The sequence below is a fragment of the Athene cunicularia genome (assembly GCF_003259725.1).
Source record: "Athene cunicularia isolate RWA chromosome 26 unlocalized genomic scaffold, athCun1 chr26_part2, whole genome shotgun sequence".
NCBI classification, from domain to species: domain Eukaryota; kingdom Metazoa; phylum Chordata; class Aves; order Strigiformes; family Strigidae; genus Athene; species Athene cunicularia.
Genome location: NW_020799137.1, coordinates 28,354 through 87,062, shown reverse-complemented (window position 1 = coordinate 87,062; position 58,709 = coordinate 28,354). Strand labels below are relative to the sequence as shown.

At 49.6% G+C, this 58,709-nt stretch overlaps 2 protein-coding genes across 2 annotated transcripts; both read left to right on the top strand.

Moving 5' to 3' along the window:
• Window positions 1-3,033: 3,033 nt before the first annotated feature.
• On the top strand, window positions 3,034-20,327 carry C26H6orf89 (chromosome 26 C6orf89 homolog). Its single transcript, XM_026864454.1, has 7 exons — window positions 3,034-3,610; window positions 4,880-5,045; window positions 16,426-16,580; window positions 16,912-17,033; window positions 18,306-18,432; window positions 19,126-19,249; window positions 19,632-20,327. The coding sequence occupies exons 1-7, from the start codon at window positions 3,422-3,424 to the stop codon at window positions 19,715-19,717; spliced, it is 969 nt and encodes a 322-aa protein (XP_026720255.1). The 5' UTR covers window positions 3,034-3,421; the 3' UTR covers window positions 19,718-20,327.
• Window positions 20,328-26,572: 6,245 nt separating this feature from the next.
• PI16 (peptidase inhibitor 16) lies at window positions 26,573-34,830 on the top strand. The gene is made up of 6 exons (XM_026864363.1): window positions 26,573-26,751; window positions 29,251-29,469; window positions 30,086-30,195; window positions 31,005-31,093; window positions 31,526-33,055; window positions 33,408-34,830. Exons 1-6 carry the CDS (start codon window positions 26,596-26,598, stop codon window positions 33,548-33,550), a joined length of 2,247 nt encoding a protein of 748 aa, XP_026720164.1. The 5' UTR covers window positions 26,573-26,595; the 3' UTR covers window positions 33,551-34,830.
• Window positions 34,831-58,709: the final 23,879 nt, after the last annotated feature.

The following is a 58,709-nucleotide window of genomic DNA, read 5'->3' as shown; positions in this document are numbered from 1 at the left end:
TTTTTTTTTTTTTTTTTTTTTTTTTTTAATCCTATCTGGAGCTCCTCTGCCTCAGACATGAATAAGGGCGATGCCGTGGGCCCGTGGTGGGGTTCCGGCCCTCCTCCGGAGGGTTTTTATCCCAGGTCTGGGACCTGACTCCCCTGAGCGGGGCCGGGGGAGGCAGCACGGACGGTGTTAAAGCAGATGAGAATGTATTTTTATTTATACCTCTGGATCAGGTTCACCAGCAAGAATAGCAAGCTTTCCCTTTTAAAGACTCCTCGGACATTTCTTTCCAAATATTTAGTTTCCTAAAGCCTGGATCCGAACGCCCCGCCATGCATCGGGTTTGCGGGTAGAACTGGGCGCTGGAAACCCTTCAGGGCCGAGAGCCATCGCTATTTATGTTTGCAGAGAGAACTGCTAATTCCTCCTAGGGTGGTGGAGTTCATAAAAAAAAATAGCAATAACATATGGGCTGCCTAGTTTAAAAGGCCTGTCTCTGAGGGGTTGCTGTTTGCAAGGGATAAGACTTGCTCAGTATGTGCGTGTGAAGGCAAAGCTACAAGTAGTCTGTTGTTATTATTTTGTCGGTTGTATTGTGGTGATAGGAAGGGAAATAATGGGTTGTTATTTATTTTTTAAGGCCTCAACTGTTCTCAAAACAATGTGGGAGCGTAATGCCTTGTTTCCTAGCTGAGGCCATGGGTTACTGAGTTTGTCGAGGAGCTGCGTTGGGTTTTTAATGTCTGTGACTTGCAGGCGTTGTCTACAAAGGTGTTTGCTCAGAGTGGAATACAAACGTAGAGGAGGGGAGAACTGGGATGTATCTCAGCATTTTATCATAGGATGCTTCTGCTGTTTGGAAAGGGGGAAATCACAGTGTTTGACAGTGTTTCTATAGGGATGATTGGTTTAAGTGGTTCCAGGCAGATCCTGCGAGCAGGGGAAGCTTGCTGAATCTGCTGGAATTCAGCACAGGAGAGCTTCACAGAGGCGAAAGCTTTGGCACATGGGAGCCAGAGGAAGCCAGATAACCTTTCAGACTATGTAGCATACCAGTTGCAGCATCAAGGCAACTACAATAACCATAAAAGCTGGGGGGGGGAAGGGGGGAAGGCATCTAATATCCTGCAGATGTGCTGGCTCTTGCTTGTTATATGAATCAGGGTATTACATAAATGAAAGAGTTAGTAAAGCAATGTATTGTTTTTATGGAGTCAAGTGCGTGCCAGGTGCTTTAGAGACGAGAAGAAAAAGTCCCTGCCTTGGAGAGCTTATGATCCATAATGAGATATTATTGATCCAGCCTGCTTTGGGGCAGCTTTGCTAGCCCATGGGACTGTTCAGGTTGTAAGATCTGGGACAAATATTTGCGTGGAACGCAAGGAATGTCGGTAGACCAGGGCCAGGAGCTAATTAACCTGGCAATGTAGTGCAGCGTGTTCTCATTGCGTGCTTGGGGTTAGGTTTTAATTTGGCATTTTACTCTTCTGGTGGTTCTAAGGCTGCGGCTAGAAATTTGACACTAATGTTAATATAACATCTGACATTGACTGCTTGAGTTGGATGCTTAGGCAGCTGCTGACCAAACAAATAGGGGTTATTTTTCAGCCAGATAATTTTCCTGATCTGATTCACCATGTGACCACATAAACAAATGTGCAAGAGCAGAACAGGGAGTTGATCTTGAGGGGAGAGGAGCGATTGCTGAAGCTGGTAGTCCTGCTGAAAAGTGATTTTTTTTAAAATTATTTTTTCTGAAAGTACACTCTGGCATTGCAGAAGATACTAAAAAAATAATAAAAATCTGACTTGTAGGAGCCCATGGTTTATAGGGAGAGCTGTCAGCCAGTTCTTTAAAGGCAAATCAGATTTCAAGTTTGGTTGCCTAACGAGGATCTTCTTTCTTGATACATAGATACACACATTTGTGGCTGATTTGTCCTGTGGAAGCAGCCAGAACGAGTTACAGCAGAGCAAATCTAAGTTTAGGTAGCATGCTATGTAGTGCTTGTCAGCTTGTTCTCAAGTGAGCAAAACAGATCTGTGCTTTTAAAATGCAGGCTGTGCTGTGAGGTGTGCGAGGAGGAGATCCGTGTAAATAGTTATACAGTTCTTGCAGTACAGCGACAGACTTTCTTGCAGAGCGAGGTGGTGAGCTGGGTGAAGCAGCACGCTGGATTCACGAGCTGGTTCCTGGTTTCAGGTAGTATTTAGAGCAAAAGGGGGACAGGGGCCTGATTTCCATTTTCATCTGTGAGCTGGGTGTTTCGATCGTGCTTCGTGTGCTTTTTACATGATGGTCTGTGCTTTTAGAGCAATGCATTGCTAAACTCTGTCTCCCCAGAAAGTTCCAGTTGTCCCAGTTTGATCCAGGTTAGAGTTTTCCCAGCTCAGGAACAAGAGGCGATGCAAGACCTCACAGATGCTCCCTTTACCCCAGCAGTGTTTTTCTGAGGCAAAAGGTCTCAAACAATGGGATTCTCACGTTGGCAGCTATTAGCTTGTCCAGCAATTTCTTTGCATCTTTTCTTCAGCCCATCTGCTGCTCTTGGTATCGCAAGGCTCTGCCTTTGTGGCTGACAGGGGGAGTGGTAGAAGAACACATTTCTTTTTTTGGCATCTTAATGTTGATTGCTCATAGGTGTGTTCTTAGAAGCGTCCCCGTTGAAATCTCACTGGGAAATAATTTGCTGTCAAATGCTGTTTAGTCTCTGTCTCCTGTTCACAATGTAATTCTTGCTGGGGTATTTAGTTATGTGGCATTTCTGCATGTGAATGACCTGCGGGCAAACTTTCAGAGGAAGGTAGGAGCTTTTGTTGCCTGCAGAGCATGCTGCTATCAGTTAGGATTACTCAATAATCAGTTGGCCTGGACATTAGGTTGCGAAAATTTAAACAAATTGTAAACTGTTGAACTTTGCCCCACACTGCTTATTTCTCTGTCCCGTTCCGGTTGTTGACGGGATTTATAGAAAACAAATCTACGTTAGAATAAGTGACTAAAGTTATAGTGTGGGAGAGCTTAGCTTGGCTACTGTGTGTGATGAGCAGCTTTGTATTGCTGGCTCTGGTGAGCAGTCACTTTATGGGATGGATTCATTTGGAATAGATGAATAAATGGCGTTTTCATTGATTTCTGGGAAGCTTTGTTCATTTACATAAGCTGCGAATCTCGGCTAGTTCTTCTCTTGTCAGGAAATTTCACGGCTTTTCAGTCCCCAGGAGATATGGAACCAGCAGAGACTATTAGCACTACAGCTAAATGTTTTGCCTTTAGCTGCAAACAGGTTTGCTCCGGAGTAGCCCTCCTTCTTGCCCAGACGTTGCGATGTTCCTGTGATCTCTCCGCACGTGCTGGTGTTGAGCCGTACGGCTGGAGTGTGTTTTCTGTTAACGTACTGAATCTCTCCACAGAGATTTTTCATCGGAGGCCATGGAGCTGTCGGCCAATGAGCTCAGCATTTATGACAAGCTATCGGAGACGATCGATCTAGTGAGGCAGACCGGCCACCAGTGTGGGATGTCAGAAAAAGCCATAGAGAAATTCATCAAGCAGCTCTTGGAAAGAAATGAGCCCCAAAGGGGACCTCCACGGTACCCTATCTTAGTGGCTCTCTACAAGGTAAGGTGTGCATGCACAGACCGTTTGAGTGTTGGAGTTCTCCTTCTGCACCAGAGCTTTTCATTTCCCATTGTGTTTTCTTGATGAACTTTTCTGAGTTCTTTTTTTAAAAAGCTGTGAAGTGTAGCTTCTTTCCTTCATTCCATGAACTTGTTTGGAAACAGAAGACAGTTGACCGAGATTTGAAATTGCTCATGTGTGTTGGAAATTTAACATGTCAACACCTTCCTCTCTTTAAATTACTGAAGAATGAGACTTAGATGGATTCTTTGGGCAAAGATTCCCAGTGTCAGCACCCTCAGTGGAAATGTGATGAAGGAAGGCGATTCTTAAAGTTCAGACTTGAATAATGAAGAGAGCCAGGTTCTGTTTCTGACCCTGTCACAAGCTTCTGTCTGTCTTTATTCTCCTTCTAGTCTATAAAATAAAACTGTTGCTATGATGTTTGATACTAGAAAAATGTTTTGAGATCCTTAACTTAAAAGCTGCTGTAAAAAGTTTTGCAAAGTGAGGGACAGCATGCTATTGTTAGGTAGGTTTGAGATGCTTGCTACAAGGATTTAAACCTTCCCACTGGCATAATATTCAGTAATATTTTGGTGTCATCTTTACAAAGTCATCACGGTAGTTTCTGTTTAGAAAAAAAATTCAAGCTTTCGTACTCATGTCCTATAAAAAGGTGCAAAATAAGGCAGGAGAACAGGAAACTGGAAGTTTGAACTTCCAGCTTCTGTTCTTGTTTTTGCTGTTGATTCACTTTGACTTTGGCCAGGGGGAGAAATGCGTCATGTCATCTCTAAGGCTTATTTGGGATTCTGGTATGGAGGAGGGAGCTGGTGCCAACTCTGCCAAAGTGTTTCAAGGCTTGACGGATGTTTGCAAAAAGCCTTGAAAACCTTGTGTAAGAGGTATGGCAGAAGTGCAAGCTTTTATTTGATTAGGTGGGAGGAATTGGAACTATCTGTAGATAATCCTCGTTGCTCTAGTGCTGGATTGTTTGCAGTGCTAGGATATATGCACAGGGTTTTGTGGTTTGGGTTTGAAGGCTGCTTAATTTTGTCCTTGGACAGCCCTAACAAGAAAACTGAGTGACAAATCTGTGTACATAAATAGCATTGCAATTGAGCGAGGAACCACAGCAAAAATTTGGGCGTTCATCTTACAGCGCACAGCCACAACCCTTTGATACCAACCAGAAGGTGTGTCCTGTTCTGAAGACACATCAGCTCACTGCAGTATAATTAATTATGTGCCTGTTTTCTCTCGCAGGGCCTGCTCACACTGGGATTGGTCTTGCTGACTGTTTACTTCGTGATCCAGCCATACAGCCCGCTGCCGCCTGAAGCTCCACTCTCCAGAGCCCATGCCTGGGGCTCCCTCATCGGTCACATCCGGCTGCTCTCTCTGCCCATTGCCAAGAAGTACATGCTTGAGAGTAAGGAAATTATTTCTCTGCTGTAGCATAAGCCTAGCAAGAAATACTAAGTTAAATACCAGCCATACGAATCATCTGAGTGTCTCCCTGGGCACCAAATAACAAATGTGTTACTGGCATGGCAACATGGTTTTCTCTTTTTCTACCACTGTACTTAAAAATAGCATCCTGAATTCTAGCTAGGGCTCTTTCCCTTCCATTCATTGGGGCTGAAGCATATTTTATCTCTTAACTTCATAATTTTATTCTTGCACATTCTCCTTTCCTTGCTTTTAACACCTCAGGTTTTTTCTTCCACAAGAGTTCCTCTTCCTCTCAAAATCTCTGCGGTTCTGAGAATCATACTGAGATAGCTGTGCTGGGTAAATGTCACCTCCTTTTATTTTTTCTGAGTAAGCATGCAAAGACAGTTTGCCAACCAAATCTTGACATCTGTGAGCAAAGTGTAGAAACCTCAGCGTGTGACCCGGCTTTAAGGAAAAGTAGTTTTTGCCAAGTGACATGTTGGGAAAGGACTATGGGCTTGAGAGTTACAGTGTTTATAGCAGTTAAGGTAACGTTAGGGATAGTGTGTATGTGAGGAAGCTAGATAAGTGGCTCCCTAATGAGGTGGTCCCATCATGGGAAAAGAACGTAATAGATTTTCCTAGACTGGCATAATAGAAATGGAAAAGTTGGAATAATTCTCAGTTAATCATTTCCACTGACTTAGACTGGCAAATGGGTGTAAGCATGGGCTCTGCCTCTTTGATAAAACACAAAGACTGTCAGTAATGATAAAGCTGTGAATTATTTTGAGCAGGGATGTGGCACAATGTTGATTGTCTGTCAGCTCACCATAAAAACAAACTCCTGTGTCCATGCCCTTGATGGGTTTAAATTTAGCTTCGGCAGCTCATTGTGTTGGAGTTGTCTGTTCTGGCTCTGACCTTCCTGCTGTAGCTAAAAAGGGCGCCCTGAAATGCCAGCACCGTTCTGCATTTTCTCTGTGTGTCTCCCTCTCTTCCGCTGACACGTGGGATTTTTGTTGATGCGGGTTCGTATGGATGGGACGACGGGGTATCCCCCATTGTTCGTCTCCTTCCTTAAACACCGGGATCTCTCTCAAGGAGGAAAAAACAAAGGCGAGGAGGTGGCTCTGATAGCCACCTGACATTAGCAGCCTGCTTATCTAATGCATTTCAGCGTTGACATGAGTCTGTGTCCACCCCTCTGCTTCTCTGTGTAGGAGGAAACCAACAGGAACTTTAATGCTTGTATTTGTTCAGTGAAATTTTGTTCAGAAAGTTGACAGGTTCTTCCTTCAGATCCTGCATGGCCCCTGTGGATGGGGAGAGCTCAGCAAGGTTCCTTGGGACAGCAGAAGGTTTATAGGACAAGGGCTGCCTGAAGTCATGAGCGTCTTGCTGTGAAGATAAATAAGAGCAGGAGCAAGTCTGGGCTACTGATGGGAAAACCAGCTGAATGGGGAGGGGACAGGGAAACATCCAAAGGAGCAGGGGAGAAGGGAAGGATGGATGGAGAGGAAGGATGCAAGGCTGCTGATTAAATGCATATAAAACCCCTCATGCCTCCATAGTCCCAGAAATCTTCTGAAGTGATGAGCAATACGGTGGGCAACAAGCCAGCTCTGGGGAAAATGGGGGAGGTACAGAGGGGACGAGGCAGTTCCTGCTCTGTTTTTCCAACAGTATTAGGTTGTGGTGGAAACCACAGCATGTCCCAGTTGACAGATTTGCTAGGGATGACTGGGATCATTTGTGCCTCCGCACAAGGAGCTGGACTAGACCCTGGCTATTGGAATGGGAGAGGGCAGCACCCAGCCTGAACCTTGGCTGGCTTCCTGTGGGAATCCCTCGTGTCCTGGCTTCCCGGCAGGCAGCTGCAGCCACCGGGGCTGTCCCAGCATCCGGCTGTCCCAGCAGTGCTGGTGTCAACTTCACAGCTCGCTGCGGAGTGGACCATGGTTAAAACCATGCAGCAGGTTTCATGGTGTGGGGCTGAGCAGTCTCCTGAGCTCTTTCAGCCCTGCCTTGTGCATGACGTAACGTTTTGCCCTTGATTTTGTCCTTGTGGTCTGCTGAAGGGAAGGGGTAAAGCTACATCTTGCTGTCCTGTTTGTTGATGAGCAGAAGGCTGGGAGGTCTTGCAGGCAGGTCTGGTTCTCCGGGGCATGCTTGCATAGGAGAAAGCACCACGCGAGGTGATGGAGCAGCAGACGAAACCACTAATGAAGGGACTCGATGTACAGACTCCTCTTCCTTTCTCTGTGTAGATCCTGGTAGATGAAAATTTTGAGGGGGCTGAGGATGAAACTTGGAGCTCTCTCTGCTTGGGCACCCGTTCAAATCCAACTCGAGCTGTTCTTGTTGAAAGCCACCTGTTAGCAGTTTGGAGGCTGCCTTGGCCCACCAGCAGTGCTGGCAGACTTCCCCCGGCCGCGCCGCCCAGCATGGCATGGACAAAGCCCAGCCGTGGCGAGCGTGGGCGCATGGGTGGTCCGGTTCTCTTCCTCCAAGCCTGAAGTGCCTGGGCAGGCAGGGGCAGCCTTCCTGTGTGGGGCTGTGGCTCTGGGGCCGTGCTGGCCCTCCTGAGCTTTGGGGCAGTTTTCCTGTCTCCGGGACTGCAGCTTGGAGCCCGGTCCCCTGGTAGGTGTGGGCTGAGCAGCCAGGTTTGTGTTGCAGAACAAAGGGAGCTCGGATGCCTGGTTTCCCCCAAGAGCCAGAGCCCTATGTTAGAGTGGTGGGGAGGCTTTGGGAGGAGCAGGAGTGCCAGATACTGCTCCCCTCTCCCTCTGGCTCAGAGTGACCTGCCTTCACTCTCACCTTCATCCTCATTCTTTCCACCCCAAGAGCTGTGCTGTGGATGACAAGGGCTGCCTGTCTGTTGGCGGCCGTGGGTGGACCTTTGAGCAGCCGAGGTGAGGAGCAGTGTCCGCAGAGCTCTCTCTTGTGTTAAGTTTGTTAAGGATTAGGTCCAAAGTAAATTTCCTTTTTGCTTGTCTCTCAGCAATGTTGCTTGCCGGCTTTCTCCCCCGGATCAATTCCCATATTAAAATGAATGTTCCCACCCTTTGTTTCTTCAAAGCTGACTCTTAGACCCTTGGGTTTGGCATCCATGCCTCTTTTTCAGCTGTTTTCCCAGGGCTAGGAACCGAGGTCCCTTCAGTTGGGGAAAAGTTTTTCGGAAATGTGGTTTGCATTTACTCTTCCTGAGGTCGTGTTTATGCAGAGCTTGTGAAAGCCCCAGGCTGGGTCACGCTGCCTGCTCTGGGCTGGGGAAACGCCTCTCCTGCCACGGCCTGCGGCTGTTGGCCAGGTAGATCAGCGCCTCACATAGCCCCCCGGGGGGTGGTGGGTTTGCAGATCTCTGGGCTCTACCTCCTATACAGAACGTGGTGGACTTTGGGGGGGCACGTGGGTTAACTGAAAACTTTCTGATGCTGTTCTGAGGAGAAAGAAGGGCCTGTGTAACCTGGATTCGTTTCTCTTCTCTGACATAGGCTGGGATGGAGGAGTCATTCCCTCGGTGTTTCACTTCTCTGGTGCAAAGTACGAGTACTTCCCTTTCCCCTGCAAGTGTTAGAAACTCATATAATGAGCTCTTGAAGTTTGTACTTACCAGAGCCAAGTGAAAAGGGGATTTCTCTTTTTTTTTTCCTTACCAAAAATTTTAAAACCACAGTGGCGGTCACTCTACCTGTTTCTCAGTCACAACGGTGTGACACCCTCATAGTTTTGTTAATATCCAAATAAAAATTTTGATGTCAACTGGTTGATAACTGTTCCCTGTCAGCTGCACAGAACAATGATGTGACGAGCAGAGCATTGTTACTTTTAAATTAATTTGTGTGTGTGCTCATGGTTAAGTTCAGTCCTTGCAGCTCAAACACCTCAGCAGAGCAGGTCGGTCAGTGGTGAACAGGCTGTCGTCCAACAACGTGACAATTTGCACCTTGCACTGATAGCAGGGGTTTGTATGACCTTGAGTAAAATCCAACTTTGCTTGTAACAAGGAGTACACCCTACGTGTTCAGTATCAACTGGACAGGTAGCTGCTCAGCACACCTACAGTCAGACACAAACACACACGTAGCTCAGTGTTACATAAAGGGATCCTGTGCAAGTTACCCCCAGCTTGGAGAAGACCCCTTGTGTTAAATACTCCTTTTTGCCTAGACCAGTAGAGCTAAAATCACGTTTATGGCTTGTATACATAACCTGTTTTAGAGAAGGGAACCCAGCTGGAGGAGCTGTTTAAGCAACACGTTGTAAATGGCTTGTTGCTGTCAGGGCCCAAGGCCTGTGGGGTGCCAGAGCTGTTTGTGGGGATGGGTCACAGCAGGCTGGGTTACTGGGAGAGGACAGCAGCCTCTGCCTCTTGGCTGGCCACCTTCCATTTAGCTGGAGGCTTGCCTTGGCACCTGGCCAGGTGTCCTGGCTTCTTTCTGATCTTAACCCTTCGCAGGCAGCCTGTGATGGGACAGCCACATTGCTGTGTCTCATACTCCCCCATTCGTACTGTAGCCCTGAGGTGAGTTTATCCATGGCGCAGCCCTGTGGGGAAAGGGAGCATCCAGCACGCCTGTCATACACGAGAGTGGACTGTTCTGCTTCTTGGGTGCGACAGGGGCTAAGCTCCCAGGTGTGCAGCCAGCCTTTCACCGTGGGTTTTGTGGCCCACCCACCATCTGAGCCGCTGGGTTCAGTGATGCATGAGCCCAAGGAACATGGGCCTGCTCTGAATGGAAGGGTTGCACAGCAAGGCTGCTCGGGGACGTAAAGCAGGATCTGATTTCTCATTTCTTGCTGCCTTCGGCATGGCCTTCTCCTCTTGCTCACAAAGGATCTTACTTTTTTTTCCTAAGCAAAGTCAAGCTGGTTTGCTCTTGTGTTTGTGCATATTCTCATACACCCGCTCCGGGGGCTGGAGCATTTTGAGGTGCATGTGAGTGTGATGTGGGTTGCAGCTCTGTGCAGGGCTCCCTCCCATCGCCCTACAGCTGACAGTTTATCTGATCTTTTGTGTGTGTGTGTAAACAACCCTTTTATATTATAACCTGAGAGTGACCAACAGATGTGTGTGTTGGCTCGTTCAAAGGGGAAAAAAAAAAAAAAGCTGACTTTGCTGTGCAGGGTGGTGCCAAGCTGTTCTCATGTAGTGCTTTACTTTGGCCTCTGTTCAGCCAGTGGACTGTTTATTTGGATTTGCTGACAGTAAACTACCTCCAAATCACTGTGCTAATCCGGAACATGAAAAACTCTTCCTTTCCTTTTACTCTTCTACATTTTGATGGCTCCAGAATTTCTTGTTTCCTCATTTGCAGAGCAAGTGAATTCTCACTTTGGACTTGCTCCCCTGGAAAGCCAGTGTGCTTACAGAGGTGTTTAGCTGCCTAGCAGAGCCCTCTTTGCCCTAGTGACACAGACACGTCAAACCTTTTACAGACTGAAGCCACCATCAGGCAAGTGGCAGCAACTGGGAGGGATTTCTTTCAGAAGCGTGCTGTTCTTCTGAGCCAGATTGCTCATGCAGACTCTGCCAGAGCAGCACAAGCTGTCTTCTAGGGCATGTAACCGCAGGTGCAGGCTGGAGTGGACTTTGGAGGCTTTCCCGACAGCTTGGTTCCTGCTTTCAATTTTCTAGATTGGTAGGTGCAGATTTCTTCCGGTAATACTGCTTTTTAGCCCCAGTGGACTGTGTGTTCCTCTTGGGCTAGGCTGAGCAGACTTGATTTCACAATGTCTCATTGGATCAAAATCATTTTTGTTCTTTACTAGAGATTGACTAATCATCCTTCAGTTGTTTGACCAGCCGTTACCCATTAGTTCAATGAATGAGTAGTTCTTTGAGCTGTTGACTTTTTACCCAGAACAAAAACAAGGTTTTCTTGATGGGTTCATTTGTAGCTGTTGTTTTGTTGCTAGCTGTTCCTAAAAATGCTGTGAACCGGACTGGGAGGTACTTTCTTCTCCTGGGTTAAATATGTTCAGTATACTCAGAGCTACAAAAAAGTTCCGTATGAGGAAGAGGTGAAGATCTTGTGCTGAACAAGGACCCTCTTTGTATATATTTAAAACCTCACTATGATGCATTCCTTAATCAAGATGTCCATGCTGTAATTAATAAGTGCTCCTTATGATTCCTGTCTTAGCAACCCATCAGTTTAGCCTGATGTTGACATGGCATAAATGATCAAATTAATTTTTAGTCTAGTGAAAAATTTCAGCGAGATGGATCTTGGGAAACATTGCTTTTATAACAGAGTGCTCCAAATGTCTCCTCTGAGCTGTGCCACACAGTAACTACAGAGCTCTTAATTTCTACATCTGTAAAGTAAGAATGACGAGATTTACCCACCTCGTAGATTGTGATCATGAATTGATGTCTAATTGCTTCCAGTTTGTAAAACACTGGTTTATCTTTCTATAAAATCTAGGAGGGCGTGGTGATAAGCGTGTAGATTATCCTGCTGCAGTGGCATAGCACAACTAGTAACAAGCTGTTTACTGGAGTACAGCATCTGTAAGTCCACAGTGGTCCCGGTGCGGCAAGGGGCTACTCATATCTCAGGAGCAAGAGCAACCTGGCCTGCATATTCTTTGGCTGTCAAAGCAATAACAGTAGGTTATGAGCTGCAACTTCACTTTAAGGTTAAGGGCTAGACCTTCCAAATCCCCATCCTTAAAATAATGGAAAACAGCACTATAAAATCCAGCATCTGGAAGCTAGATACTTCCAACTGGAGGGAGAGCTGCAGCCCTTCTGTGGTAATAGTAATTGGACATCTGAGCACTGAAGATCTCGTGGGCCCTTCATCACTGGGAATCTTACAAGTGGGATGGAATGTCTCTGAAAAAGCTCTGCCCTCTGTCAGCCATAAGAACCAGCTTGTGGTTGGGCTTTTGCTATGAAAATGAAGGGAGGAGGTGGGTATCCCACAGGCTGTCAGATGTGCCTCCATAAAGGGTCCCTTTGGCCAAGGGGAAGGTGTGCTCACAGCAGAGGTGTAGACCACAGAGGTAAGACCACAGCCTGTGCTCTTAATCCTTTCCTGTGAAGGATTTCTTCAGATCCACCTTGAAAAATCCCCTGACTTTTACAAATGTGCAGCTGTAGGGAGACGTTGTAAAACTGGAAATTGGCATCTCATTGTTGGATCTAGCACGTAGGACCAAGGTTGTGACTGTCAGTGCAGCACCATATGTGAGTCACTGAGTCGGGCCAGTATGAGTCGTCCCCCCCATCCTGAGCTCCGCTTTGAATTGGCCAGTTTAGAGCTGGTGGTGTTTTTTGAGAGCCCTGAGGTTTACCTGCTGACCTGCCCTGATTACAGGTCCCTTTGTAGTTCTTGATGGTACATCAGATCCTGTAAGGAACAGTCCAGAAGTGTTATTGGAACAGCCAGGTTTGTACAATGGACCTATAAGAAAGGACAGAGAAACATCCTGTGAACATTCAGTGCACAGGCCAGTTTTTCTTGAGAGCCCCGGGTTCATCCTGGGGCTTGCTGAAGTTGCTTGACTACTCCTAGCCCTGGTCCCTAGTGAGGTGTGTGGTGGGACTGGGGAATGGTGTCAGCCTCAGAAAGAAGAATCAGGGATTTGAAGCCAACCTTTACAGGCTGTGGAGCTGCTCAGTGCATTAGACAGCCCTCTGGGGAGCTTGCTTCTAGTTATCGTGGGTGATGGCTCTCCTCCCCTAAGGAAGGAGACCTTCATCCTCCGCACCAGACTCTCCTTTGCAGACTTAGTTGTTGCTTGCTGGAGGTTTCTCCAGCGTTACAGTCCTGAGTACTGGGGAGTAAACCAGCTTGGTGGGGAGCCAGCAAGCTGCCTCAGCACCTGCAGTTCAACACGCAGGAGGTTTTACATTTTCAACACTTCGTTAGGGTCAGGAACAGCCCTTGGCTCTGTGCATCTTGCAGGAGCGAAAGGTCCCCCTGCTACGGAGCTTCCCTTTGAACCTGCTGCAGCAGCAGAGCGATACTTAGCCCTCCATATCGTCCCTAAAGAGACCAGAGCTGTTGCTGAGGTCCTGCTCTCAGATCTATCTGGGCCAGTTTCCATAAGTTTTATTTCTTCGCTGCAACGGGCAGAAGCAGGGCCAGGTCTTCTCAGTAACCTCTTAACTTCCAATCTGATCGTCCACACCCAGCATCTCTGGGGTTGTGTGCACACACCCCTCTGTAGTTCTGGGGCCAGCCAAAAACTTGGGAGATCCTCTCTGAAAGTAGCCAAGAAGGGCGGGGTACTAATTTTAAATTGATTGTATGTTGAAAATTATTTTTCTGCATAGTGGAATGTACAGTCATAAACTCCTTCTAGCATTAATCATAGACGTGTTTTAAGGAAAGTTGTTATCTTTGTCTGTGCTATATTAGCAGCTGGATGTCCCCAGCCCTGGCTCTGCTAGGAGTTATCCTGAAACAGAGGAGAAGACAGCTCTTGTTCTGGAGAGCTAATAAAGCATAAAAGGAAATACTAGCTGGGTATGACTGATGTGGAACTGAGGTTTTGCTTAACCAACTTAAGGCTGCTCCTCAAAGAGCGATGGGAAAGCACAAGTGTGGAGGAGAGGTTAGTTGGGACTGGCCCGTGCTTCTGTCGCGTAATGGATAGTTGTACGTGTCAATACTACAGCTGCTTTCCTGCACTCAGGCTCCACAGGGATAATTGCACACGCCCAGCACTTTACCATTTGAATGCGAGTGGATGGGACCATCGTGTGACGGCTGCACGTGACAGTTGTGCTGGGATGAAGAGTGCATCTTTCTTTTCAATCTCCGAGCAGACTGTGCGTGCACACAGACAGCACGCTCGACTTAAACCAGAATAATCCCCCAGGGTGTCTGGGCAGGGTGATAATGTAAAAGGAATGCAGGGAGGGTAATCGAAAGAGAGAATAAGCATCCTTGGTAGAAGTCCTGCTCTGGTCCCCCGTGTGCAGTTGCCTGCCCTCTCCTCTGTCCGTGGTCTCTTCTCCCTCCCTCCCTGGGAAGGGCAGGCGCTTCTCTCTGCCCATACTTGTCATGCCAGTCACACACATGCTGGTGCACAGACTAACACCCTCAACAATAAATCTAAAAGATTAATTACAAAAAAAAAAAAAAAAAAAAATCCCACAACCCCACTTGCAGCATTTGAAATGCGTCTCAACCATGCTTCGCTTGGGTTATTCATGGGGAAAAGAAATAACCTCCTGAATCAAGCAATTGAGAATGCAAATATCCCAGCCTAGCTCAAAAGAGGAATCAAGCTCTATACTGTCAAGCTGATTAGCATCCTGTTACGTGGGGTATTGCCCTGAGCCTGGAGAGAAAATTTTGGGACAACTGTGCTTAATGCTCTGGGATGAGGTTTCTGAGTTTTGCCCAGAGAGAAATTATAGCATTGCTACTCCCTTTATGATGAGAGACCATAAGATATGTTTTCTTGTTCTCTTCATGGCGACTGCCCTTCCTCTGGTGAGATCTTTCAGCCTTTTGTTTCCTGTCACTGACCAGCTGTTTTTTGTGAGTTGAGTTTTTTTGTTGTTGTAAAATTGCAGCTTTCTACAGGCAGTGGAACAAAGATTTTCTTTTTTCTCTTGTGAGCAGGGAGGGAAAGTACGTTGAAGCAGTTTCTCATGGGAGTTGGACTTCTGCTTGCAATAAGGATTTTACACTTTGTTTTGCCTTTTTACCCCTTTCCCTGAAAGCAGTGTAGACGCGTCTTCCAGAAAGGCTAGGAATTATATCCTGATCCCTTTCAGTCCATATCCCAGCAGTAGGGTGGGAAATGCAGCATTTGCGAGTTGATTGCTTTTTTCTGTCTGAATATTTCCAAAGTGAACCCCAGTCTGCTCCTTGTTGTTAAGTCCCAATGAACCTAAACCCTCTATAACATTCCTCATTGTCTGTTACAGATGTCAGCAGGGAAAATAAAACAAGAGCTTTCCTATTAAGTGCTGTTCATCAGTTATTACCCCTGCACAGGAGCTTGAGTGAAGCTGGAAACCACAATGGCAGTAACGGGCAGGGTGTGCGTGGTCTTTTTTCCCCCCCTAAAAATCTGCTATGCATCCTTGCTTCCCAACTTTATTTTTCAGACAGGCTTTGCTGTCTCTTCTTTCTCCCCATTCCCATCCACTCCAATTCCCGAGTGGGTGGCCTGCAGCAATGTCCAGGAGACATGAGCTGTTTTGACATGTGCTGGCACAGGACGGGACGGGTGGGCCTGTCGTGAGGACAGATCTCTGGACGTTTCATGTGAGGTGTGTCCCGGGCCTTGGGTTTTTCCTAACCCACCCTGACAGATCAGGCACTTGGGTGGGTGTGCTGCCACTGCCCCAGTCAAACATCTCCCAGTCAGATTTAAGGCTGGAAAACCAGAGCTGTCACTGCCATGAAATTAGAGCCACGTCCTTTTAGTGTGGCGGCTGCTTCTGCAGATCTTTAGCATAGAAATGCGTGGGGCGTTCAGTGTTACTGGCTCTTGTCTTGTTCATTCAGTGCTGCAACATGTCACTTCTGTTAATGTTTACTTATTTTTTTGTGCTGGGATGACTTAAATTGGAGGAGGCAGAGTATAGGCATCAAGTAATGGTTACATGTAAAAATTGAATTTTTGGAGATGCAAACATATGAAATGTTCATTGTAGGGCAGTTCAGCCAATCGTGGTGTAACAATGATTGGTGGAATTCAAAATGGGCATAGCTGTGGTCCAGGGGTTCCTCATGCTGACACTTTTCTCCCCATTTCATCTTCAAGTCAATGCATCGGATGAGTGAAATCAGCAGCAGCACATCTTTGTGAAATCCCCCATTCCCCAGAATTTTCTGCACATCAGACTGGGCAAACTTTGCCCGGGACAGAGTATTTCTTAATTAACACAGAGGTAAAGGGGAGGGTAGTGATTTCAGAGAGATATTAGCAGAGTTCATGGCACAGTGGTAACCATGTTAGAGTTACTCTTTTCAACCTGATTTTTTTTTTTTTTTTTTTTTTTTTTTTTTTTTTTTTTTAAACATGCTTGGATTGCTCTTTTGCTTGAGGACTTGTTTTAGTTTAATTGCACCATATGTGGTGGTTGCTGTCCTTCTGTTGATAATGAAAAGGTAGCTTAGCCTCATATATACAGAGAAGTGGAATTTCCATAAAGCTCTCCCATTTCTCACAACCCTGAGCCTTATCTCTAGAATCTTCAGTCTGTGCTGGAAATGTTCTGTGGTGAGTTCCCAGCTTAGTGAAGCTTGCTCTTTTTGAGTAACTTACAGCCATTGGAAGCTATAAGAAATCTCACTGTTTCATGTTAGGGATAATGAGTTTATCGTCGAGTCTGTCTCCTTTCCATTTCATTTTTGGTCTTATTAAACATGTTTCTCTTGTTTCTTCTCAAGAATGCCAGGACTGGTGGGCAGCAGGTTGCAGACAGAACACTTCTACGCTTCCTGCAAACTGCACAGTCTGTTCTGCTGTGAAAAGCCTTCAGATAGTGACAGACTTTGGAGAACTATCAGAAAAGCTCCAGAGGTCCCAGCCTTTTCTAATCAAGGTAACGCATGGATATGTAAGGCTGGATAATTAGTCCAAACTCTTGAATGGCACCAGCCAGAGACCCCTGCCCAGCATTTTGAACCACAAACTCCAACTGCTAATTGAGGTAGAATGTGTATCTAAGAAGACATTTAGCCCCAGTTTAAAGATGTTGGGGTGAGGAGCTCACTGCATCCTTAGCAAGTTGTTCTTCTGACTGATTATCATTGTGGCTGGAAACTTGGCAGTCTAAATGGCTGTCACTCTTAGATGTTCTGTGGTGGGATGGAAATAGGGAAGGGGAAGAACCCCAGGTGCACAGCTTTTATCTGTGGTTTGTGTTGTTTAAGACAGGGCAGCATCTCTCCTATGAAGAACTGAAGCATTTTCAGTCCCAGGATCCAGACCTGGCAGAGGTTATAATAGAAGAAAATTCAGCTGAATTGTGGAGCTGCCCATTTTTCTTTCCCTGGTGAGTCAAAGACAAAACCTGTGATCGATGTATACGTCCTTTCTGCAGGGGTGCCCAGGCTCTTTGCCTCTGTGAACTACCAGGAGCTTGCAAGTTGTGCTTTAACCAGAGGGAAGGGCAGCAGGAGCAGGGGGTTACGGGCTTCTGTCTACTTGCTGGCACCGATTTGATTCAAGGAGAAGACATCTGCACTAAAAATGAAGTGTTGTGGCTGGGACTTCATGTATTGCTCCCCTTACAAGACAAAAATATCCTGGTGACTGCTCGGTCCTGTTCTTCAGGCCATACGTTAATCATCTGGGCTGTGGTCTGATCACCAGAGGCAACTTGTTTCCATTTCTAATCACCTGTGTCTGCTCAGTGGAAATCCTCCACCATTAGTGTTGACTGAGGAGAGGTGCCAAGACTTTTGCAAAACACTGACAACAGAAAACTAAGGGATCCTGCAACTGGTGTCTGATCTCACACCGGCAAAATGGCCAACCCTAATCCTGGCCCTCTTAACTGTGCTTAAGCCTTTAGTGTGGCTACCAGACGTTTGCACCATTCAGGGCTCGCTAAGATTGCAGAGTAATTTGGTTAGCCACGGTTAGCCACATCCTTTCCTGTGGAGAAGAGGGCCACGTCCCGTGAGGAGGTGCCACTCAATGCGGAGCCGGCTCCCCGGCACCTTTGTGTGAGCGAAGGGGCAGCATCCGAGCGGACTTGGAGAAGGGCATGGTGGAGCCTGTGCGTTGTCTAATGCTTAGATGGGATTTTCTTGCTGCACATCCTGACCTCAGCACTGGTAGATGGATGACCAGGCTACAGAAGTATTAATCATGTGAAGCCACTAGACAGAGATGTAAAAATAACAAGCCCCACCCTGCCTTTTCCAGTTACATTCCTGGGCCCAGAGAATAAACTTGGATTCGCCCTGCCTTGCCATGTGGTTTCAGTTATGGTTACATACAATGCCACCTCTCTACATCTTTTCTAATTAATGCATCCGATCAATGACTCAGATCGTTTTAAGGGAAGAGGGGAGGGAGATTAAGCTTAGGTATCTGTGGTTTACGTGGTCCTGCTGCAGGTGCTAAGAAGAAGATATGAAGCAGCACAGATGCTGAATTTAGAAGCTGAGATGCCGAATTTTGCTCCTAGGGGCTAGTCTGTCAACAGGCTGTTTATCAAGCATGAATATTTCTGAAGAATTTTGATCTTGGAAGTAGTCTTCTAAATAGAAGCATTATCATTGTGTGGTATTTCTTTAACATGGGTTGTTTTGTTTAGGAACAAATCTGTGAATAAAACTCGGATTCTGCAGGAAATTTTCCCCACTTCCTCTTTGCTGTCCTTCCCCAAGACAGTGTCCCTGGAGAGCTGCTTCCTCATCCGCCATCCAGATTTGGGGAATAAGGTGAGAAATTCATCCCAGAGACATTGTTTCCCTGTCTGTGAGTTGTCCTCCCGGAGCTGCGAGTCTCTGGGGGATTTGCAGAACATTTTTACCCGATACAACCCTGACAAGAAGGGTTTAGGGCTGTGTCAGTTCTGTCCATCCCTGGGCAGTGTGGCGTCTCAAGGCTGCACCACCCAGGAGTTGTGTCTGGTTTTGTGCAGGTGCACGGTCCCCATCTCCCTCTGCAGTTAGAGATGCCCCTGGGGTGTCCCAGCTCTGTTCACGTTTATGTTCTGGCCTTGCTCTGTAGCTGGGTGAGGGGATGGTCTTTTTGTGCACAGCTGGGCAGAATTCATTTAAGAGTTGCATTTTAGGAGCTATTCCTGGCAGTAAGTCTCACCCATTCCAAGATACCTACCATGGAGACATTTCACTGAAGATTGTGACGTTCAGGCTTCTAGCCTGATCTCCTCCTCCATTTTCTTGTGGGTTTTGTGGGTGTGGAGGGCCCGCATTGCCTTGGGCAGAAGAGGGGAGGAGGACCCTTGCCTGCAGCTGCCCTCAGCTGTGATCTACTGGTGACTGGGGGGAGCAGCAAACCTGTGGTTTGCGCTTTCTTGCCTTGCTGCAGGGCAGTGACTTGCCCCTTGCTTGATCAGACAGACCCAAGAAAAGCAGCAAAGATTTTGAAATCATCTCCTCTCCTCCCAGAGCTACAGTTTGCACAGCCTCGTGGCTGTTGGAAGTGGGCAGCTCACCCTGACTGTTGTACCTCTAGACAAGTGCAGAGGACACTGTGAGGTGTTCAAGGTGGAGCTGGAAGCTGGAGATTTGGGTGAGTACCAGTGCTGTAGCATGCAGGGTCTGGGAGATCCCTTGGAGACTCCTTCCAGTTGGGTCTTTTCTATCTGACACCTGACAAGGTGGTGTGTGCCGTTACCCCCTTCAAACTGGTGTGTGCCTGCTCGCAGTACAGAGGAGTGATCGTTCTGGCCTGGGAGATTGTGGCCTGGAACACCAGCAGTGGGATACCACGAGATGTTCGGGGTAAAAACCAGGCAGTGTGGGCTACACAAGACACAGTGCTCTGCTGAGTGGTGTCACTGAGGGCAGTGTCTTTCCAAAGAGCTTCTGTGTACCCCCATTGCTTCACAGGAAATGCGAGCAGTCGTTAAGCTTGGATTCATCTAATCTGGCCTCTGTTACATCTTCCAAAGGTTACGCCAGCGCAGATTACTGGACGATGAGCTTCATGGCCAAAGGGACAGAGCCGGCGGTTGTTTGTGACGGAGCTGCTAGCTAAGGACAGTGCGGGGGGGAAACAGAGCTGTTGCCAGAACAAGAAGACTTTCAGCTTTGAAGCCAAGGCAACGTCTTGAAAGAGATAGAGCTGGGGCAACTGGGGCAGGCAGCTTTGCCACCCTGCATGTTTACAGTGTTTAAAAATGACTGTTTTCCTGACCCTTGAGGTAATTCTTTGCCTTTCCTCAAATGTATTTTGGGAGAAGCTCAAGCTATTTATGACCTTCCCTGTCCCCTCAGGTAAGCCCTGGGTTTGCAGCAAAGGGTTTTTTTTCCAGGAGCAGCAGAGGGATTTCTCAGGATGAGATTCACCTTGTGTCCTTTGTGGATTATGGCACTTCTGAAACTTCCGGGGGGGGTTTGGGAGTGGAGGGGGTGTGTGGCATTTCTGTGTACATTCCTCCTGAGGAGGAGGCTTTGAGCCTGGCTTGTCAGGCCAGCTCGATAAAGGGAATGAATCGGTGATGTATCCCAACTGTAGCCCATCTCTCTGCCACATACACAGCTATGTGCCTCAGCAGCGTGCCCTGCAAAGCCAATCTCTGCTCCGTGCTCCAGGGCTGAGCTGAGCCCTGCAGCCTGGGGCAGAGACCCTCACCCGCTGCGTCGCGGTTCTCTATCGGCAGGTTGTGAGTCAAATAGTAACTGTGCTTTTCTTTCCCACCTCCCTTCCTACCAAAACGCTGATGTGAGTTTTAGTGGTGGTGGTGCTGAGAGTGCAGTAGTTCTAGATGGGGCTGGGGCTGGCTGCAGAGCAGCTCTGTAAAAGTTTCATCTTCTGATGGTGCACCTAAGACACCAGGGCTGCATGACTGTTTTTGTGACCCCTTGCTTTGAGGGGTGCTGCCTGCCTTCCCGGCCCAGGGCACCTACAGGAGCACCTGAAAGCTTCCTCATCCCTGGCATTTTTTTTTTTTTTTTTTTTGCATCGACTCCTTCCAGACCTGGAACTCCGTCTTCAGAATGAACGTTGGTTTTTCCTGAGTCCTTTCCAAGCTGCCTTCGCATGCTTCCTGTTGCTTGAGCACTGCTTTATCCAATGCCCTGAGAGAGGCTCGGTTTCAGTGTTTGCAGGCTGTGGATGCTGCAGTCCCTTCCAAGTCTGATCCTTTGGGTCTGATCCTGCTGTTGAAGATCATTTACAGATGTGTCAGGCTGAACTCATAGGCCAGGGCTGGGGTTCAGGACATAATCTCACACTTGTTAATATGGAATTGGGAGGGGGTTTGTTTGAAAGCAAGTTAACTCTGTTCTCAGGAGCGAGAACCTCTTCCTCTGTAAATAGTTTAGGTACGTGTAAAATGACAGATTGGAAAAATGTCTATCCAGCCTTTGTTTTTGAGCAAGACCAGGAGAATGGGAGCAAACATTGTACTAATCTTATTAGGGTCTGACAAAAGCTGCCAAGTGGGATGACCACATCTGGCTCCTGTACAAGGATAAGGCAGAGGACAGTTCCTGCTCCAGAGAGTTTAGTCTGAGGCCTTGACACTACAGACATTTCTATGCATAACCCTTTTTTTTTTCTCCTGTAAACAAATAAGAACAACCACAGCACCTGTGTCAGCCTGTGTGCGTGGCCCTTGACACGGGACCAACACGCACCAGATCTAGTAGAACCAAAGAGGGGGAGCCTGACTGTCCCAAGACAGAAAAGGACTAATTTAATTTGTAGCAAAATATTAAAAGGAATTGGATTAATAAGACTTCGGTTAGTATTGTTACTGCTTGGTGTGTGTTTTACACTGATGACACTACACGCAATCTTGTACATGCCAAGACACACACACACCACTCCTCTCCCTCCTCTTAAAGACTGGGTCTTAGTTCATGGAAATTTGGGAGTTTGGTGATGGCAGAATTAGGGCCTCATTAGTGACTGTTGCTGTGTACGTTTTGGCAGCTTCTCAAGTCAAATTCAAAGGCTGACAAGGTTACTTCACCTCTCACTGGTTTTGTACCTGACCCATTTCTGTCAAGCATTTGGTTAGAAATGCATGGGGAGAGAACCTGCTGGACCCATTATTGCTGAGATTGTGGGTGGTTTGGTGATGCTGTTACTTCTAAGTGTCCTTGACTGTAACTTGTAAAAGAGCTGCGGAGACAATTCTCAAGTGTCTGTGAAATGCCTGTATTTTGTTAAGCCATTGTGGCTGTCTGGCTCCTTTGGGAAGAAGCAGAGAAAATGGATCTATTTACAGTTACTGGTTAGACTGGGGGGGAAAAGGGGAGCTCTGGGGCAGGTTTGTGTCTATTTAATGAAAGTGCTCGCATGTATTGCTTCTCCCCTTCTCAAGGAGTTGCAGCTGGTTGGACAGAAGATGGTGAATCTGGACTGTTTGCAGAGCAGCTTTCCAAGTGCACTTTATGGTCTCTGCATAAGTTTCCAGATCTGTGTCTAGGCGATACATTGCATATGTCCCAGCCTTGCTCCCTTTGGAGTTTACATCATTTGTTTTTAAACTTCCAGTATATTTTCTCTTCCTCTTCCAAAAGCTGTAATTAGCTGCTAAACTAAACCAGGAGGGCAATTCTGCTGATAAAGAGCTGATTTTTGGCCCTAGCCACTGTTGAGTGCGGAGCCCCGGCCTGTAGCACAGCTTCTAGAGCAGCTCCTGTCTTCCCCTGCCAGAGAAGTAGTGCTGATGCCTTCCACCTCGCAGCGCGGGCGAGGAGCCAGGATGGAGAACTCGGAGGTGAGGCCAAAGTGGCAAAACTAAGATGGCCAAAAGGATGTTTTGACATCTCAGCCAGAGCCCTGGTCGTCTCCCTCATCCGGGGCTTGGGCTTCACAGAGCCTTTGCAGAGGCTGCAGGAGGCTGGGACTCCCCTAGAGAGCCAGCAGCATCTAGTGATCCACTGAGGCTGGACTGGGGGGAATGTGGCTCTTTCCTCGGCTACTGAGGCATCGCAGTGACAGACGTGTTGAGGGGAGTTGCAGCAGGGGGGTGTCCTGTCGTGGTCTCCCTCACCACTGGCTTCACTTTGGCACTTGTGCATATGCAGGTGTATGTACTGGTTTGGACAATCCCCCCCTCCCCACGCTGGCCAGCTCAGAGGGGTGCCTGGTCAATGTGTGCATGCCAGCTTCTTAAAATCTTATCTGTGTGCTTCAGAGCTCCTTGCCTGTGAGTGGGGAGATGGGCTCCTGCTCACCTGACTTCCCGGAGGCTGCAAAGCTGAAATCACACCGGTGAGGCAGAGAAATCGGTGCTACCCAAGAGCCCAGTGGCAGAGGTGCAGAGGGGTCACTTCTCTCCTTGTCAGGCTAGAAAATGTGCTGTCACCCATCAGCTGGGCAGGAGGATCACGGTTTAAAGCTGGTTTCCAAGAGCAGGGATCACTGACCGTTGCTCTTGGTCAGCCCTGAACTCAGGGTAACTGCAAAGAGGAGAAAGGAGTATTATTTACTTCAGTACCAGGAAATAGGCATCCCCTAGGGGAGCCAAGCTGCCAGTTTCTATTGATTCTCTTTTTTTTCTCTTTTCTTTTTTTTTCTTCCCCACTGGCATTGCACACACAAATTCCCCCGAGGCATCTCTGCAGATCCCAGCCTCAAACTCCTTTTGCAAAACCCTGAAGAGCTTTCTACGGTCGGGTTTCCCAGGAGTCTCGGGCCTTTAGCTTCTCCTGCTAGTCTCTTGCTGTAATGGTCTGGCAGAGAAGCTGGTTTTACTGGGCTGGATCAAAGCACCTCCCTTCTCTCATGGCTGGCCTCCCCGGCGTGGGAACACCCCGAGCGAGGGGAGGTGGGGAGCAGGAGAGTGTCTTCTTTTCCTAGAGACGTGAGCTCGGTGAAGGCCACCGTCTCAGCAGGGTGATCCTCCTGCCTTTGAACCCCCGTGTTCACATCAGGAAAGCTGCTCCGAGGAGTGAAGTTTGCAGGATCTGCCCCATCCCTAGCTCAGTGTTCCACGTTTAGCCCCGTGGCCCCCAGAAGAACCAAACACTTTCTGGGGTGAGGCCATTTCAGTGAGTGCACAAAGAGCTTTTGCTTCCTGCAAACCAAATGTTCTCCTCTTCGTAGATTTTATTATGTAGAACCATATTCTCCTCTTCAGGAAACTCCTGCTTGTAAAGGATAGATTTACTGTCCTGCTGAGTTAAACAAGGGAGATGCTGGACTTCCCCTTTGCTTTGGAGATTCAAACAAATGACAGGTGATTTATTTTTAGCATTATCTCTTTGTCTATGGGGAGGGGAGGCTTGTTATAAAGGCTCAGGGGTGCTGGGAAGTAAAGCTATATATGCATAAAGACTGTTTCAATGCTGAACACTATAAATTCAGTGGTAGATTTAAAAAAAAAAAAGAATGTAAATATGCACTTAATGCAGAATTTTATGGATGGTCATAATTTAATATATTGCAAACTTTGTAAATACTTGGAAAAAGCCTGTAAAGTGTGTAAATAAATGCGATTTGTATGTAAGAATAAAAAGTTTTTACTTTTTGCAATTAAATGCAAGTGTTAATGCACCTTTTCCCCTTTCCTGATTAGTTTTTTTCTTTTAATTTTGCCTGTCAGTTCTTGAGGGGTTATTTAACCCATTTTAGGGCACTTTTTCAAGTGGAAATGTAATTTTAAGTGAAAAGTCAGAACACACTTGTTTGAAACATCAAAAGAAACATCTGAGAAAATGTGTTGGTTTTAGCCTGGTTCCTCAAACACTGTTCATGCAACAGCTCTGCCTGTCCCTCCCTTCTTCCCAATAACAGTCTCCATCCGTCCTTCATAATTCAGCTTATTTCAGACAAACCTTGAGGGGTAGAAGATGATAAGCTCCTCTGGAATTCATAAAAACAGTCAAGCAGAGGAGAGAAAGCTCCCGGTACCACCCAGACAATCTATTAGCCGTGGTAGACACCCGAGAAGCTGCACTGAAGATCCTCAAGACGTGAGTCAGTAAAAAACCAGGCTTTGTGGTTCTGCTGTGACTTTGTGGAGCCGAATGGCCCCTTCCCAGCCTCTCAGGTGCCAGCTCCCAGCTCCTGGGGGGGGTGGCTGGGCTGGTCCTGAGGGAGCAGAAGCGAAGCCGCATTCCTCGTGCGCTTACCTAATGCCGGCTGGACACGAGCTTGTCAGCTCCCGGGTGGGGCTTGGGCCTTGTGCTGTTAAGCTCGAGGCTTCAGACATTGCCTCAGGAAAGAGCTGTCGGCGCAGGTTGGGGAGTTGGGGAACATCCCTGCACCCCCTCTGCCAGCAGTTGTGCCTGACCTTGCCGAATGCATCGGCTCTCACATTCCCCCGTGAGCTGCATGCCCTGGTTGTGCCTCCTCCAGGGCTGTTTGCCTTTCGAGCACTGTGTGTCCCATTTTCCTTGGTCCTTGTTGCTGCCCTATCTCCCGCGAGGCTTAGGATGCTGTAGTGCCAGGGGCTACCTGGAGCTTGGCCCTTCGGCTCCGCATCACATTTGCAGAGACTTGTAGGTGTGTTGGGGTCTTCTCAGCAATGCCTTGTTCCTTGTAAGCCAAGCCACAGTGAGCTGATTGGAGTTGGAGCAAGCGTTGATCCTTTCTAGTTGTTCCTCCAGGTCTCTGGAGATGCAGCAGCAGAGCTTTGGAGGTGTCTCAGCATGGAGACAGGTTTGCCTCGACAGAGACTGCAGTCCTGAAGTTCACCTTAGCAGTAAAGGGGAACCTCTGGTTTGACCAGCGGAGCTGTTAGCCTCAGACCCTGCTTGCAGAAATTGTTGGACTGTTGAGACTATGGTAGACCCTGGGCCTAACGACAGAGGGGTAAGGTAATATGCAGAGGTAAGAGATGAGGGAGGTAGTAGGAGAACTATTGGGGCAAGAGGGATGATCAGTGTGGTCCAAAGCAAAAGGAGAAATGGCAAAGCGTTGCCTGGGGAGCCAGGAGGGGAGAGAGGGAGGCCGAGCCGACAGCGTGTGATTAACTTGGCTCTGCTAGCCAGAGCTGCCCACCCGCCGATGCTTTCTAATAGCCTGCGATCCCCAAAGGCAGCTCCTGGAGCAGAGCCGGGGCGCTTGCACAATCGCAGATGGGGAGGAAGAGGCTGCAGGCAGGCTGGAGGGTCTCTGCCAGACAGCCTTGGTTCAAGGACACCTGATGCTGGGCCCTGCGGGTGTCTGCCTGGAGGGAAGGGAGCACAGCCTGTCCCTCCAGAGCTAATGGTCCGGCTACTCCAGCCAGCCCTGAAGGCAGCTATAGACTCAACTCCCCCTTTTTGGGGCAATTTCAGCTCTATACCCTGTTCTTCTCCTGATGGCACAGGGAAGGGGCATCAACCCTTGGCTTACCCCCACCAGCAGGCTGGGGGAGCCCTTGGGGGGGGCTGTTCCCAGCTGCCCACTGCTTTCCCCCAGACATGGCCAGTGCACAGACATGGGGCTGGCTGAGGGGGGCTGCGACTCCCACCCGGGGAGTTACGACGCTGCAAACTGTTCTCAGCCGTTGCATCTTGTTGCATTCGTTTCTAGACGCAGCTGCATTTCAGGGATGGGGAGGACCGTTGTATAAAACAGGGTTTTGCCAGTTGCCATGGGATTATTGTTATGGTTGAGGAGAAAAGGGACAGGAGGTAGAAGAGGGGACCTATAACCGAGGGCTAAGGGGATGTCCGAGGTTTGGAGCAGCGGAGGTTTGGATGAACATACCAACGCAGGGATTATGGTTCAGACACAGGTTCTGTCTCGGGGAGTGGACCCTGCACACTCCTTGGCACCGGCCGTGCTGCTGCTTCTCCATCACGGCCGAAATGTGAGATGGGTGTGTACCGTGTGGCTCCGAAACTCTGCTCTAATAAAGAAATACATTTCCTCCCCAATCTTCAAGCTGCTGGGTGTTCCTTGCTTTTGGGAGGTGCTTTAAATCTGACTGCCAGAGCCGTGGGCTGCTAAGAGCAGAAGCTGGCTGCATGATGCTGAGCTCAGGTCTTCCTCCTGTTTTCCTGTTGCTCACAGCGCTGGAGCTGAGCTGGTCCTTGAGTGATGAAGAAAAGAAGATAATCTTGGACGGGCACAATAAATACCGCTCCCAGGTGTCTCCTCCTGCTATGGATATGCTGAAGATGGTAAGAGGCTTTTATTGCAGGGGAATATCAGAGGGTGTTTTTGTAGTGCAAGCCTCAATCTTTATGCTAGGAGAGATTGGGGTTTTCTTTAGGGGAGGCAGAACAGTTCTTGTGTAGGGTCACAACTAGGTGTCAGTGGAGGAGTTCCCTAAATTGCCTCTAAAGTGATGAGTTTCCTTTCACCTATAGAGTTGGCTTTGATCATTCCTGGAAGTTCTGAAGTGTGATCCACGGCCCCTGATGCTCTGTGTGAGAGCAATGCAGCTCCCTCTCACATCAGTGCCCGCTGGAGCTCCTTGTGATGGGGAGAGAAGGCAGGAAAGATGTTGCCATGAGCAGGTGCCCCGGGCTGGAGGGGGAATCCTGCTGTGGGGCATCGCCTGGTGTGTTTTATTTGCCTTTTCAGGTCAATGAGCTTTTATCTATGGGAGGGAACCTCAACTTTGAACATGTCAACCAGGTCATTCAGTTGCTTGGGCTTTCCATCACACTCCTAATCCTCACTGTGGCTTGTTCATGGCTGTCTTGGAGGTGAGGGATTCCCCATTTTTCTTGGGGAAACTGAGTCAGGGCCCCACCATCATGTGTGGCTGCAGTGGGAGCAAAAGCGAGCTCTCAAGCTGGTGCTGCTTTTTGTCTTATTCAGGCTCTTGATTTGATTAAAATTTGGCTGTCGTGTTTTATCTTGCACCACATGTGATTTTTCTCACTGTTTGCCTGGAGGAGCAGGACAACTGTTTATCATGGGTAGTTGGAGTGCTTTTGTCTTTTGGTCACAGTGTACTTAGAGGAGACCTCCCTGCCTGGCCCAAAAGTTGCCCAGGCTGAATTAAAACTTTGTGGTCTGGTAAACGGGAGCTTACCAAGCAAATGGAGCAAAAAGCTGTATTCAGGCATAGTAGGTCTGACTAGTGACTTCAGACTCTGAAGGAACAGAGCCAGAACCCGAAGCACCATGATCCCACGGAACCCACCAGGGCAGAGCACAGGAAACTCAGAGTATAAGGGCTTTGGAGCCAAAGCCTGAGGGGAACAATCCCTTCAGGTTCTGAAGTCAGTGGCAATTCTGAACCAGTGACTGCTGCTCCTGGCTGAAGCTTTGATTGCAGATCGTGTGCTTTGAGATGCTCCCCTCCTCAGCATTGCTTTGTTTTTGCTTAAACATACAGGACCCGCTCGCAGTCTGGTGCCAAAGGCTTTTTTTTTTTTTTTTTTTTTTTTTTTTTTTTGAAGCACAACAAATGTTTAGCAGCCCTGATGATTTCTTGGTAGAGGTTTTCCATGAGAGCGCCGTGCTCGCCTCCCTCCTGGGACGTTTGCATGAGCTGTCTTCGCCTCTGAGTTCACCTGCTGCCGTGGCACCATGCCCGGCTGAGGTCACCCTGCGCTTCTGTTTGGGACACGGATCTGGTTGCTGTGGAAATAGTTAGGCGATGGGGGGGATACATAGCCTAAAGCCACTTTTCTTTTTTAATGAGGCAAATCCTGCAGGTGCGAGTCCCCTGTTTATGGAGCCCAGCTCCGTGCCAGAGGGAGAGGAGTGTGCGCTCCCCAAACTGGGTTTCCAGCCGTCGCTCTCAGCCTGGCTCAGGGCCACGGTGGGAGGTCAGTGTCTGTGCCCCCATCCAGATATTTTGGTGTCCTTTGCCCCTGGTCTCTTTGTGCTGCTGCTCAGGGGCCCATCCGCATCCCCTCAGCACCCCATGGGGACATGTCCTGCATCAGGGCCGTGCTCTGTCCCCCTCTGCCTCCATCCAGGAAGGTCCCCCCTTAGGACCTGCTGTTTGCTGGGCTGCCTTCCAGCCCCCTGCAGAAGCAAAGCTTCTGTCTCCATCAAATGGTACAAGGACGGTCCAAACAGCTGCGGTGTAGGGTTCCTTGTATGCCTCCCTGCAAAAAAACCCTCTCCTCCTCCTCCTGCTGCATATCAATGTGGCCGGCGGGGGACCACAGGCTGGTGGGCTCAGCTGGCGGTGGGGCTGCTGCGGCTCCGAGGGGGCTCTTGGCAGGCAGCCGGGCAGCCGCGTCTTGGATCCAGGAGAGCAGATGATGTTTCCCAGGAGTGTGTGCTCCCAGGCTCTGTGCAGCTGCCAGGGGAGATGTGTCCTGCTCTCCTCCCATCTCAACCCCGGTCAAAGAAGGATGGGATGGCCCCAGGCCGCCTCCTGCATGACCTGGAGTGAGTTTCCTCCCTTCCTCCATCTGAATTCATGGTTTCTCCACCCTGAGTTGAGGATGATGTTAGAGATGCTCCAGGCAAAGTTGTGAGAGTTGTGCTGATGCCCTGACCTTCCCCTGTTTGACCTCTAAGCTGAAGTTTGGGTTGTGCTGGGACTGACTGTGGAGCTCCCATCTCCTGAGAACTGTGTTGGGTAGGGATTAGAAGACTCATGAATGGGGAAATTGTGGCCAGAGAGCCCAAGAATCCTTGGTACGTGTTCTGTGTGTGTTGGAGAGCCAGGTGTGCCTCTCCGTATGCTGACACCAAGCTCCTTTCAGAGCTGGGACATGGAGCTGGAGGCCTTTGCTCAAGCCTACGCAGAGAAGTGCATCTGGGACCACAACAAGGAGAGGGGCCGCCGAGGTGAAAACCTCTTCGCTATGGCCCCAACCCTGGACCTAGAATTTGCTGTGGAAGACTGGAACGGAGAGGAGAAATACTACAACTTGACAACTTCCACGTGTGCCCCTGGACAGATGTGTGGCCACTACACCCAGGTACCAGGCTGCTGGGATGTAGGGATGGGGGTCTTGGGAAAGGAGCTGGACCAGAGCCCCAGCTTCTCCCAAAGTCTTTGCAAAGGGATGGGGAACCAGGTAGGAATCAGAATGGTACAGGGGGACCTGGGCATGCTGCCAGGCATGACCAGCCTTTTGGAGAAGACCTCTTTTAAACAAGCTCTGCAGCCCTGTTTGGCTACTCAGCAGAGCTGGGTGCCAACTTGTCTTAGGTGGAGATATGAGGTCTGAGTGTTCCTTCACAGCTTGGGTGGGGAAAGAGGAGCAGAGGTGTTGGTGGTAAATACGAGGACAGATGTACTCAGGGTTCTAGGACCAAAGCAGAGATGGCGATGCTCTGCCCCGATGGACTATGTGGGATGAAAGCTGTGGCACTTGGATGTGTGGGCTGCAGCCCTAGGTTGGGAAGGTGGCCCAGACACAAGGGGCAGGATCCTGAATGCTAAAGCAACGTGGGGATCTGGGGCACACACTAAGAGACGAGGGGGGGCATTGGTGTGGTGATAAAGGAGCTTTCAAGGCCAGGGGACAGGCTGCGAACAGGGCATCTGTCTTCCCCCACTCACCTCACCCTCACCCCTGGTCTTTGTCTTAGGTGGTTTGGGCAAGCACGTATCAGATCGGCTGTGGGGCAAAGTTTTGTGAGAAGATCGAAGGAATCGAAACAGAGGACATGTACCTGCTTGTTTGCAACTATTACCCGCCGTAAGTCCTATGCCTCGTGTGGCTTGGTGCACCTTGATGGGGTTTCTGTGCTGGAAATGTCTTTCCTTCGGTTCCTATAGCAGAGCGGGATTTGGCCTTGATCAGAAATAACAGCAAAGCAAGTCCAAGAACAGTCTTTGTTAATCTTGGGTTGGTCACAAAGGAAGGAAGGGTTGTCTGGTGATCCTCGCCCGTGATTGCAACTGTTGAGGTCTGGTTCAGCTCCTGGCACAGACCCAGGGAGGGACCTCCCCCCTCTCCAAGAGCTGCCCACGGCCGACACTCCCAGTAGCTGAGGATACAAACGGCAGCTCCCTGCTCTGCACCTTGTTCTTCCCCGCCGGCAGCAGCGGTTGCCTGAGGTGGAGAAACATGTTTGCACCAGCAGGAAGGGTTGGACGTGGGAGGAGAGGTGAGTGCCGGCTTGCAGAGCCCTGGGACCAGCCTTGGGAACGGCTTGCTTGGAGCTGGTGAGGCCAAACAAGGGTGGCCGGTCGCTGCAGACCTCCTTAGGGGTCTTGAGCAGAAAGGAGACGACATCACGTGTGCAGATACCCATCGACTGCTCTGTTCTGAGGGGTGCTGAAGGATCTGCTCCATGGAGCTGTCTCCCCTGGTTTTAGCAGCCTTGGGTCAGGCCATTGAGTAAACAGCACTGACAGTGTGGCAGGAGACAGAGACCTGTTTTTTTACATTAATCCTGAGTTTTGTCTTGGCTGGGATATTCCAGTTGAATCAGACTCCCTCTTTGGGATGGGTGTTTCCCCCTCTCTTCATGCCTCTTTTTTCTTGGTGTCTTCTTCTTCCAGGGGTAATATGAAAGGCCGAAAGCCGTACAAGGAAGGACCCTCATGCTCGCAGTGTCCTGAGGACAGAGTCTGTGTCAACTCCCTGTGTGGTAAGTGAAGTCATTACGTGTCCCTTGACAAGCTCTTGGGGCTCAGACCCCTGTGGTGGGGTCCAAGCTCTGATCCCTCCTGGAGCTTTGGGGAGCCCTCACCCACCAGCTCCAGGGCTGGACCATGAGACATGAGGTGCAATGGCAGCGCCTACGGCAGGTCAGCTGCCTCGAGGAGGGGCAGACAAGGACCCCGTACCCCCTGAGCCAGGCATGGCTGCCCCCATCCTGAGGCAGGAGGTTGTGTGAGGGAGACAAGATGTCTCCAGGTTGGGAACCCCGGAGCAGGGGATGGCCCAGAGTGACCTGAGAGGGGTCGGCTGTTGCTTCCCACTGCCCCGGTTGACTGCTGGTGGCCCCGCTCGGTGCAGGGGATCCGCTGAGGTCAGCTGAGCCCAGCCCTAACCCGTGGCCCTTTTCGTCTCTTACCAGAACCCATTGTAGAAGAGACCACTCCAGCCCCTGTGACAACAAAGGCAAGCCCATCCGCCCCAACCACAGCCATGCCAAAACCCACAACCACAGCCAAACCAGCACCCACAACACCAGTGCCCACCACAGCCAAACCAGCACCCACAACCACACTTCCAACCACAACCAAGCCACCACCCAAACCCACACTCCCAATCACAGCCAAGCCAAAACCCACAACCACGCTCCCAACCACAACCACAGCCAAACCACCCACAACTACACTCACCACAGCCAAGCCAAAACCCACAACCATGCTCCCAACCACAGCCAAGCCAAAACCCACAACACTAGCACCTATTGCAACAACAGCCAAGCCAAAACCTGCCACCACCCTCCCACTGACAACCCCAGCCAAGCTAAAACCCGCAGCACCAGCAGCCACCACAGCCATGGCCAAACCAAAACCCACCATGCCAGCACCCACCACCACTGCTGCCCAGCCAAAGCCCACCATGCTCACAACCACCATGCCAAAACCCACCACAACAACAACGACTAAATCAACACCCACCACGCCAAAGCCCACCACAACCACCACTACAACTAAACCAAAACCCACCACAACCACCGCTACCGCCAAGCCAACACCCACCACACCAAAGCCCGCCACAACCACCACTACAGCCAAATCAAAACCCACTACAACCACCACTACAGCCAAACCATCACCGACCACACCAAAACCCACCACAACCACCACTACAACCAAACCATCACCGACCACGCCAAAACCCACCACAACCACCACTACAACCAAACGATCACTGACCACGCCAAAACCCAGCACAACCACCACTACAACCAAACCATCACCCACCACGCCAAAACCCACCACAACCACCACTACAACCAAACCATCACCCACCACACCAAAACCCACCACAACCACCACTACAACCAAACCAAAGCCCACCACAACTGCGGCTAAGCCAAAGCCTGCTACAGCCAAGCCAACACCTACCACTATGACATCAGCAAAGCCAAAAATCACCACACCACCACCAGCACTTACCACGACAGCCAAGATACAAGCGAAAACTTCCACAACCACAAAGCCAGAACCCATTGAAACAGAAACACTCAATCCTACTGAGGCAACTGCGTTAACTCTTTCCTTTGAGCCCACGTTAGACCTGGATTATAAAGTATCTCCAGAAGTAGAGGTAGACACTGGAGAGCCTGTTAGCCCCTTAACTACAAAGGATCCAGCCTTACTAGAAAGCATGGGCACAGCCTTCAGCCCCAAATCTGTCCCAGAAATGAATAAAGATGGGAAAGAGGATGGGAAAGAGAAATCAGCCTTTTCCAGTCCACCTCCATCCCCCAGCCAAATTGTTCCAGAGATCAAGTTAGTTTTCAATAAAGGTGAACTCATAACCCCCTCAAAGTCAGTGGTTTTCAGCCCTGAAGAGCCTACCTTCTTGCGCTTAACATCATCTTCCAAAGAAAAAAAAGGGCAGAGCCCTGCTTTCCAGACCTCCCTCTCAGGTAAGGTGATTGTGGGGTCTGTCCTGGCATGGACACGCAGACGTCCAGTGATCCCCAAGCAGCATGGAGAGCGCTTGGGAGGAACCAGTATCAGACTGGTCCTCTGGATCCTCCTCTCGTGTGTGGCACCAACCCTTTTCCTCACTCTTTCCTCTAACGCTGTAAGGTCGGATGTCTCGTTCGTGCAGCATGGTTCTGTTTACAGCCTGCTCCCCACTAACCCACGGCCGTGTCACGCCTTCGCTGGATCGCTGCGCTGCTGCCTTGGTGCACGTCACTGATGGACCTGCATGAGCGGGATGTTCTCTTTTGTCCCCATCTTCCCCCTTAACTCTGGGTTTTCTTCTGCCAGCAGGTGCCCTGGACACTGAGGAACTGGAGACAAACTCAGACCAGACGAGCATGGATCATCCCACGGCTGGAGCCCCCGCTACATACTTGGGGCTTTCACTCTTCCTCCTACCCAGTGTCATCGTGGTGGGCCTTCTGCTTTGAATGGTCTTTCTCAGCTGTCCCTGCACCAGTAACCAAGGCTTTCTTCAGCATTGGTTGTTCCACAACGCTGGTAGGCTTGGGAGACACCACAGACAATTCCGGTTGACACGCTCTCTTCTTACCCTGCCTCATCTGCTCCAGCCCCGGCGAGCCAAGGGCAGCTGGCAGTCCCATGGGAACTTGGTCCCCTTCCTGAGGAGACCCAAGGGCAGGAGGGTGTCTGCCATAATGCTGGTGACCTTGGACCCTTCTCCTTTCTTCCCAGCCAGCCTGGGCTTCTGGTCCGTTTCCAAACTGGAAGTGATGAGCTGTCCCACCCACCTGTGTGGCTGGCAGGCTCCGCCGCACCGTGTCCCCAGGGAAAGCAGAACGACTTGGAAACGCGAGTGGCCATGAGACATGGTGGTTGGATTTGGTGTTTGTCAGGATGAGTTTCCAACAAAAACGCTCTTTTCCCCTCCTGATGTGTCTGTCTGTCTCAATTTTGGAGAAGCTTCATCTTTTACCCCACCTTGTCAAAAAAGAGTGGCTTTTTTTTTTTCTTTTTTTTTGTTCCACAGGAGAGGTTTTCTATTTCCTTCCTGGTTCTGGTAGCTATGGCCAGTACTACCCAGATGTACTCCTTTCTCCTCCTCACACCTCGGCAACCCTTGTCTCTTCCTCTCTTCTGCTCTCTGCAACATGTACCCATTCCACAGTTAGTCCATTGCCATGACGTTATTTTACGCGTGTGCCTGCACCTGTGTGCAAGCACAGAAGAAAACCCTTCAGTGCTAAAGAGGAGTTACCGACTTCTCTGTACAGCTTTCTTCTGCATGGCTTCCTTCTTTGCATAACTTAAGTGTATTTGAATTTAGATACAGATCCCAGTTGACATATATTTTGCGTGTGGTGGAACCTGGTCCAGGAGAAAAAGGTCATTACATGTGCTTGTACAATTTGAGCTCAAGAGAGTCAAGTGAATGATGTTGGAGATTACGGGTGGTTCCAGGAGTTGTTACAGGACCACTTTCATTGTCTGGGACGCTGTGTGTTTTATTCCCTCATGTCTCCCCTCCCTTCACCTGAGGATTCCCAGGAAGGTGTGTTAAATATGGCTCAAGCTTTGCAGACCGGTGGAAGGGACTAGGAGATACAGTCCCTGCTCTGGTTGTCACATCCTTTGATTTCTTAAATAGATGAGGTGGAGAATGTCCTGAAGGCCAATATTCGTGTCCTTCCCCATGATGTTGTGTCCTGTTCATCCCCAGAGCATGCACTGAATAAATCCTGTTGTGAAACCCTGTTGTGGGGCGTGCAGTGTCTCACTGGGGGATCTGGAGGCCGGGGGCCGCCTTATTATATCTGTAAAATGTCCTTGACTGTGTGCTTAGGTAGATTTGCTAAAAGACAGTGTGGGTCCTGGGGGTGTTGGAAGATTTTTTTCCTTTCCAGAAACATCCGGGTGCTGATTTTTGCAAGGTTGCAATTTAATGTTTTTAATCCGGTGTAAAAGCAGCAGCCATGAGGAGATTGAGGATGACATAGGGAATATTTCCCAAGGTCCTGCTTAGTGCAGAGCAAAAATATGTCCCCACCAGGAATTTTTGGGAAAGGAAAGCAAGAGCAAGAGAGCTCAGAAAAAAAAAAAAAAAAACCACCACAAAAAACCTGGGGCTGGGGCGCTTCTGGCTCCCTGTTTTTAGAGGCCCAGCAGCCAGCCTCTCACCCCCAAACACATACTTTTTCATCTTTACAGCAAAAAAAGAAGTTAAATGCAAGCATGTGTCCCCAGATGCCAAGTTTCTGCAGCATTTTCACTGTAGAACATCACCCAGCTGCGAGAAGCACGTGGGGAAAGGGCCTCGCAGGTTGTGAACTCGCTGGGATTGGACCTTCGCTTTTTGCTTCTCCCCATCCTCCCGCCCCTGCTTTGCCTGGCCAGGCTGCCCTGCGGCTCTGCCCTTCCCTTCTCCCTGAAATCCTACAGCAGGAGCCCAGCAGCACCCGCTCTCCTGCAGGAAACCAGCTGCCTGAGGGGTTTTTTTAGGTCACGGTCACCACCAGCCCTGGTGACCGGCAGATGGCAGTGGGAGAGACACCGCAGAGAACTGGCCAGCTCTGAACTCGCTACGCAGAACCCTACAGGGAGTTTAGTGCTTTATTTAATCACAAGCATGAGATGTAGTTAAGAATCAGATTAAAAATAACCTCCTGCCCAGGTGCCGTGGCTGCTGTACGCTCTCGTTGCAGGCTGAGCTCCTGCTGCTGAGCTGCTTTCGGGGAAAAAAAATCCAGCCTTGGGGTAGGGGCAGACGAGAGAAATACAGAGAGTGGCCGGTGGTCACCGGTTGTACAGGGCGAGGGTTCAGGCAGGGATGGAGCTGGGAGGGCATTTAAGAGTCTGACTGCTTTTCCATCTGTGTGAAGGAGGACATAGCAGTAATTCCCTATAAACAACAAAAAGAGCAGAAAAGCATTTCTCCTCCCAGTAAAATCAGGGCATTTGGTCAACACCTGATTTTTTGCAACGCTGAATCCTTCACCCTGCTGAGAGCCACCGTGGAGCTGGGAACAATGGTGCTGCTGATAAACAGCGTTAGCATCAGCCCATCAAAATAATTCTAGGATTTTAATATTTTATCATTATTTTGGGGCTAGTGGACCTTGTAAAAACTGTTGAATCTTGTTTTCCTTAAGCTTTTGACTTCTGGAAACATGCAGTTGTGCACGGACCTATTTATAGAGTTCCTTGTAACAGAAAATGCAAAACCAGAAGGCAAATCTCCTTTCCTCTTCCCCCTCCACCCCAGGACAGTGGGGCTGAACCCTGCCAGCACCAGTATTTGAGTTGGTGTGGTTTAATCCTAAATTAGGAGGGTTTAGGGAGGGAGGGAACGTGACCTTATGGCAAGGGCAGGGTATGGTGTGGTGCACAGGGGAGGACACAAAACATTCAAAGGAGACTTTTGTGGCATTTCCACACCATTTCTGGGATTGGCATGAAGGATGCGCTGGCACCCGGGTGATGCAGTGGGCAACTCCTGGAGGGAGAAAGGGGCCAACACCCTGGCAAAGATACTGCTGGGTCCTGGCAGCCCCATAGCCATGTCTGGTGGGAGGAGGAGGAGGCATTTAATCATCAGCTGTGGTCAGTTGGGTTAAAATAATGAGATTTGTGGTGTTTATAAGGCTTGGCTGCTACGCTCACCCTGCCTGCTTGGTTCCCCTGCCAACCCTGGATCCTGTTTCCCAGCAGAGAGGGACGTGCCCGCTTCAGGTTGAGTGAGAGGTCACTTGGCTTCGTGCTCCCGAAGCTCCCCAGAACATGGTGAGGTGGAAGGGTCGGGGCAATCACAGGCACCGTCCTGGGGAGTTCGCAGTTGGGGCCGTGATGCCGTAGGTCCAGCAAGCTGCCCCATATCCCTCGGAGTACTGGGGCTGAATGTGCTCTCGTCCTGCAGTGTCCCCGGGGGTTCTGGTGGGGACCCACCTTTCTCCCTCTTGTTTCTTGGCTGCTTTTTGCTAAAAGAAGGCGCCTACCCCTTGTGGCCACTGTGGCCAGTGATGGCATTGCTGCCACAGCACAGCTGCCATGCTGAAACGGGCCTGGGCATCCTGGCCAGTGAGTTAGCTGGGTGTCCCAAATTTCCACAGTTATAAGCTCAGACAACCTGCTCACCTCCCTCCTGGGCAGAGGCTGCTCTCTCCCATATACCAGGAAGCATTAGAGAAAGGAAATATTGCCTTGGCAGGTTTCTGAGCCCTAGTTATGACTTATCAGAGACAAGACGATGGGTTAGTGCAGGCTGCAAGTCCCTGTGTTCACCCCTTGCTGGTATCAGAGTTATAAACATGCTTATAGCGAGGGCTGTCCAAGGCAGAGAGAAACCCTTGTGCTGACTGAGGTGAGGAAGCAGGTTTGAGCTTTGTGACAGGATTCAGGTTGGCCCAGGAAAGCACCTACTGACAGCCAAAGCAGATGGTCTCAGCTGCCCGGCCAACCCGATCTGCCCCACGTGTCCTGGCTGTGGCTTCCCTTACATGCTCAGGATTTTGGTCAAATGGAGAATTTGGTCAGTGGCACAGAGTCAGGGACGCTGGCCACCCCTCTAGAGATCCCAGTTCACCATCCAAGCTCACTTCAAGGCAGTAAAAGGACACGTTTTGAAAAAAAACTCAAAACAAGTTTATTTTCAAAAGAGAATATCTCCAGTAATATTTTATTCATGGCTTCGAGCTCACACAATTTCACTGCTTGAGATTCTCTGCATTGACACCGATGCAATGAAGGGGGACTGAACTGACTTTGGGACACACAGGATTAGTTCTTTTCTAGGGGGTACCTCTTAAATACGATGTGGATGTGCCGCTCTGTTCCCATGCTTGTGGTGTTATTTTGGTACCTTCCAAGCAATTTGCGGGTAGGAGCCCTGCCCCTCAGCTAGCAGCTAGAGGACAATAAGGCATCCAAGAGGACCAAGCTGTAGTTTTGCACAGCAAGTCGCCAGGACTGCTGAAGAGCCAGATTTATGGAGAGAGGACTGCATTCCTTTGCTGCTAGACACTGCGGCATCCCCACCCACCAGCTGTTGCCCAGCCCGAGGAAGTCACGTCCCAGCCTCGCTGCAGCTACGCCCCATCCCAAGAAGCAGAGGAGCCTTAAACAAGCTCCTTTATTCTGGGGAGTCCCATGGCCCAAGCAGTCAGGTCTGAGTCTCCATGTGTGTTTGCTCCGGGTGAAATTTGAGGACTCCAATTTCTTTTGCAGCTCTCTTCCTCCCACTTCATCTGAGAAGATGTCCTCTGCTTGCCCCCGCTGCCCGATGTCTCAGGTCTCACACATCTCCCTGACAGTGAGACGGCAGTGATAATGGCCCGAGATGCCCTTCAGTCTTGAACTGATGCAGCCCTGCTCGTGTTGCAGCTCCAGTCATGGACTTGATCCTGCTTACATTGGGCTATGGCAGAGGGATAGTCCCATCTGCTCCTAAGAAAGAGAAGAAATAACGATTCCCTGTCCCTTGTCAAGTGCCAGAGCTCTGAAGCACGCTGTCTTCTCATATGTCTGCTGTCAGACGACAGTGCTACCTGCCTGGGAGAACCCAGAAGGATTAGGACTTGCTCCCTTTGGCTCACATCTCTTCTTTACCTGTCTCTTTCTCTAGCACAGGGTGTTAGACTGAACTGTTGTCTTATTCTATATAAATACACAGGAGTCCTAATCTCCTCACCAGGGTTTGCATATAAGTGAGTTAGGTTGATATGGATTATCAAATCAGAAAAAAACACCCTGTAACTCTGTAACATGGGAGAGCTGGGAACTTGTCCAGAACAGAATGCATTTCCTGAGCAGGGGCCAACCAGCCAAATCTGATCAGCTCCCAGGGCTTTGAGTCCACAAGCTAAGCTTCCTGTTGGATCTAGTTCTTAACCCAGACTTCAGAACTGGGTGCAACAAACTTAAATCACAAGCTCAGATCTATCCTCTTTGTACCACAGGATCCAGTCCCCTCCAGACTCAAGGACAGACTAGAAAAGAATAGCACATTTAAACCCTTTACTACTTGAGGCCACCTCCTGAAAAAAACCCGAATAAACTGGACACCAGGAGCTGATGCACCAACTCATTTCAGGGTTTCTCTTGCACCCATTAAACAGAGATAGGTTTTCTGTTAGCAGGTGGCTCTGTGCTCATACGACCGAGGCACAGGGCAGTCCCTGGAAGATGCAATCCTGGGTGCTGTAAGAGAAGACCCACTGGGTTGTTCAACAATGTCGTGCTGTTTTGGGATCCTCTACAGAAAGAAGTGCTGCTTCAGGAGCTCTGTGGCTGAGCCTCCTCCAGTGGTTTTGCTGCTCTTTAAGGAAGGCAATAGACTGTATAGTTATCACCTGAAATGGGATAAAATCCCTCCCACCAAACTATACAACCTACTACCTCACCTCCACAGAGCAGTGCAGAGGTCTGGCCTCAGTCACGGCTGTATCACTGGCTTTGCACTACTTGCACCACCTGCCTCGACGCTTGGAGCAGAAGTAGGTGACGAGAGCTGAAGACCTGACTGTCTCCTTAGGAAAGACAGTAGATTGTATAGTTAGCTCAAAGGGAGGATAGGACTCCACAACTATTCAATCTACTACCTCAGCCTCAAGGACAGCTTGGGACCAGGGCAGTCTAAGGCAATGAGATGATCCTTACCCAGGCACCGGCTGCTCTGCGGCTCCTGTGAAGAGAAACACGTGAAAATTCATCAGGCTTCATGACGTTAGGGAAAAGGAGTCTCATACCCAACCTTGTCCTGGAGCTCCCTTCTTTGACCCTCCTTCAGTCCTCTTGGACTATATTTTATCCTTGGCAATCACACTGGCTGCAAACTTTATGTACCCAAGGGCTTACAGAAGCAGCAGCCCTCCCCTTTGAACCCAGGGCTGTACACACAGCTAGCACAGCCCTCCTGCAACTGCCATAATGCCAACTAACACACAGCCAGGCTGACCTCACCTCTTGAACACACAGCACATCTAGAACAAACCTGACACACCAGATAAGAGCATCCATCAATTTAGCTGCTCTGCACTCCAGGGAATTGAGCAGATTAGAAATAACTGAGTACAAGGAAGCTTTTAGGCTGCAAATGTAATGGTATTGAGTACATCAAGGCAGATCTCATTTCCTAAACAAATGAGTGCAACATGCAGACTTGGTGTCCCTTTAATGCTATAGCACAGCCAGGCAATATTAGCATGGATCTGAGACAGACTGGCTTCCCCTCAAGCCTTTGGCTCACCTTCTGAGAGTTTTTCATTCTCTGCACACCCAAGTACAGATGCAAGGTATTAAGTCGGTAGTTTAAGAGAAACGTGTGAGCTCTTTTGCAATGAGAAAGAATTCCCCTTGAAGATTAAAGCCAGCCGTAATGAAAAGGAAGCCACCAGTAGCACATTAAGCGGGCTGCATGTGCAGCACAGCAGAGACCCCAAGGAGGACTTCCCATGAGAGCTCAGCAGGAGGTGCCCCCAGCCTCCCAAACATCTGCTGAGGGTTGTGGTGGGAGAGGCAGGAGCTAAGGCACGAGTCCCCAAAGAGACAAAGGCTGCCTAAATCTCTGTGCTTCCACAGCTAACAGGCAACAGCCTAAATAGGTGAGATTGCCAAAGGTTTGGTGAACTACTGTGGCGGGGATCCCTGAGGTGAGAGTACAAGGGTATCTTTGCAGGAAGGTTTGGAAAGTGCCCCTGTTCCTTTGCAGAGCTGTCCAAAAGTCCTCACTGGCATCCAACACAGTCCCAGTAACTCTCTTATTTTCCTTTGACAAACTCAACCTTCACAAGGGATGACCCACTGTGCCAGGCCATCTGGCCCAGGCCTCTCCCAGTGCGTCAGGGTATAAACAACGTCCAAAAAATCAATGTTGCAGGACTGCTTCCTATAACGTTTAAGTACCCAGCCCATCCACAGTGCCAAGTACCTTGCATCCCAAAGAGCCTTCTGACGGGAAATGTTATTCTTCCTGTTTTATGGACATAGAAAGTGATGCACAAAGGTTGCCCATCACTCCTTAGGACATGCAACACCAGCCAGAGCTTCACCGAGGTTACAGTCAGGCTCAAAGCTCTGTCACAGGCCACTCCGCCTCCTCAGAGACAGAAGTATTATTTTAGACTAAAGTGTTTCATCTTCCCAAAACTTAAGCTCGTGCCGTAGGCATCAAGGAGAAGGGATCCTGGTGACAAGAAAGCCGGAGGTTTCTGCAGTGGTGGAGGACTGGGGAGGGAGGGGGCCCAGATGATCACATCAGGTGATGCATACAGGAGAGGACATTCATCTTCTCCAGAGAGACTCTTGGCAACTGACCCGGAGGAATAATTATTCCTGATTCTCAATCTGGTGGCTTATATTATTTTAAACATACAAGCAAAACGAGTAGGCCAGGCATTTAAAAGGTCACTCTTGATACCATTGCAGAGAATAGGCATTTGGGCCAATCTCAAACTGTGGGTGGGAAATTACATTAAATAACTCCTAGTTCCCATAGATCTAATTATACGTGGAGAGGAAAAAAAAAAAATCCCTTCTGACTTCTATAAGTAATCCTGAAAACAGGAGATTTAATTATAATAATTGTCTTAATGAGTATAGGTTTTGGGAATACCCAGCTGCTGACTCTGCAATCCCGATCTTGCCAGGATATGTGAAGAAAGAAGTCGAACCGGAGGATTTAGAAATATTGTGCTTGGTAAGGATCACTATGACCATCCTACCCTCAGTATCACTGTCACACTTGGTGCTACACAAATTGCAGTGACAGCAGGCTGCTCTCCTGGATGGCTCGTGGTCTAAACCACCAAAATCCAAGATGAGGAAGGAAGGAGAAGCAGACAAATGACCAAATTTTCCAACGATCACACAAGAAGTCCGTGGTAAAGCTAACACTGGAACCAGTCTTGGGAAGTCTTGCTCCAGTATCTGGTTTCCCTGGGCCAGCCTCACCAGGTTAGGACAGACCAATATCCACCTCTCCCAGCTGTCTGACAGAAAGTGAAAAAGCGATGTTCTGTTTTAATATCTGCAGGAGAATCAGAGATCCTGGGAGAGAGAAGATCACACACATACTGGATAACAGCTCAATGATAAAACCCCACTGGGTTTTCACGCACAGGCCTTATGAATTAGTCATATATCCATGCAGCCATAAGATTTGTGCAAACTCCGTGTCTACTGAGATTCTCCGCAAAAATCCCATGGCGATCGCCGAAGTGAGCTGCATGCCAGCTCTGCCCGGCTTTCCAGACACAAAACCTTCCCTTGTAGCGTATTGCTGCTGAAGCATTAGGTTTACCAGTACCTGGATGTGATGTAGCTATGCAAAATTCAGGATAAAATCGCCAACAGGGTTTGTAGGAGTCGGAAGCCTATACCCCAAAGCCTCTCACCACCTTCTAAGTTATTTAAAACCAGCTTTTGAAGATTTTCGGATACTTGACTGCTAAGAACTGGACCTCTTTGAAAAAACCCATTTTCTGTGCAGATCTTAAGGTAGTGGCACTGTTAATTTTTTTTCCCTTCTCAGATTCATGAGTCCCTCCAAACCTAGCCAAACTTGATTTTTGTGGAAAAATCTCAGTCTGTGCAAGAGACTGCAGGGAAGCCCCTATGCTCAGCGTGTACCACAGCACAGTCCCGCTGCCTAGAGGTGCTTGGAGGGGTGAGAGAATTTGGCAGGTAAAGGATGAATATGTTTCTTCACAGCAAGATCCTCCAGGCTGGCAAAAAAATGGCATTTCCAGTCCAGCTTTCAGACTCATTTTTGGGAGGGAAAAGTGACCTACAACTGTTCTTCGGTTAGCAGGGCTCAGGGTGGCTTGTGATGACCAGCCGATCAGATCCCCAGCAGGCAACCCAAGCTGGTGCCCCCCGAATTATGAAGCATCTGCAGATCAAGGATGCCCAAGCATGGCCAAGTCTCTGCCTTTAAAACGAGGAGGCACGGAGCCCGCCTTAGAGAGAAGCTGGAAAGGCTCCGAAGCTTTGAGGAGCTGATCTGGTTTATTAAGGAGCACTGAATGAAATGGAGGAGGGGGGAGGAGGGAGGAGGAAACCATAAAACAACAAAGTCGCTCCTTTAAAAGCAGACACTGCTTTCAGCCTTTGTATAGCCGCAGTCCCGCGCGTCGGTGCCAAAACGTGCCGGGGACAGGCAGGGCTTCTCAGCGGGAAATCAGGGCCCTGCATCTCTGAGAGGCTTTTCAGCCTCCTGGAACACAGGCTGGACTGGGGCAGAACCGGCCCCAAGCACCGCCAAGCCTGCGTGCAGCCAGCCGGCTGCGCTGGCACAAAATGGCTGACCGTCGGCCATTTTGTTTCCTTAACTTTGCCTGTAGGGAAGCCGGGAGTGACTCCATGGCCTCACCTCGCCACGTTGCTGGAGTAGAAAAATAAAAACAGACCACCACCCCCCCCAAAAAAAAAAAAATCAAACACAAAATAAGTGAAAACAAAAAGAAAAGGGAAGGTTTTCAATAGCTCCCCAATGTTGCCGGGGCGTGCAGACACATACAGCACCGTTCAGAGCCGGCAGCGAGGAAGTCGGACAGAGAAAAAGCAGCAGACATCCCAGAAAAACATCTTGAGTGCACTCCATGCCACTGGAAAGCAAAAAAAAAAAAAAAAAAATTTCTTACAGGCCAGGCGAACCTCTCAGCAAAAAGCAAGGCCAACCATCTTCCCAGACACCTGACCCTGGAGCTGACATTAAAATATCGTGCTTCAAAAGAGTTAAATAAAGGTGCTGCGGATAGGGAAAGGGAAGTAAAAATATTTGGAGTTCATTGCTGCAACAGCCCCCGTCTCTCAGCAATGTTTTGCCTCCATCTCTTTGAATGACATAGGTAGTATTTCCTATCAACGCTGTCGTGGCACTTATTATTAAACACTTAGCAGGTATCTTAATAAATAGCTGCTCGTCTGTTGGAGGTTGTCTCGCGTCCTATCAGATGTTTATAAACATCTGGATTGTCATTAACGAATCTGGTATCGTTATCTATAATACAGGCACCTGTAACCTGCTTGTTACACGACTTCTTATCTTTTATCAACCTTTCATAAAGCCATTATTAAAGGTGGCCACACAGCTAACGGTTTTCCTAAACATTCATGTGTTTTCCCTGTAAATTAGCATATAATTTGCACTCTCCTGAAGGAAAAAAAAAAAAAAAAAACACAAACCAGAATTTTTTGTCATAAAAGTAAAACAGGTGCTATTGATATTTCATAGATTAATTTCTCCAAAATACTAACAGTCAAGAGATATAAGAGAAAAAATATCTTTCTGGTTTATTTTCACCTGCTCCACACCCAGTTCTATAGGTTAAGTAAAAGAAATCTAAAGGAAAAAAAATCCTTTCCTGTAATACTCGATAAAATTCTTCCATTAATATTGTTTTCCTTCTCGCTATTCAGTTCAAAAGCTGCTCACGAAAGGTGTGCAGGTAACATCCACCCCTAACGTAGATTTGGACCAAAACGTTTAATTTGCAACGCGAACCGCCCGCCCAGCGCCCACACACGCAGCCCCGGCGCCGGGACCACCGCTGCCCGTGCAATTCTCCACATTGTCCATTTGCAAGCAAGCCAAGCAGATATGGAGGCAAATACCTTGCTGTGCAAGAAAAGCGATTTCACCTCTTTCTGCTCTCCTTCCCAGCTCCTTTCTGAAAGTGTCTGCTTCTCTCCAGATGTCCGGGCAGCCCCTCAAGGAAAGGTAGGACGATCACCCCAACATCGATGCCTTATCAGAGCCCGATTCCCCCCCATGCTACTGGACAGAGATCAGCTCCTCCAAGCGTCTGTGAACGAAGAGACGTGACTACTAACTCCAAGACATCCAGGCTACTGAAGGAAATGCAGAATCACTTTTAAAAAAAAAAAAAAAAAATCGCTTTTATTTGGCGCATGTTCTGGTATTTTTGCCATGCTTCTGCGCAAATTTGTATGGTAACGCCACCAAGTTCCCTTAAACTTTCAAGGCATGTTCCTGTTGATGGCGTCTCTGTCGTGTATCACACCTTAATGTGTGCAGGATACACACGCTGGTGCAGTAAACAGCTTGTTGTCACAGTACAGCTCCATCCTTGTAAGAAAAGCAAGGGCTTAAAAAGCCAAGAACAGCTATTTCTTTTAATATTTAAATTAAGATTTTGTATTCCCAAGATGAAAACTTTCAAGGCAAGAAGGCAATAAGCAAAACAAAAATCCCTAAAAAAATAATAATAATAATAAAAAAAAAATCCTCCGGATCACATCAGCTAAATCCAGGCTCTGACAGATCCGTGGCAAGGTCAGATCTTACATTCACCAAGTACAAGAGGACACACAACAGGTTAAAATGCTACCGTCCGGCAATGACCGGCTCTAATCATACCAAGCCGATGTGTAAAACCATCCGCCTGTCCAAAAACAAATTAGACAACAGTGCTCTCTGGTACTTTATAAATACAGAAGAAAAGAGGGCTGTTTTATTGAATATAGCGAACAAACCTTTCCGTCCGGCTATACCGTGCAGCCCCGCGACTCTGCATGCACCGAGTAGCCTTATGCTGCTAATACAAAAGCTCAGTTTGGCAATTCCAGGCATTTTCAGTGCTCAACATACGCCAAAACTACCCACTCTCTGCCTCTGACTTTGGTCTCGTTCCAAAAGGTCCTTTTTTTTTTTTTTTTTTTTTTTTTTTTTTTTTTCTCTTGCTACAGCCGGTGCCACGTAGAGCGGGAGAGTTGGGCTCGAACATGGCCGCAGCCTCCAAAAAAGAGCCAAGTCCCAGCGTCCTGGCTTCCCCCTTCCAGACGGAAAACAAAATGGCCATGCAGCAGCCATTTTGTTTTCTGTGGGATGGGAGGGAGAAGGGAAGGGAGGGGAGACGCGGGCCAGGCGGGAGCACACGGGAAGGATGGGGGGGGGAGAGGGAGGGAGAGGGGAGGGCGTCAATTCGGCAGGAACCCAAAAGCTCTGCGGCGATGCCCGGGTGCGTCCTCCCTTCCTCCCGCCGGGGCTGAGCAGCCCCACAGCAGGACCCATGCGGAGGGACGGACATGGGGTCGGCTTTTCCAGCCCTCCCAGGCCAGTTGACAGGGGTTACGCTGCCTTCCCTGGGCCTGGCTGGCACCTCCCTCCTGCCCGCTGCCATGGGCTGGTTCCTGCCCAGCCACGGCTGGCACCGCAGGGCTCGGGCTCTGCGAGAGCTCCCGATGGGAGCCAGGCAGGAGAGCGGAAACCAACCCGGTAACGTCAAACTCCTGAACTTCCCTGGGCAGGAAACGGTGTAAATAACACCCGCAGGGAGGGGGAGAGGAACCCGGAGCAGGCGAGGAGGCCTTGGGATGGCAGCTGGGCGGCAGCATGGCCTCTACAACCCGCATCCTAACGGCACCTGTGGTGAGGTCCAGGGAGGAGCGACCCGAGGTCTGCTCGCTCGCTCCCATCTGGACGAGCCGGCCTCAGAAATGGAGCCCCATGGTCGAGGCCCGTGCAGGGTCTGTGCTGGCCTGCAGCGATGCCTTTCCACTCTCGAGCACACCGGGGGACAGTGCGGGCAGCTGGCGGTACCTGCCCACAGCACAGGGGCAGCGCTGTCCTCCTCCCTCCGCGCACGCCGGGAGGAAGGAAAGGCTGTGCGAGCAGCGAGGATGGGGCTGAGCCCTGCTGCAGGCAGCGGGGTTTGCAGGCAGCCCTGCCTGCCCAGTGACCGAGTGGGTCTCCAGCAGCACCTCACGCCTGCAAAGCACCTTACGAGCTCCGTGACTTTCATCTTTCTACCCTTTCACAGACCAACACCACAACTGCCCACCCCGACAGCACGCTGACGGCTTGAGGGACCAGAGAAACATTCCGCTCGACCCGCCTCTCCCTAAAGCACAGGGCTGAGCGAACAGAAGAAGCCAACAAGCTGCACAGGTGAATCCCACCCTCCACCACCAGAGGTTAAGTCCCTTCAAGTCCTGACCAAAACCAGACGAGAATTTTTTAGAGCAAGGCAAACACCTCATGAACTTGTGTGAGAGTGCCCAGGCCAGGGAAGACCCTTAGGAGCACAAAAATCAAACACCCCCTGGGCTCTCTGCTTCTGTAGGTGAGACAAGCCGTGAAAATCAGGACTATTCACAGGATTTAGGATGGGTGAGAGTTCCCAGTTAACAAGCCCCATCCCCTAAGGATGCAGAAAACTGGAAATGCCAAAACCTAGGACAGTTTTGAAGCTGTTACAGATCTTGTAAGAAAATCCTGTAAGGAAGGTTGTTAATTGGACAAGGCACTTTGTGGCATATTCATGTGGGATAAATTTAAGCACTGGAGGCTGGACCTGCTAAGCTTTATCTATTCAGTGGGGAGGACAATTTCTCTGCAGAGTAATTCAGAGCAGAAACATAATGCCAGCATCTTGAATTATCCTGTGAAGAAATCTAAAATCATAACATTTTTTTTAATAACCACTATTCCTCACTATCTGATCCTCATCAACTTTCTGCAAAGTAACCTAAGATCTCCAGGTGAAGACTGTTGTGGATTTATTCCTTAGTAATTTGCTGTGATTGATTTGCCTTATTAAAAATATCCCTGAAAATAAGCATCACCCGTAACAAATTCTGTCAGGTGCCTGCCCATCCTGTCTCCCCACATGGGCTTGGTGGGGAGCCGTACGACCTCAGAGGTAGGTTTGTGAGCTTCATATTAACCTTGCAGTTCAGGAATTTTGAAGGTATTTGAGAGATCCAAGTCCAGTTTATTTTAATAGGGTTTGGGAAGGCAAGGCTCACTTGAAAATTCTAGCCTTTACACTGAGAGAATATTGTATTTCTTGTGCAGTACTCTTCCAGGAAAAGCATCGAGGCAGCTTGCAGAATAAAGACCAAAGGGCTCTGGATGCCTACAGCAACAGATCAAGAAATGGCCACGTGCAGCATGAAGCTCAAAGCTAGCAATGAGAAACAATTTCAGGTATTCTGGCACCAATACTCTCTTCTAGAAAAACCCTGACAAACTGAGAAACTTTTATTTTTAATCTTATTCTAAGTGAAAACGCATTACGAACAAGGTAGGAAAGATAGATTTACAGATGGGGTGTTTTGCCTTTCCCAGTAAGAGGGCCCCAGGATCAGCTAGGCAGCACCTCCCTGGTGGGTCCTGAGGTGGAGAAATAAGGGACTGGGGGGGGCGCTGGGATTGCTGAAGATATTCACAGCCCACACAAAATTGCATATAGCCCTTCAGCTCTAGTTGCTTATTCAATATATTTTGGTCAAATGGGGAAATGGGGGGGGGGCTGTGCACATGGTGAAATGTGGGAATAAGAGTTTAAGAATAAACAAGAGGGGAAGGTGTCTGACTGTGTGAGCAAGGAGAAGAGCTCACAAAGGCACAGGTTTTGTGGGCTTGGGTTACTGAGAGAGCTGAGATGGCTCGTGTGAGGAGACGGAGGTGTGAATACAATTAAATGCTGAAGCTTTACAAAGGACAAGGGAGGAGCTGCTGAGCAGGGGGATATTTTTGTAGCCTCCAATCTGGGCTGCTGTGGGCTTAGTAAACTGGTGGTAAATTAAAAGGTGGTCCTGAAAGGAGTCCCCTCTACAGGACGGGCCACTTGCTCTTGGTGTTCTGCTTTCAGATGCTGCTGCTGTGGCCTCACCAGAGCTCTCGTTCAAGGCACACCCTTGACATTGCTGTTCAAGCTTCCAGGGTTGTGAAGGGCTTACTGCCTGGGCAAAAACCACTTGAAAGCCTGGAGCAAAGGCTTGGTAAGGCATATGGGCCCATACTTAAGTTTCAGAAGACTCTTTTCCTCAGGGATGAACCAGGTAGGAGTTCGTTCTCATCCTTCTACACACATATACTTGCTGCCAAGGATTGTCACTTGATAGTAGGTAGAGCAAAGCATTTAGTCTGATTTCAGATCAGAGCTGGGTGGGGAGAACAAGACCCCCATTTCTGTTTGTGATCAGGACTCATGAGAAAGGGTCTGTGATGCTCTTGTGGGTCTTGCAAGCCAAAGAACTCTATCCTTGTGCTTTAGCTCTGTTTTTTCCTACCACATTGTGAAGCTGTGGCAATCAGCTGCTCATCATCATGTGTTTGAGGTGGTGGACTTCCTCAGCATCAAAGCTTCCCCTCTGGCTGTTTGCTGGAGTCTCTTCAGGTCTTATCCTGCTGCTCTACTCACATCCCAGCGACCCCATACAAACATTGCCCCACCATCACTTCTCACATGCTCTCTCCTTCCTGCACTGGCCTATTTGCTTCTGCTTCATGAAATTTAGAGTGGATAGAAAATGTGAGTAAGAAGCAAAGGGATATTTTATTAATGTGCTGATGAGAAATACCTTCCTTGTGAATGGGGAGAAATGGCATTCGCCTTTTTCCTTAGTTGGTGTGAGCATATGGGTGAAGCAGACTGCCTTCTCTGGGTATATTTGGATGGATTCTTTCCCCTCCAGGTTTGTCCAGTGGCACCTTTCCCCACCAGGCCTGAGCACTCTCTTGGCAATCTTTCAGACTCCTCCATTTCTGTCTCAGGGGAACAATGTACATAAGGCAGAAGCAGCAACAACAGAATCATTTGGGAAGGAAAAAAACCTGACTTAACAGCTGCATTGCTGAGCTCCTGCATCCAGTCTCAGCGAGTCACTTCGTTTCCTCCTTTGGGAGATAGATACTCCCTACCTGGAATGCTGAGAAAGTTAATTAGTTAATGTACTAATTAACCAAATGTGCTTTGAACCGTGGAATTGAGGCAGTAGATCTCATGAAGGTCTGAGTCTAATACCGGCTTTAACAAGGATGGGCTCCCAGTTCTTATCAGCTGGTACTTCTCTGCATTATTCATCTTTTGCCACAGCACATCCGAGGCACAAATGGCCAGAGTCCAGCCAAGCTCTTCCCCGCCTGCTTCTCCCATCAAGGCTGAAGATGCAGCTGACTCTTCTCACAAACGCAGCTCTGGGGGCTCCAGACCAAGGAAGTGAAGAAATCCAAGCTAGGGTTTTTGACATTGCTAGTCTTTTTGGTACATGCCCAGCAGTCTTTTTGTGTCCCATATCCCACCTTGCTCTGGAGGACTGTACATGCACCCAAGGCACTTTCTCCTCTCTCTTCCAGGAGGGGGATGGTGGTACAGAACACTTCCTGCTAAAGTGAGAGGCGGCTTTACTTTCCACATCACTGGGACCCATCCCAAACTGGATTTGGAGCAGCAGCTGCAGTGAATCCCCCAAGCTAAACCAGTTCAGACTTTGGCCAGTCCTGAGCTCACCCAAAGGCCATTTCATGCAGCTTCAAGCACCTTCTGTGTCTACAAAGGCAACTGAACAGTGAAGTCAAACTCCACAGCAGAGGCTGTAACCTAGTTCTGAAAGATTCCAACAAAAATGGAACCACCCAAGCTGATGGAGCTTGTTTCCCTTACTCGAGCACGAGTACAGCAATCCATCTAGAGCCTGCACTTCATCAGGCTGCCAAAAGTTACCCCTTAAGAGTGAGACTGTCCCCAGGCCATCCTGTGTAGGCTGGATGGAAGAGAAATTGTGCCAGTTTTGCTCAGGGAACTGAAGTTGAGTTCCATTTCCAAATGCGAGACTAAATTATTCTGGAGTTCTGCAAGCTCTCAAACTCTGCAGATTTAGCTGGGTTCCTCCCCAGTTGGAAAAGAAAATGCAATGTCACAGCCACTTCTTCTGTGTCACATTTATACAATTCAAAGGCCTAATCTTAAGAAGCTGGAAATCATAATTAGGCAGGCAAGAATCTACAGTCTGGAAAATGCATCCCTCTGTCTAGTCTAGTCTGAGGCGTGTATTGTATTAGACTTCAGAGCTGAGTTTTCAGAGCTGCATTTTCAGAAACAAACTGCCACTGAAAGCAGGCCCCCTAAAATAAGCAAGATTAGCAAATGTTCCCACCTCCACCAGTTTTGACGATGACACCAACAGACAGATTTTCATCACCCTTTTGGCTGAGCCCTTCTGGAACTGTGGACGTATTTTCTACAGGCAGAGTTCTTCACAAAACTCCCCTTTTCCAACCCAGAAACTATACACATTCCTCATTGTAGCCAAGTTTGACCACAGATACCATAACACAGATCCATCTCTCTTCCCTCTCTTGATGCAATAATGCCTCGGAGAAAAAATATCAATATGTCCTTGCTAACTGATGGTGTTGTGTTGGCTTTGACCCATCACTTGATTAGCCATCCTCAACTGCCATTTGCTAAAAACAATCTTTTTCTGCTTGTTTATCTTCTCTGGCCTTGTTTTCACACAGCCACCACCCAAAAACATCTCTCTGTCCAGGGAGTAGGATTTATCACCTCTGTTTCGGTAGCAGCAGAACGCAGAACAATGTAGGGCCTATGCAAACAAATACTGCTGTTTTCTTTTGCTTTTCATTTATTCCTTAGTGGTAAATCAGTGCATTCCAAAACAAACACAAATCAGAAGATTTAGGACCCAAAGAACAGTCCAGAGCAATAGAATAAGGGCTGAAGACAGGTTGCACTTAGAAGTTAAGCAACAATACCCCTTGAAAGCAAATTCAATGTTTAATCTGTGGTGCATACCTCAAATTGTTTCTGACCAGTAATGACATTTTGGCACTCTGCAAATGGCAGAAGCTCGGGTGCCTGGATCACTTAACACTACACACAGGAGCGATGTGGGCTGAGCGTGTAATCTGCCCTGAGCAGGCACTGTCTTTCTCTTCTCTATGCAGACAGCACTTAGCACAATAGATCCCTCAAGACACTCCGCCGACCAAATGCAACACAAGTAGGAGCTAATGTAACTGCAAGTTCACACAGTTTGAGTTTACAGGACTGGGTATTGTAACACTTAGGTTTTGTCCTGCCTCTGGCACCAAGCTTGACCTTTCAGAACACGCTAAAGGACCCTGCAAGCTTGAGCCACTGCATTACAAAAAAGCACTGACCCACACACCAGCTCCTCCTTTGACTTCATTTCAGCCCAGGCTGGCACGCTGGCCTGGCATTTGCAAGTCAATGCGGAGCTGCCACGTGGTTTTTGCACAGCTGGACAAGATTGCCAAGGAAAAGAAGGTGGACCAGGATCCTGCACCAGCACCTATCAACTTCAACCAGCGTTCTCATAGAGCGGGCCTGGAAGCCCAGTCCCTTCTGCAACCGCGTGGGGACTGCATAGCCTGTGCTCGGGATCCCACGTGAGGAACAAGACTTCACAAGCCTGGCAGTGAACATAATCCACCTTCACCTGCTTGTGGTAAAGTTGAGCTCAGATGAGCAGGCAGTGTCTGGAAAACTGAGCTTATCAGCGTGTTACAAAGATCACTTTGAACTTTTGTTCAAAGCCCTTTGGAGAAGACGCCCGCCCTCCCTCCAAAGCAGAGGCTTTTCCTGGGCTTGGTCCTGCTGTTTGCAGCAATCCTAGCTGGTTTGTTGGCTGCAGCTCTCCTGGGGCTCCCTCTGGCCTGACCTACACTGCTGAACCCGGCAGGGAGAGGGAGCAGATGCCGTCATGGCATCCACAGCTCAGGGCGAGCCTTGTTCTCAGCCTGCCTGGAGCAGCCATGGCAGACACAGATCAAAACAGTGGCTGAGAGGCATCTGCCTGCAACGGGGCGTGCGCTGTTGATGCGCAAGGATGAACAGATGGGTTGATTACACAGGGAGAAATGGACACTAATCGTATCCAGATTCACCAGCTGCAGGATTTCCTCCTGAGCCCTAAAGTACAGGAAGCCCTTACCTGCTTCGTTATCCTGTCTCTGTTCGTTAGCCCCTTCCCCCGCCCTGGGAACCACATCTCGGCTAATCCCCTGAGCAGGGGAGGGCCCAAACTGCAAAGCTGAGATCCAGATGGGAACTCCCACAGTGCTCAGGCGTAGCTGGATCCAGCCTCAGGTCAGGGGCCTATCCTGGCTGTCAGCTCCAGCACAGCCAGGCTCCACTGGCTCAAGTTTCCCTTCTCTGGGAGCTCGTTGCCGGACTTTTCTTTTGCCGCTACCTCTCTGAAGAGCCAGGAAGATTTCAGGACTAACAAGAGCAAGTTGTGCAATAAAGAGTGCGCTGGGGTTGGACCCATCGTGTGTCTCATGCCTCCGCTGAGATGCAGCCGCTTCTGGGTGGAGTCTGGTGTGTGCTGAACAGCACATGGCTGACGGAGCCAGGGAGTGAAGGAGCTTTTGCAGATCTAAAACCACAGCGGCAATCCCCTAGCAGGCTGTAGGATGACTGGCCAGACTGAACTGGGAGGTGATGCTGGAGACCTTATCTGTATTCTTATTCCTGGGAGACTGAAACATGCTGAGTAGTCAGGTTTCATCGCCCGCTTTAGCTTTTGTGTGGTGCCGGCTTGGAGAAAGAAGCAAAACCCTCCCAGACCCCTTTATCTGTGTTCCCCTGTGTCCATCCCAGCTCTCTTCAGCTGCAGTGGTGTGCTCCCAAGGCCGCGTGGCTGGAGGGATGATCCCAGGCATCCTCCCTGTGGGGCTGCTCAGCTCCCAGGGTCTTAACCCAATCCTTCTCCCACAAACAGGAGCCCTGGGAGCAGATGCACAGAAATTCAAACTGTTGATCACATTGGTATCAGCACCCACCCTGACTTTTGGTGGAGTCTCCACATGAGGAGTGCAGCCTGCTTGAAGAATGTTATAACCCAAGCTCTTGCTCCAAGTTGGGCTTTTTGGGACCCTGTATCCTTGCACGCCCAGGGTGCCTCCACTCCTAGCCCTCAGGCTTCTGCTGTCAAACCTGGTACAAACAAATAGCCTGCTGCCAAGCCATCCTGACTCCACATGCCGGGATGCCACGTGCTGCCCCTGCAACCGTTGTTCCCCTCAGCAGAGCCGGTGCCCAGCGCTGAGCAAGCCAGGACTGAAGGAGAGGAGAGGAGAACTGCCCTGAATTCTTGGTGTTACTCCCAGAACCTCGCTGCCCAGCCAAAGCTGCTTCAGGTCCCCACGCCTGGCACTAAAACATCAGCACAGGCCATCCCACGAGTTCAAACCACACCCCGAACATCCTGACAGTCAACCAAGACAAAGGTGGCCGTGGCTGCCGCGTAGAGGAGGAGGGAGAAGGAGGAAGCAGCACAACACTTGTCATGGTCTTGCGGGGTAAGGAGAAACCTCCTGCCTGGTCCTGCATGGGCCAGGGCTGCCCAGGATGCACAGCCATCTCCCTTGGGCTGGTCCTCGGTCCCCAAGCCCAGCAGGATGGTGACGCTGATGAGCAGCAGCTACAGGACAGAGCGTCACTGGTGGGAAGGAGCAAGAGAGGTACTTGCAAAGCCACCAGCCCACAGCCTGGCTACGGACCCCCGGGCACCACAGGGGTGGTACTTGGTTGCCACCATCACAATAATGTAATACCCACCTCTTAGACCCCACTGACCTCACTTTATGCAGCATGTTGATAGTGCCCTTTACTTCTTCTCTTACACTTTCTGTGGCCAGGACTATCTCGTGAGTGGCCCTAGCATGCCAAACCCAGCGTGCATTAGCCCTGTGTATCTCGTGGGCTTTCCAACTGCAAAGCCAGACAGCACAGCTCAGTGCCCATGAGCAACCCTACAATAACAAACCAGCCGCCTTGCTTTGTCCTCCCAGACCTCACCTTTCGCAGCAGCCAAGTAACATCAAAGATAAACAGTAGCTATGAGCAACTCCACAATAACAAGCTGGTGCTACAGAAAAAAGAGGAGGGAAATGAGGGAACCAAAGAGGTGGCAGGGAGAGAGAAAAAAAATACAGGAAGGAAAATAAACGATATTGATTCTTCTGAAGACCAGCTGTGGGGTGGTACAGAGGGTGAATCAGAGCTGGGCACCTCTGGGTGTTCCCCATGGTGCATGAAGCTGGTAGCATCAGCTCTCCCTTGGATGTGTTTCTGCAAGGATCCCATTAAACCTGTGCCCCCAAATCCATTGGAACAATTAGTGGAAAGGCTGAGGATGGAGCCCACAAAGGCCAAATTCAGTCTTCCTGCCTTTTATCCTCTCTTTCCCCACCAGAAGTGGTCACTGGAGTGGTGAAGCTGATTACATGGATGGCCCAGCATGGGGGAAGCTGGGTCTGGCCTGTGGGGACACAGAGCACAGCGTTTTCTGCAACTGGAAATCAAGTAATTTTCACCAATGCAAGTTTTGCTCTGAGGGTTGTTTTTTTTGTTTTTTTGGTTTTTTTTTTTAAAAAAAAAAGGGGGAAAAAAAAGGAAATCACAATCCAAACTCTGCCTTGGCCAAACCTGGCCCTTTTAAGGAAAGGAAATTTCCCAGAGCCACCCTCGACAAACCTGGAGGCCCGATCCTGCTCTCAGGAATGTCAGCGTAAATCCAGCGTGGCTCTGCCAACTGCTGGGGGGTTACAGCAGCCAAATGAGGCTTGAGCCTTGGAGAAAAGCTCCTGGTCTCCCGCCTGGAGATGGAGCAGAGCTTGCACCAGAGCAGCCCCAGAGCAAACTCAGGATTCAAAGGCAATAAACAGCAGAAAGATCCAACTCCCAATTTCAAGAATTCATCCTTTTTGCTGAGCCATGTTCTGGAAGCATGAGCCTTCTTTTGCTGCGAGCTGTGTGGAATAAAACAGCTGCGTCCCTTGGCTGGATGGCTCTTCCAGGGGTGCCAGATGTTTTGCTTAGGACACGTCAGAAGTGCCTTGTTTGAGTTCAGGCTTTCTCTCCTCTCAGGCTGCCCACTGCAGAGCCCACTGGAGCTTCAGCAGGTTGGGGTTTTTTATATATCTGCTCTCCACCAGCTTTTCCCAGCAATAGGGATTGGGACCAAATTGGGAAAGGTCAGGTTTCACCCCAGCCCCTGTTTGTATAAATAATCTGCAGGGAGAAAACTGGACTGATGAGCAAAACGCTTGTGCTGCCTTTTCACTGACATTAAGGGTCTGTTTGTGAAGTGTGTGTAAGCATCTCCGCTGAAGAGGGGATCCCAACGCGTTTTGGGGGGGGTCAGACCCCACAAATGACTGACTGCCCTCACTCCCCACAACACGGGCCTTTCAGCTGCCAAACCAACCGCGGGGTATTGTGAAAACCTCCCTATGGCTGTGCCAAACGGCACACCGGCAAGCGGCAAGGTTCCGAGCTGGACCCCACCACCCCGGCCCCAAATCTGGGTGCCACAAGGCCACGCAGCTTGCTGCAGGGCCGGGAAGATGCGTAACACCCAGGACAGCATCTCTGAGAAGCAAGGGGAAGGCGAGGCAATTTTGGGGATGTTCCCAGAGCACGGCCGAGACGGCCAGCGCGGGCTGGCAGGTCACAGAGACAAGGCAGGGCCGGGGCATTCAGGTGCTTTGTGGCCAGTTCAAAGGCTTTACTGTAGGGCCATACGTCACTCACTGAAAGAGGGTGGTTTTTTTTTCTGGAAAAGGGAGGAGGAGGGGGGAAGCTGAGTGGGGGAGAAAGAGGAGGAAAAATTTGGGCAAGGAGGAGGGGCAGCTTTCATGGCTCCCGAGCGCCTGCGAAGGGCACGGTGGCCGGGAAGGAGAACTCTGCCCTGCAAACAAGCTGCTTTTGTTGTGTCCCAAACGGGCCTAAATTAAGTTTGACAGAAAGAGGGCAGATTCACACACACTGGGGCCAAACCCCTGGGCTCAGTTATGGCCGGGCAGACCTGGAGACCTTCAGCGCGGCAGTGCCGCATCTCGCCTGGGTGCGAGGGGAGAGGCGCGAACCTCCACGAGGCAGGAGGGACTGGGCGGCCGCAAGAAGCCCCGTAAATCATCCCGATGCCTTCGCAAAGCAGATTCCTCCCAGGAGCACCCAGTTCAGTCCATTTCCAAAGCCTAAAGGCCTCCATCGCTCTGGGAAAAGCAGCCACAAGCCGCCACTGGAGCGCTCCCTCAGTCAGCTTTGCCCGCCGGGGCCGGCAGAGCCTCCTGCCCCGTTCCTGGGCATCTCCCCAGCCCTGCCACCCACCCTGGCACACCGTGCCAGCGTGAAAAACAAGCCAGCTTCTAAACAGTTAACGCTGACAAAACCAGACCGTTTGAGTTCCCTCCTTCCCGAATCGCTCCTGGTGTAATTCACCCCCCCAAAGTGAAATAAAATTATCCTCCTCCTCTGACCTCGCCCGGGCGCCCTCCCTCCCTCCCGTCCTCCCCTCTCCCTTCTTCCACCCTTCCCGTGCCCCCACCCTGCGCTGGCACAGCCAGCCGGGAGCACGCGTGCCCGCCGGTCTGCTCGGCGCTGGGAGCTCCCACCACGCTAGCTGCGGCTGCCATGTTGAATTGCAAATCCGACATGATTCGACATATTTTTTTCCCCCCTCGGCGGTGCCCGGTGGGGAACTAAAGAAGCACCCGCGTGACATGCACCCAGCCCTGGGTGGCTCTCGGGGACGTCCCGGGCGGTGGGGCGAGGGTAGAGAGAGAAATCACCCTCCAGTCCTGCTCCAAACACTGCATGTAGTGACCTGCCTAGCTGCTATACATCCCTCTCTATAGGAGACCGATTTTAAAGTCAGATGTTTTAGCACCAAGGGCCAGAGGACTCGAAGGGAAGGGGGTTTCGGGGAGAAGGCAGGTTACAGCAACAACAAAGCGACTGAGCAACTGGAGGAACAAAACGTTATTTCAAATCAAAGGCAAAAAAACCCAACCGCACGAACAAAAAAAAAGAAAAAAAAAAACACCACCCAAAATTAAGAGTGAGGTTCGATTTCGTACCAAGGCAGCAAGAGAGACGCACCGTGGAAGAGAGTGGTTTTGTTGTTGAGTGGTGGCTGGATTTAGCTCCGCTTATCCGGACAATCATCAGGGAAGGATCCTTTTCCGAGAAAGGCCAGTTTGAGTGAGACAGCTTTTTTTTTTCCCTTCTCTCGCTCGCTCTCTCCCCTTTCCTTCTCCTCGCAGCTCAACGCCAAGAAATGGGCGGTGCCTGGATGCCAGGCTCCATCCGAACGAGACACCCAAGGCCAACAGAGGCTGGCACAAAGGCGAGCTGGCAGGAATTCCTGCACTCGGAGCTGCGCGCCCGCGGGACAAGCCCGCCACCTCCCAAAAAATCAACCTCCGACACTGCCCGCTCCAGAAAGTTGCCCCATTGGGCTCGAAAATGCCCCGCCAGGCTCAAGCACAGGGGAAAAAAAAGGACAAGGGAAGGGAAAAAAAAAAAAGCCAAGACCTTCCTTTGCATCGACGCAGGTTAAACAAAAGGCCTGGGGAGGTGGATTATTTTTTTCCCGCCCCCCCCCGGGCTCCTTTTCGCGCCTGCCCGTCCCCCTCCTCCCTCCTCGCGCCCTCCGTCACCGGCTCCCTCGCCCGCCGCCCCAGCGTCCAAGCAGAAATGAGCCCTGGGCTCCCTCCTTCCTGGTTTTAGCACGACAGGAGGCGGCGGGTCCTTGAATAGGAACGTACACACCCAATGCGAGAGGGATCCGATGGGGGGGAGAAAAAAAAAAGGGACAAAAAAAGATATATACAAACAACAACCCACCCGCCATGGAGGAAGGTTGGAAGCAGTCGCTACCGAGGGTGGCGGATCGGGGGTGGTTTGGGTGCCAGGGGGTATTTTTGGCCTTTTTTTTTTTTTTTGCTGCTCTAGCACCTGGGTTGTGCCGATTGTAAAAGGGGAGTCGCGGCGGGTTGGGGAAAGGACTGTTGAGAAGGGGGGGGCAGCCGGGGTTGGTAGCGCTGCTGGGGAG

Excerpts from the sequence above, each read along its gene's own strand:
- PI16 (XM_026864363.1), top strand. The coding sequence starts at position 26,596 with ATGATGCTGAGCTCAGGTCTTCCTCCTGTTTTCCTGTTGCTCACAGCG. Across the intron at positions 26,752-29,250 it reads CTATGGATATGCTGAAGATG|AGCTGGGACATGGAGCTGGA; the intron begins GTAAGAGGCTTT and ends AGCTCCTTTCAG. Across the intron at positions 29,470-30,085 it reads TGTGTGGCCACTACACCCAG|GTGGTTTGGGCAAGCACGTA; the intron begins GTACCAGGCTGC and ends TCTTTGTCTTAG.
- C26H6orf89 (XM_026864454.1), top strand. The coding sequence starts at position 3,422 with ATGGAGCTGTCGGCCAATGAGCTCAGCATTTATGACAAGCTATCGGAG. Across the intron at positions 3,611-4,879 it reads TCTTAGTGGCTCTCTACAAG|GGCCTGCTCACACTGGGATT; the intron begins GTAAGGTGTGCA and ends TTTCTCTCGCAG. Across the intron at positions 16,581-16,911 it reads CCCAGCCTTTTCTAATCAAG|ACAGGGCAGCATCTCTCCTA; the intron begins GTAACGCATGGA and ends GTGTTGTTTAAG.